The following is a 72,089-nucleotide window of genomic DNA, read 5'->3' on the forward strand; positions in this document are numbered from 1 at the left end:
GTTACAGAGTTAAAGGCAATGAAGAAAGGGTAAGAGAATAAGGAGACAGAGACTAGGTAGGAACTGGGGGCAGGGGACCTTGCTACTTTAGACAGAATAGCTGCAGAAGATATCTGTTAGAAGATACTACTTGAATAGAAACTTAAATAAAATGAGAGAGTGAGCCACAGGGCTATCTGGGGAAAAGACATTGCAGGCAGAGGGAGCAGGTGCAGATCCATGGGATGTGAGCATATGTAGCGGGACAAGAAAGCTTATGTGGCTATAAAAGTGAGAGGGAGGGAGAAAGTTATAAGTTCTGAGACATAAGCAGTGGCCAGATCAGAAGGTCACTGTCATCATGGTGATTTTATTTAAAGCATGATGGAAAACCATGGAATAACATGACCAGATTTATATAGATGTGATTTTTGTTTGTTTGTTTGTTTTTCTTGAGACAGAGTCTCACTCTGTCACCCAGGCTGGAGTGCAGTGGGGCAATCTCGGCTCACTGCATCCTCTTCCTCCCAGGTTCAAGCGATTCTTCTGCCTCACCCTCCTGAGTTGCTGAGATTACAGGCGCATGACACCATGCCCAGCTAATTTTTATATATATATTTTTAGTAGAGACGGGATTTCACCATGATGGCCAGGCTGGTCTCGAACTCCTGGCCTCAAGTGATCTGCTCGCCTCGGCCTCCCAAAGTGCTGGGATTGCAGGCGTGAGCCACTGTGCCTAGCCCAGATTTATATTTTAAATGGATCACTCTTGCTATTATGTGAAGGACAAATGATAAGAGGGGAGTGAAAGAAAGGAGGAGGGAGAGAGAAGAAAGAGTTGACTACTTGTCTACATTATAAGTCCTGTAAGTCTTCACTCAGTCTTCTCTGGTCTGAGAAGTTCTTGTGCATGCTTAGGACATATAATTCCTTACTTGGTTAAATTAAGTGGATTTCTTTTTTTTTTTTTTTTTTTTAACAACCAAATTGCTCTCTGATTAGGACACTCCCAAGACCCTGAAGTATGGTGAGATAATACATGAGAAGAGGAGGGGATGACTATAAGACACACCATGGTGATATATTCATAGGGCCTAATTATGTACTATTTTCAGTGGGTGCTGAAAACATAATTCGATTTATGGAAAGACTCATTCTACAACAGTAGTCTCAACTGAGGACAATTGTGCCCTCCAGAAAACATTTGGCAATGTCTGGAGACATGTTTTGATCGGGAGGAGGGTACTGCTGGCATCTAGTGGGTAGAGGCCAAAGATGCTGCTAACCATCCTGCAATGCCCAGGACAGACTCTCACAACAAAAATTTTCATCTCCAATTGTCAATAGTGCTGAGGTTGAGAAACACTTCTCTAGAATATTGTGGAAGCAAACAGAATGCACTCAGATACAAGCATGATTATTTGTCAGCGGGGCTTCTTGGACCTTTGAGATATCTCCTCTAAGTTGAAGGAAGGACAAAGGATAATGAAAACTATACTTACTGGCTGGGTGCAGTGACTCATGCCTGTAATCCTAGCACTTTGAAAGGCCGAGGTGGGTGGATCACTTGAGGTCAGGAGTTTGAGACCAACCTGGTCAACATGATGAAACCCTGTCTCTACTAAAAATACAAAACTTAGCTGGGTGTGGTGGTGTGTGCCTGTCATTTCAGCTACTCAGGAGGCTGAGGCAGGAGAATCGCTTGAACCCAGGAGGAGGAGGTTGCAGTGAGCAGAGGTCATGCCACTGCACTGCAGCGTGGGCAATAGAGTGAGACTCCTTGCAAAATATATACCAACTTAGGTGTATGGCTGTTACTGAATATGTCCTTTCCTCTGTGGTCCAGTGGTCTATCTTGAAGCAGTGAAGTACCTTATAAGAGGATCAGTTTTCTAGATACAGGAGGAGGACTCATTCAGATGCTGATAATAAATTTTGAGAATGGCCATCTTGCAAATGCACCATTTCCTAATTCATACCCTTTGCTGTAGTTTTGCAGATAGGCATCAAATATTGCCGAATTACCATCAGTGGTTTTTACATAAGACATGTGCAAATAAAAAGCAATCAGATTGATCCCAAATATTTATCATTAATCTTCATAAATAAGTGGAAGTAAAACTCATTGTAAGACTAACTTAACAATTTTCCCTTTATGTCACATTGAAGCCTTAATGCACTTGCAAATTCAATTCAGTAAATAAATGTTTGTTGAATTGAATTGCAAATCAATCCATTTTGATTCTTGATAAAGAAATGGGAGAGAAAGAGACTGACTGGTGATTTCAGGCTGGCAGTCACCATATAACTACCCTAGAGGAGAAAAAAGGACCAGGATACCACCAATGCAGGAAGAGTGTTCAGCTCTAGTGGTCCTAGAACCTTCGTTGTATCTGCTCACTTGGGAGAAGATTGGTGTTGTCTCACCACCTTTACAAATCTTCTGGGAGGGGCTGGAGGCTGTTATCTGGACATATTTCTGGCAAATTTAACAAATCTCTTTTACACATTGCTATCATTATTCTTTTCCTGTACATCTCTGAATTATAGTTATGTATTTGACAAATATTTATTAAGCATCTACTGCATTGCAGGTACATATCTGGGTACTGGAGATGCAGCAGAAAATAAGACAAGCAAAACTTCCAGATCTCCTGGAGCTTGTAGTCTAACAGGTGAGGCAGACAATAAACCAGATGCTTGGCTAAAATGTGTGTATTTGAGATAATAATATGTTAAAGAACAAAATGAAGGAGAGTGGCGAGTGGGGAATTTCTCTGACTAGGATAAGAAGAGGGTTGTAACTTCAGATAGGTTGGCTAGGGAGGGCTGGGTTGAGACAAGCCTTCCGAGGGAAGATTGTAAAGAAGTGAGGGAACAAGTTCTGAGGTTGCCTGAGAGAGGCAACTTCCAAGTTCTTGGAAGAGCACCTGTTAGTGCTCCAAGAAGGAGCCACGGCTCATGTCTTGGGAACATTGTGTTCCTGGTTGGTGTGCCTGGAGTAAGTGAAGGGGCAATGGGAGGAAGGGGGATCCCAGTGACGCAGGTCTCATTGGTCATTGTGGGGATGTTGGCTTTTATGGCAAGTGACGTAGAGGCCAGTGGATGATTGTGAGTAGAGGGGTGCCTTGACGTGAGTTGCATTCCAACAGGATTATTTTGGCTGCTGTGAGGATAACATGATGTGGATCAGGCAAGTAAGGAGTCCAGTGTCATAATACATAGGAGCAACATTGGTGGCTTAGATAAGGGAGATAGAAATGGACAGGGTTGTTTCCCGACACAATACTGTTCTTTTGTCTGCTTACTCTTGTTTCTCCATTTCTAGCAATAGTTATGAATTCATAATTCCTGTTGACATTTCCTGCACTTTCATGAGTTTCTTGAGCCCTGTCTGTTTCCCCTGTTTCATTATTATCAAACAGCTCAGCTGTGATAGACTGCTGATCTTCATCTTCATATTGATTAATTTCATTTTCACATGCATCACCCGCGTTTCCAGCATCTTCTGCACAGTTTTCAGATGATGAGTCATTTGCGAACGACAGATTTTCATTATAGGAGTCATCTTTGGAGCAGGATGTGTTGGACTAGACTCAGGTAAAATGTTTGTTCAATTCTGCTTAGTGCTGTCTCTCATGAAATGGGATTTGATGGGTTTCTTTGAGCCCAACCACTGTCGAAATAATTACAAAGCTGTTTTCTCTTATTTATTTGCTGATCAACTGGGAATTGTGTTATTGTTTTACATGGGAAATGTAATTCCAGCAGTCACTGCTTTTAAATGAAATGATAACTGTTCTGCATTGTGATTGTATAACATGCCCATTATGAACTGAGGACCTTGGTCCCTTGAGTCAGGATTCCAGACTGGATGATGGGGAAGGAACCTCACTCCAGCTCACCTCAAATTGGTTAACAGAGGTCTCTCATTTATGGCAGGGGTTGCAAATTGAAATACTTCTCAAGATTCATCAGCCAAAGTAACTGGGTGAATCGGGCATATGTAAGAAAACAGGGACTGGAGGGTACTGTCTTGCTGAACTCTATAGGGATAAGCCAAGGTCAGTGCCATTTGGTAGTTATCTTGCCTAAATGTGGTTTCAGTATTAACAGATTTCCTTAAAAGAAGTCAGAAATCTGTATTATTATGGGCACTCTGATATTTAATTGTTTTTTTCATGTTTAGAGCAACAAAATAGGTCTTTGACCCAGATCCAATTCAAATTGTCTGGTTTGTAACTCCTGATTCACAAAGATACCTTTGCACTTTCTGTATTTATGATGCTTCTTTTATCTGCTTTCAGTGAGAACAACCACATGGGACTCTGTATAGTTCAAGCTTACTATAACTGACAGTAAAGACTCTTACTTAGGAAAAGTAATAAAATACTTTTTCCTTCTTCTATAACAAAATGCCATAGACCAGGTAGCTTATAAACAACAGAAATTTGTTTCTCACAGTTCTAGAGGCTGGAAAGTCCAAGATCAAGCAAGCCATCAACAGACTCTGGATCTGGTTCACACATGGCACCTTCTTGCTTTGTCCTCACACGGCAGAAGGGGCAAATGAGCTCCCTTGGGCCTGTTTTATAAGGATATGAGTCCCATTTATGGGGGCTCTGCCCTCATGACCAAATCACTTCCTGAAAGACCCTACCTTCTAATACCATCGCCCTGGAGGTTAGCATTTCAACAGATGAATGTTGAGGGTCACAAACATTCAGACCACAGCAGGGTGGTTTTCTAACATAACCATGTTCTGAAACTGGCCCCTGGAGGACTGAGTATTGAATCCTGGCCTGAACTGACCCTTAGGTTCTTGGTTCTGTGCTTCACTTCCCACCAGTGAGTCGATGGTGTTAGTGGAATTGAACTCAAGACTCTGACTCCAAATCCTGTGTTCTTTCCTTCTTTTCTGTTCCTCCTTTTCTTCAAAATCCAGTGCAAGTATCCATTTGAGTCAAGCCTGGAGCACCACCGGTTTATAAGGAAACATCCTCTTTGGATCATCTTTTCATGGCCACAGTAGGATTTAGAAGAAATGCAGGACCTGAACTGAAACCAGTGTTGTCCAATCTCAGCACTGCAGCTAGTCTGCTTGGCAACCAGAGCCCAGGCACTGTAGCCTCTGAGACTTGTACTGCAGTCATTTAGGAAAATCTGTCTTGATCTGTTTGTCTCTGTCTCTGTCCCTCTCTTTCTCCTCACCAACACTGTCTCTATTTTAATTTTTGAACTTTAAAAAATGCTTTAATTATTACTGGTAAGTAAAAAAGTCGTGCTAATGAGATACACATCTAGAAAAAGGTCACCTAGACTTTCCAAAGTGAAAATTGACTTCATGAAGAGCCAGCACCACCAGCTTTAAGCCCTGGACAGTGCTGCTAAGTGTATACCTTAAAGTGGGTAGGCATTAGCTGGGATCATTTGAAATACAGATTTTGATTCATTAGGACTAGGGTGAGCCTGGACTTTTGCTTTTCTTAGGAGCTCCTGGTGATGTTAATGAGGCTGATCTGTGGACCATACTGAGTAGCAAGGCCCTATAAAACTGCTACCTCATCTCTCTCTTCCTCTGTCTCTTCATCCTCAATTATATGTTTTCCTTCAAACATCAACATTCAGAATAAATGAGAAATCATGTTTATTCAATATATTTATTTTTCTGTTTTGTTTAAAAGTGACTACATTTTAGCTATACTATGAGTTAAAAAGACTTTCTGTGTGTGTGTAAGGAGGGATAGCTTTTCCAGGAATGAAAGTACCATTGAGACCATACTTTGCATGGTCCCAGATCTAAATGGCCAAAATAAATAATAATTATAATGATATTATTATTATTATTGGATATATTCTTTGTTAAGCACTGTATTAATGTTTAACTTAGTACATCTCTTTGCTTATGATAACCATATGAGTTGGGAACTGTTGCACCGATCTGAAGTTTATACATGACACATAAAAAAGCAGGGCAAGAGACTCTAAGGAACTGGTCCAGGGTCACAGAGCAGGTACATGGTAGAGGCAGGATTCAACTAATACCTGGGATTATTCAAAACTTCAAATCCTATAGAATTTGGAGGTATGCCACCATGCAGACTGAGTATACCATGTCCTCAATAAAAATGACAGAGGGAAGTGTTTCGTTGGTATCAGCCCTAAGGCTTCTGGTCTTTTTTTTTGTTGCTGGGTTTTCCAGAGAGCGTCCAGCTTCAACCAGTTTTCTGCAGTACTAGGACAGGTATCTGGGTACCAGAAGTGACCACAACAGGATATAGCAGGTGAAGATTAGCCCAACCAAGAAGTAGACTGAACAGTTGAAAAGAGGTTCTCAAAAGGCATGAGGAATCAAAAGAAAAATGCATGACATGCATTTCCTAAATAGCCCAATTGTTGGGGTTCTCCCATGCTGAGGGATTGAGGAGAAAATATGATCAAACCCTTGCTGAGGATTTGGCCATTGGCATGGGCTTCTGGTTAATCAGGCCATTTCCTAAGTAGAGGCAGGTCAATACCATGGGCAATAAGGGTCCAGGTGATCCTGAGGGCAGGACATTTAGGGAGGCAGCTGAAAGGCCCTCTACCAACCAGGCATGAGACAAATGTGATTCTCTGCCATCCACAACCAGCCCAGAGAGCCCATCACCACCAATAGTATAAAAAAAATGGTGAAGAGGGTGAGCTCTGGAGCCAGACTCAGCTATTAACAGGCCTGGGCCCTTTGACCCTTATGATACTCAAATTCTTCATTTGCAAAGTTGTACAATGGTATCTTCCTGATGGGACCGTAGTGAGAATTAAATGAGGAATTATTTCACTATTGTAAGTGAACTAGAGATAATCCCTGATTTTCTTCACTATAATATTTCTGGGCATAATGTTTCTTAATACAAAGAAGGGAGTGAATAAATACTAATAGTTCTTATATGAATGATCACATAAAGACCCTGCTCATAAAAGCACTTAGTACAGGACCTGGCATAGAGTAGAAACTCAGAACTTTGCTAGTATAAACATGAAATTTCACACAAGAGAAAGACTCATCAAGACCGGGTACTCTCAGGGAAACCCAACAGTTAGGAAATAATTTTATGATTCAAGCTAATGTTTAAATAATGCTTACTGTCTGTGTTAGACACTCTTGTAACCAAGCATTTAATATTCATCAATACACTAAAATCTCTAGACACCCCCATGATGTACAGGGTATTTTTACACACCCACCCCATCTTGCAGATGAGAACACTGAGGCATAGAGAAGATCATTATGTCATTTAAGACCACAGATCTCATAAATGGCAGAACTTGACTTTAAAAACAGAAGGTTTGGCTCCAGGGCCCATATTCTCAATCACTGTCTACCATTGCTATTCATTTATGAGACTTCCAGGGTGTGAGGACTTGCCTCTAACCTTGTACCTCTTTGAGCCTACCCTCATCTCCATTCTAGAGGTAGTAGGGCTCCTTGGAAAGAGAACCATGTTAGCAGGGAATTGTCTGTAGAAATTGGGGAAGACCATGTGGGCTAAACCGGAAATGTACTTTTTCATACAAATGCTTTTTAATAATCAAGCAGAATTACGATTTATTAAAATTAAATTGTGGCTCCTTTTCCATCACAAAAGCTGTATTTCTAGTTATTCAATGGAAAGATCATGCATAAAGAAAGCAAAAAACAGGTAGTATTTGGCAACACTGGTCATAAAAAAAAATAATGGAAACATTATTTTTTAACTAAAATAACAGTGGAAAGAAGTCAGAAGATGGTGTTTTAGGAAGTTTTAAAAATCTTCTTTATAATCTTTGTTTTTTAACTCCATAATAATAAATATTCACAATATTTTAACAAAAAATGTGTTTTTATAAAGAATCCTCCCACCATGGTGATAATAGAGAAACCTTGGTTATTGACTCTCAGTGATAGCTTATAAACGACATATAGAAAAATCTGAATAACCTGGAAGCTTCTTTTTTTTTTTTTCTTTGAGGTATATCCCTTCATCTGGCTCTGGATCCAGTCAACCCTACCTTTCAGAGATATCAATTTATAAATCACCTCTTCCTCATCTCATTCCCCTCTATCAATTTCTTCTCCTCAGCATTTTAACTTGACCAAAATCTCTGCCATCTTAAAAATACTTCTTTTGGTCTTATGTTTGCCCATATTGCCCTATTTCTCACTCATACTGAATAATATTTTGTAATATGAAAATATTTATCATTTAAAAATTATCTAACATTTTATAACTAAATTTAACTCACTTATATTTATTAATTGAACATCTATATACCATTGCATTGGTATCTTTCCTTTGCTAGGTACACTTTTTTTAACTTGACTGTTATCAGTGGATTGGATTTACTTATTTTTGTGTTTATATAGTAGTTTCACAGTTTATATCTTATTTCTATTTTTTGACATTTATATGTACACTTTAAATCACATACATGGAAAATTATCCATCCAGTGTATCTTGAGTCAGTCAGTATCCTCTGAGCAAGAAAGAAACGTTAGTATGTTTCACTCCTCTCCAGTCTCACTTCCTTATCTATGATACAGTGACCTTTCGAAATTTCAATTCCAGAATCACATTAAAACTATTCACACTTTAGAAGCATTTGGCTTGGCTATGCTTCTATCCAACTTATCAAAGTGTGAATGAAGAGGTTGTATTAATTCTGCCTTCTTTTAAAGGTCTATTTCTTTTTTTTCCCTTTTGTAAGATTTTTTATACATTTTCACTTATTATTTTTGTTGTATATATTTGAGGAGTACAACATGATGTTTTGATATACATTACATAGTGAAATGATCACTATGGGTAAGTAGATTAACATATCCATCCCCTTCCTTGTTTGTCTCTTTTTTGTGGTAAGAGCACCTAAAATCTGCTCTCTTAGAAAATTTTTAGTATATAATATTATTAACTATAGTCCTCATGCTGTACATTAGATATCTAGACTTATTCCCCCTATTTACTTGCAAGTTTGTACCCTTTGACTTATAAGGTCTCATTTCCTTCTCCTTGCTCCCGTAACCACTGTTCTACTCTCTGTTTCTTTGTATTCAGCTGTTTTTTTTTTTGTTTTTGTTTTTTTTTTTGATTCCACAATTTGACCTTATGTTTTACTGGTTACTTGTTTTCTACCCTTTCTTGTATGTCATTTTCTTCTACCATAGATTCTTTGGTAATTTTCCTGTGGTATATCTTCAAGGAACTCAAAGAGACTCTGTGGATGGTAAGGTTTCTGATTTCTTACATGTTAGCAAATAGTCAAGTGCCTGTTTGATCAGATCCACTGTCTTCTAGTTTACAATGTTATCTGGCCCACAATGATAGCTAAAGACAATCAGAACTTTAGCCTTTAAAGGGAAATGACTTTAGCTTTTCTATTTTCAGGTTTTTATCTTTGGATTTGGTTCTGACATTTTATCATACTGTTTATAGGGGTGGGTCTTTTATTGGCATCAGTTTTTCTGTTGCTTAATGTTCAAAGGCCCCATTCAATTTAAAGATACTTTTTATTCTTCAGCTCTAGAAAATTTTCTTTTATTATGATTATTTGTTATATAATTTTCTTCTTTCCTTCTAGAACTCGTTCTTGATAAACAGTGGAAATTTTGGATCTATATTCTATGCCTTTAAAATTATTTTTTTGCATCACCGTGAGCCAGGATCATCTCCTCATCCCAAGATCCTCAATTGAATCATATCTGCAAAGACCTTTTTTCCACATAAGGTAATATTTACAGGTTCCAGGGGCAAGGACCTAGTATCTTTGAGGGTCCTTATTCAGTTTCATAAGGGCCCTTTTAGTTCCTTCTGATTGTAGACCCTGAGGCTGGAGTTTTATTATGTGTCGGAAGTCATGACGTTGTCCTCATCCATCTGATCCAGCTTTGCTCGACTTTCTCACTTTCTCCACCCTGTCTCCTTTTTCCTGGCCCTTTTGCTTCCTTTTTCCACCCATTCAATCTTTCCAAGCACTTAACCTCTTTTCCTTTTTCTTTTCCACTCCCCCTTTCTGTCCTTCCTTCACCACCTTCTTCTTTCCTCTCACTTTTACCTTCTTTCCCTTCCTTCTTTGCTTTTTGCATTCTTTTTCCCTCTACCCCTCCTCATCTCCTTGGTGCCTGCCCTCCACCTTCTCCTTCCCCTTTTCCCATCCTCCTTCCGCTTCACTTACACCATATTCTCACAGGTTGTCTCTGCCTAATATCTCCACAGCTCCAATCAAATATTCTCACCTTGAACCACATCAGGAATTCTTCATCATTTCTGGTTTGCTGAATTTATTTTTTGTTCTTGCTTTCTAGGATCTTGATTCACTTAATTGTAAAACAGAAAAATCAATTTCTGAAGTCACATTAAGTTTTTGCAGGTTGGCCGGGCACGGTGGCTCACATCCATAATCCCAGCATTTTGGGAGGCTGAGATCGGCAGATCACTTCAGGTCAGGAGTTCCAGACCAGGCCGGCTAACATGGTGAAACCCCCTCTCTCCAAAAACTACAAAAATTAGCCAGGGGTGGTGGTGCAATCCTGTAGACCCAGCTACTTGGGAGGCTGAGACACAAGAATCGCTTGAACCCAGGAGGCAGAGGTTGCAGCGAGCCAAGATCATGCCACTGCACTCCAGCCCAGGCGACAGAGTGAGACTCCATCTCAAAGAAAAAAAAAAAAAGTTTTTGGAGGAAGGAATAATATTCTTACAATTTTAATACCTGGAAATGCCTTTTTATTTACAATATTTCTTTAGACTGTGAACTTCCCATAGCAAAGACTCTTCCATATTTGTTTGAATTTACTTAATGCCCAGCACATGGGGTTACTCTTACATGTTTCTGAAATGCATGCTGTTGTGGATTTTGTGAAATGAAATGCATGTGTTTTTTTTAACTGATCACTCAAGTTGATTAGACTGCCATGTCCCACGCAAAAAGAGGGTGCTCAGAAAGTCAGTGATTGGATAATAATTTGAGAATACTCAAGTTTCTAGTAGTCCTAGTTAGTTGAACCTAAAAATGCCATTAACCCTTTCTCAAAGAAGCAGATTGGAGGTGAGTAGCAGTTGTGTGGCTTTTTGGTGTGCAGCTGTTCACTTTCAAAACTTAATTTAAAACAATAAAAAATGTACCTCGAAATCATTTTGTTTCCTTATTTATTTAATGTGATTTATTCTAAATGCGTTTCATATCACCATAATGTATTGGAGCTCAACCACCACCTGTTATTTTGTAGGGGAAATAAACAAGACCTCTCTCATCAGATGAGTTAATTACGCTGACATATTCACTCCTCCCCAGAGATACCATAAACTAAAATGCCGCAAAGCTTTAATTCAAACAAGCAGGCTGGAAACAAGAGCTATTGCAGTGGTATAATTTTCTTTGGGAGAATCAAAAGCTCAACACAGGCTTGAACTTAGGGGGCAAGATAGCTGGAGTTGATCAAATGGAGGCTTGTCTAGGGTCGCATAATAAATCTGTAGGTGAGTTTAGCTTGAACCCATTTCTCAATGTTTTGGCACTATTTTCCAACCTTTGTGCTTCTGAGCATCATGTGGTCATTTTTTAAACTGTTTCATCCCGTTATTTCTCCCTCCCCTCAGGTGTTTGTCTGGGGATGGCTGTGCACCCGGAAGGCCATTCGCTCCATGAAGAACCTGAAGGAGGTACCTGGTCCTACCTGGATTCTTGGGTGTGCGGGCAGCAGCAGCAGCAGCCATAGGGAACTTCATCCTAAGGAAATTAAGCACATGTTGCATGAGGCTGCTGTGGGGGTGCCTGGTCAGATTCTCTAGTGGTAGAACCTGAGATGAGGATTCATGGGCAAGCATTTACTGAGAATGTTCCCCCAGAAGAATTGTATAGGGTGATGGGAGAAGCAGCCCAGGGAAGGGAAAGAAGCCAGGCAAGATGTAACTTCAGGCAAATCTCAGCCTCAGCCTGATCCTGTGGGGAGCTCAGGAGTATAAATCTCACCCCAGATTTTTTTCTCAACTGGCAGCAAAAGAAGTGGGCTTTCATACTCCTCCTACCATTGGTCCCTGGCTAAGAGCCACTGGAAGAAGCATAAACTCCTGGACACTTTTGGTTTTCTTCCCTGTAAGCAAAGCAGCCCTCATAGCCGTGGCAGCTCCTTAAAAAGAATCACAGGTGTAGGAAAAAGCCCAAAGAAAGGGGGGAAGTGGGTATATGACCCACAAGAGACTGTAAGAAGGATTCAAGGTGGCGTGAGAGGAGAACAGCAGAGTCTGCTGTCCCCAGTAAGGAGTATCAAGTACTCTGTGCCTGCAAGGTGGAAGCTGGGGGAGGACCCCCACCTAAAGGCTGAGTACCTACAGTCTATATAGATTTTAAGGACCTCTAAAGTATTTGAGCCCTAAAAACTAAAAAAAAAAAAAAAAAATAGTTGTAACAAAAAATTCACTTGAAATTAATGCATTTATTAATTCAACCAATATTTGTTAGATATTTACTAGGTTCCATTCTGTTCTAGGTGCTGGGGTTTCTGTAGTGGATAAAACACAAAAATACCAGACCTCATGGTGAAAAGAGAACGACAATAAACAAGATAAGTTAGATCTATGGTGTTGAGGAGGGAGGCGGGACTTTAGTCTGGAGACTGGGTTCCGTCGACTCCAGACCAAATTGAAGACTAGCTAAAACAGGGACCCCACGGGAGCAGCTTTCCCTAAGACACCTCACCCGTCTGCCATGTCAGTTTACCACTGCCATGGCAACACCCGGGAGTTACCACCCCTTTCCATGGCAATGACCCAAGGATCCAAAAGTTACCACCCTTCCTCTGGAAATTTCTGCATCAACTGGCCCTTAATCTACAAGTCATTAAAAGTAAGTGTAAATATGGCTGCAAAACTGCCCTGAGCTGCTACTCTCGGCACACTGCCCATGGGGTAGCCCAGCGCTGCAGGAGCAGTCACGGAGCTGTAATTCTGCCGGAGCTGTAACACTGTCACTTCAATAAAGCTGTTTTCTTCTACTCTACCACTGGCTCACCCTTGAATTGTTTCCTGGGTGAAGCCAAGAACCCTCATGGGCTAAACTCCAATCCGGAGTTGCCTGTCCTGCACCAGCATCTTATATTCATACGTTCCATAAAGAAAATAAGGCAGGGGAGGAGAAGTAAGTAGAGTCCGTGGTGGTGTGGGCAATGTAAGTTGTACTTTTAAATAGGGTGGTCAGGGCAGCATTCTCTGCTATACATAATGATTGCTGGGAACTTTTGGGCAAATGAGTAACTCAGAACTAAATAAGTAGCTTAATAAACAGTCTTTCCATTTGTTTTTCACCAAATACATTTTTAGTTCATATGCAATGGAAGCAGGGTCACGTATTATACAATTCCAGAGAGCTCCACTCAAAACTGGGCTTGTCAACATGGCAACCCAGGGAGTGAGTGCATTTTAATATTCTTGACTTAACACAAGGTGGTACCTCCTATGACAAGAATGGCCAGGATTACAAAAGTCTTAAAAGAGCCCTTCTCACTTTGGTCACGTAGCATTGCAGGTCTGCAAGTCAAATGACAGGGCACCCTAGGAAAAGTGATGTTTGCCAACTGAACTCTTGGAGGTAGATTGATAAATCCACAAACCAATTTATTCATTTACAGCAGGCCATGTAGCCGGCACAATAACTCAATCAGTCTCTTTCCTGGTATTGACTTACCTGAGGAACCAAATTAATTATCAGAAGGTTGCTCTGCTAAGTATGGAATTAGAAAGAAAGGAAATTGGATGGTCTTAAGGGATTGTTCTTACAGGCTTGGATAAATCCTGATAAATTGCCTTTAAAGAGAAAGGAATGCACTGCTCTTTGAGAACCTGGCTCAGTTGTAACCACCTTCTCCTTGAACTCTGATGCTGACCCAAGTTTGTCATCCAAGGCTTTTAGTTTACATTTGTTCTTATATTACCTCGTTTCAAAAAAAAAATCTAAATTGCATTGTAAATCAATGAGATTTTAAGTGTGCTGTGTTCTGACTGTGTCCAGGGAGGTATTTTAATCTCATGGATAAATGGTAATCTTTCATCAGAGATAATTTCCTCTTTTTGATCTTTCTCTTTATTCCTTTGTCTGTCTTGCTTTAGGTCCTTTTTCTTTTTTCTCATCACCATAGCAAATGTCTCAAAAAACTGTGGTTGTAAAATATGCAGATAACAACCACGCCTTTATTTCATCATAGTGGTTAGGAGCACACACTCCAGCTAAATCCTGGTCCTTCTTGGTGGCTGTATGATCTTAAGTAAGCTCACTTTGCTTCAATTTTCTTATTTATAAAATGGGAATAATAACAGCCATGATATAGAGTTATTCTGATGATTCCCAAGGGCCTCAGAGACCTAGGATCCACAAAATCAAAAGTATGTTCATAAAAATATTAAGGAGTATATTATGTTCATAAAAATATTAAGAAGTAATTAGCCTTTTCACTTAGTTGACTTTTGGAATAATGGTGCAAGATCAATGCTGGGTAGACAGTGGTGCCTTAGTATGACAAGTGGTGGCACCAACTGTGCTAGCAGTCTTGGTATTCTGCACCACTTGCGGGGGGAAAAATGAAACTTAAGAACAGCCTTGATGAACTAGTAACATTTCTTAATTTTATTAAATCTTGATTTTTTAATGTTCCGTGTGATAAAAAGGGAAGTGTATTTAAAGCACTTCTGCTATATAAGGTATCATGATGGTCGTTTCTAGGAAAACACTTGTATGATTGAATTGGGAGCTGAAGTAGACACGGCTTTCATAAAACATTTTTATTTGGAAGAATGGCTGACAAATTATGGTAATTCAGACCTCAGAATCTGGCTGATTTTTGTTTTGAAAATGAGCAAAACGAGTATCCCTGCAAGGAAAACAGCAAGTGGTATTTGTTGCCAATGATAAAATCCTTATTTTCAAGCAAAAATGAGAATTTGTAAAAGTTGAACCCGCCACTGTGAGCTCGACAGCTTCCCCATGCTTAAATACTTTTCCGATAAGAATGGTGGTGATATGAACTATGTCAGAATCTGGAATATCTTCATAACCTGCTAAGTCAATATTTTCCAGATGACCAATGTGTGATGTTACAAAACCATGCATGCATTAAAGGTCTATTCAAATTGCAAGATAGACCAAATGGATTTTAATGTAGCAGAGTATGAAAAGCCTATTGAATATGATTTCACATTCCACATTGTAGTAACCTTTAAAAACTTATTACTTGTTGAGTTTTGGTGTAGTATCAAAGAAGAAAATCTTTACTTATCTGAAAAGCTTTTTAAAATACTCTTATTTTTTCTAAGTACACACATGTGTGGGAGTGGATTTTCCTCATATACTTGCCTTAACCAGAACATATTATTACAGACTGAACACAGGGAAGGATATGAGAATGTAGCTGTTTTCTACAACTAGGCATTAAAAATGTACTTCTTACTAAATATTTTTTGTTTTGGAAACTATAGTTATCCTTTTATAGGCATATGTTGTTTATATTAACATGTAATGGATTCACTGTCATTTATTATTAATTTATTATTATTTTAGCATGAATTTTTAAATAAACATATTAAAACTTTCGCAGTTTTAATTTCTACCATGGCAAATGTTGATTGTGATAAGCCATATAAACAAAAACTCTCTGGGAAGCTCAATGATTTCTAAGAGTGTGAAGGCATCTTAAGACCTAAAAGTCTTGAGTGTCACTGATTTAGAACATTGCTTAGCTCATAGGAAAAGGCATATAATCCTTAACACTTTTATTGGCTAATTCTTCATACGCCTAGAATTACTTGTTCCCAAGGTATGTATAATTTTAATAACAGTTAACTTTTATTAAAGATTTACTTTGTGTGTGCCAGACACTGTGCTATTTGCTTTGCATGTATTATGTAACCTAATTTTTAATAAAATGTGATGAGATAGGTACCAATGTTAGTTTTGTTTTATAGATGAGGGAAATGAAGTACGGAGAGGTTAGGTAATTTGACCAAGGTCACACAGCTATGGAATAGCAGAAATGAGACCCCAGGCAGTCTGATTCCAGACTGCCCCTCATGACTTTTTTTCTATGTGAGTTGTGTTTATATTATTTCCCCATTTAAATGCTCTGAGTCCCCCACCAACTAGATTGTGGGATCAGAGTCCATTCCCCTGACTCAACCCAGGCAAGTCTCCCCAGTACTTTCTAGGAACTTCCAAAAGAGTACCTCTCTCATGGAGCCACAGTGAAGTCCATCAGCAGTCATCCTCCACGTTCTTCTCTATTCCAATCACTCTCTGGTTTCCACTGGTTACCAAACGAGTTGAAGTTTTGCCATCACCTTCCTAATGATGCTCTTCATATGTAAGCTATTACCTCACAACATCTGGGACACCAACAGGTGCTGGTTCTATCAAGACTGGCAATATAATTTGCAGGATCCAGTGCAAAATAAAAATGTGGGGCCTCTTCTTTAAAAGTTATTTAAAGTCTGCAGCTGCAAAGCATTGATCAAGTACAGAGTTCCATGTGAAGTGCTTTTTCAGTTGCATGCCTGGGGAATTGGCTCTGGGTTCTCTGCAGAGATGGGAAATACCACAGCCTTTCTGAATCTGTCACAGCTTGTGCCCCTTGGGCATGAAAGCAGGAGCCTCATGGCCCCACATACTTTCTTGTGAAAATGGGTCCTGCAGCTTCCAGTCTTTAGTCCTCTAGCCAGAGACCATCGAATCTAGTACACAGGGATGGAGGTGCTGATGCCTTGACACTCCCTCTGCTATCTTGTCTTTCCTCTCCTTCCAGCAGCAAAGCCAAGCCTTTGTGCTCATCTGTGGTTGTGACCAGTTGGAGAGACATTAGGAGATGAGATACTGTGTTCACTCCTCACAACTGTACCAGGCACCTGAGATATTCCATCACTATTCTATGAGTGAGTAAATTTAATATGTAGAAAGAACTGAGAACTTTTTCTTAAAAGCATGAAGAGCAAGACTTTGTCGGGTTATAGAGAAATCAAACTATTTTTTTCTTAAGCCAAAGAATGATGCTAACTGCCTTATTTAACCGAGCCATGGGAAGGATAGAGCAGGCTGGTTTCAGACATATATGGATCTAGGGCCCTTAGCCCAGTCTGACAGTCACTATGAGGGTCTTATCCTATTTCTCTGACTGGCCTTGACTTCAGACCCAGAGCTATCCCTGGACCCGTCACTGTGGCCAAGGGAAATGGTGGGACCGTTGGCCCAGATTGTGCCCACTCATGTGGTCAGGAAGCGGGCAGGGGTGCTGTGACCATCTCTCACCATGGTGAGATGGGAGAGTGGAGTAGGAGCCATTTGCCCCCGAAAGTAGTAACTATTCTGGATAGAACCTTTATGGCAAAGCCATGGTTCTTCCAAAATAACCCTTTACAGAAATGTAAACCTGAATGTGGGCAGGCAGAACAATGAGAGCCAGGAAATAGGATTCAGTTTAAGAAAATCTGGTTTATTAGAAACTGACATCAGGTGAGTGCTGACGCTTATATCTTCCAAAGCAAAATTTGGGAACCCAGAGAAAGTGAGGTCCAATCAGTAGAACCTCGCCATCCTGAGAGACACAGGGACTAATCCAGTGAATAATGCTCATGTGTTAGGATTTTTGGAGTTCCCACCAGTGGTTTTCCAGTGCCAGGGTATGAGAAGATAGTCTCCATGTCCAAACTCACAATTTCAGAACAAATTTCATCAAGATAAAGGTAAAAACAAACCATGACCTGGGAATTTTGTCAGTTAGATCACTATTGCAGAATTTATTTAATGCATACCCATGTCTTACAGCAAAAGGCAAATATGCAAATGACACTCAGGTATGAAAATCACCCCTCCTCCGTGAACTGGTGGCCTGTGAAAGAGGAACCCAGAGAGGAATTGGCATACTTCCATTTCTATATTTCCTTCGTTTGGCACCAAAGGTAGTATTTTTGCAGTATTTTGCAATATTTTGTCTATATTTGTTCTCCCAACACCCAAAATGAAGGGAGCTGATGAAGCAGAGGCAACCAGGAAGTGGGGAGGGTCACTTTCCTAGGGATGGGTGGAACCAGTGAGAAGCTGTCTGATTTGCAGTGGTTCAGTGATTTCTTAAAATTCTTTGCAGGGCTGACCTATTTCTAATTCCTCGAGCCTGTAGTCTGAAAGGTCATTAATCTGGGCTCGGCTCATGGTGCTGAGGCTTAAGACTTCTATTTCTTAAATGCCAAAGGTGTGTCAGGTTTTGAAATGCTGGTATCTCTATTCAGGCATGCAGTGGTTAGTAGAGAGGTACAGCAGCACTTCCTTTTGTCAGGGAAGCATTCACGTGACCAAAGGAGCCACCTGTGTTTTTACTATTTTTTATTTTTTATTTTTTTTTGCCATTTGGATCTTTGCCATGGATTCAAAAGACAAACCAATCTCCCCCACACACTTTCTTTTTTCCTTTTTTTTGTCAAGTACAGGGACAAACAGGTATGTGTTTGCTAATGGGTGACAGCATCAAATGTACTTCCCAAGAGTCAAGTTGGAGGAAAACATGGAAAGTATCAATTTATTCTTGTCACTTTCTGTCTCCTCATTTTCTATAGAATGAAATCTGAGCTCTTTGTTGTCACATATGAGGTTCTTTCTGGTCCTCTTTCTGCTTCCTTCACTGATCTTCCTTCTTGCCTCTCCCCAAACTTACCTTTGACCTCTAAGAACCAGTCCTGTCTCGGTTCACATCAGGGCCTTTGTAAATGTCATTCCTGGCCTTCTCACCTGGCGGATTCCTGCTGACCTTTCGGTGGATGGTTCTTCTTTAGGAGGCCTCACCTGACTCCCCAACCCTGAAGGAGGGACTTCTCTTTGGTGTTCCCATAGCAACCAGTGCTTGCTGCAGGAACGCACTTCCTCTGCATGTAATTGCTTGTTTACTTGTCTTTCTTCCCTATTATGCCTTTTCTTGTTTCTTTCTTTTCCTCTTTCTCCTTCTCCTCCTTCATTTTAATGCATTTTCCTTGCATGAAATCCAAACATCATAGATAAAGAATGCCATCCTCCTGGGCCACGCGTCAGATCTCTTTCATGTCTCTCTAGACACACTTACCAGCCACTTACTCCCACAGTGCGCTGGGAGCCTGACCTTGGGGTCTGCTTTGACAGGCCTTTTGCCTTCCAGCTTGCTATTGGGCTTGGCCACTAGGGACACAAAAGAAGGTCGGGCTGGGAGGGAAAGGGTTTGATGTATGTGTCCCCTACTTCCCTCCCTGCCACATTCCCACCGCTGATTGTGTCACTCTAACTAAGGCTCTAGGTCTCCTCAGGTGTCCCTCTTCCTGCAATCACCTCTTGGGCTCTGGTGGCACTTTTTCTTCTTGTCCTTCAGGCCTGGGCTGGTGAATGGTTCCTGCTTTCACTATTCCAGAAGTTCAGCTCTGTACCGTGCTGCTCTCCTTAAACCCTGCCTCTCTGTAAGGTGTCCCTGTGTTAAATATTCCTTCCACTACCCAGGGTACGTGTGCATTCCATCATGCTGAGAGCCTCACTGATTCTTATAATCACTTCCAACCCTAGTCCTTGCCCCTTCCTCGAGTTCACCCAGTTATAACTATGTCTTCTAGAATATCACAACCCTAGATGCTGGCACAGTATCACACACATAGAAGGAGTCCAATAAATGTTGACTAAATGCTATTATTGAATCTTGGGCTCCCAGGAGAAGATGGGCTAAAAGTTGCTAATTCCAGCCAAACACTCATTTCCTCTGCACATCATAAAGATAAAACAGGATCACAGTTGTTAGAGTGGAAAATTCCCTCACTGTTACGGCAGCAAATAGCCAGTATGTGTTCCAATGAAAGACTCAGGAATGGGTATAAAAATAATCCACTGTATACCATCAAAAATTGAAAGCACATTCTTTTTCTTTGAAACAGTTTCGGCTTGTAGAAGCTTTCACTCCAACAACCATCCATCTAAAACTTCTCTCCAAGGGCACAAGTAAAATGCAACTTGTTTCATAATAAGTCCCAGGAGTTTACTTTAAAGACATGATTACCCAGAAGGCAATGAGAGCTGTCTACAATTTCTTCTGTTTTAAGAATATTTCTATCCTAACGAAAGACAGGATAGCACCAAAGTTTCACTGGAAATTTTGGCTTGTGAATTATACAGGAAATAGAAATTTTGCATATCTGTGATTGATCGTGGATTGGACCTCATTCCCCCAATTATAGTTGCTCAACTATGGAGCATAAGGCCCCATCAGAAGCCCACCTATCTGTCAGATCAGCAGTAGGCCAAGCTGTAAGCTGACAGCCTTTATTCTACCATGGTTTCATTGCTGGAATCAGTGACTATTTCAAAACCAAGCTGGGGCATTGCATACTCGAGCCATTATTATAGCTACTATTAGCAGTGCCCTTACTAGGTACTTTGCACGTCTTATCTCACCCAGGCCTCCCATCAGCGCCATGAGGGGGATGCTTTTAGCATCTCCATCTCACAGATGAAGACACTGAGGCTTAGCCAGATGAAGGGGCTTCTCCAGCTGAGTGGTACAGGCAGTACTTCCTTTGCAGCCTAGGTTCCTTATCACGTTTCCATTCACCTGGATGGAGGTGAGTCAAACTGCCTTTGGGAACCTCCAGCTTCCTGCTGGGGTTTGCCATTAGGGGCACCAAAGAAGATGAGAGCGTCGGAGAGAAAGGGTTTGCAAATTTGCAAATATGCAAAATTTTTATTTTTTGTGTAATTCACAGGCTGGAATTTCCAGTGCAACTTCGGAGCTATCCTGTCTTTCTTTAGGTTAGAAATATTCTTGAAACAAAAGAAACTGTAGACAGCTCTCATTGCCTCTGGGTAATCATGTCTTTAGCATAAACTCCTGAGGCTTATTATGAAACAAATTGCATTTTATCTGTGTCCTTGGAGATAAATTTTAGATGGATGGGTGTTGGAGTAAAATTGAGTCTGGACTGCCTCTCTTCTTTGGTACCCACTTCTACTCTTGTACTTTTCTCATTGTGTTGCATTGGCTCATACTCAAAGGCAAAAAAAAAAAAAAAAAAAAAATTGGCACTAGCCACATTTGGTTCACAAACTACTTGCCCTCTAAGGTTCTTAAAGGGTGTGAAATTTTGCTGGATCACACTTCAGAGTTGCTCATAACATTTCTGATTTTATTAACTGCCTCACTCCCCCATCTTTTTAGGTCCTTGGGTAAAACTCCACGAAAAAAAGAGAAACAATGACCCATTGACAGCAATCCTCTGACTGTAGCTTTTTCTGTTGTCTTTAGATTCATGGAGTAGACATTCAACTAAGCAGAGATCCTCCTCCAACCCCTACGTCTTCCCTCTCACCACACATTCCCATGCCTGGCTCTTCTTTACCTTTGAAATGTCCTTGTTATCCGCATTAGTATCAGCTGGTTCCATTACGGCACAGATGTCCTGACATGGACATTCTAGGGATTTAATTCCCCACCAGGCACCGGTTTGGTAAAGTTCTCTTTATTCCACAACATGAGCACTGTTAGCATTTTGGTCCTGACAATTCTCCGTGGTGGGGGCCATCCTGGGCATTGTAAGCTGTCGAACAGCATCCCTGGTCTCTACCCATGAGATGCCAGCAGCATCTCCAGTTGTGACAAACAAAAATGCCTTCAGATATTGTCAAATATCCCCTGAGGCCAAAATAACCCCTAGTTGAGAACTACTGGTTTAGTGAATGACAAGTGGGACCTGGCAGCAATACAGGTAACTCTGCACATTCTTACACATCAAGGCTCCTTGGAACATGCTCAGTGGTGACTGTGAGTCTCTCCCAGGAACAGGGGAGTTAGAAGCCCCCAGGGTGAGGATCCCAGTGGTTTTTTTTTTTTTTTTTTTTTCTGAAGCCCTTTCATATTGTATGGCTATAGTAGCTCAGGGTCTTAATACATTCATTTTTGCATGGGTGGGGTTTCAGGCTGCAACAAGATCTTGTAGGGACACTATCTCTGGCTATTAGGTGATCACAGTTCTGTGCATTGTCTCACCCAGTCCTCACAGTAACTCCAAAGACAGATTGTATTATGATCCTATTCTACAGATGAAGGAACTTAGGAAAGTCACACATCCAGGTCATACAGGTAGAGAGTGATGGAGCCAAGACTTGAGGCGAGGTCTTTTTGATTCCAGGTATGGATTGGCTGATTACAACTGCTTCTTTGGTGATAAGAGAGGGTACTGGGACTCCTCTATTTGAGAAGGAAATGCAGTAAGTGAAAGAAATGGTGGAAACTCAGATGCTGGACAACACATCCAGGAGGCTGGCTCCTCTCCATCAATAAACCAAGAACAGTTGCTTAGTGCTGTCACTTCAGAAAACTGACTGAGAGAGGCCAGATAATGATCCTTTCTTCTCCATATCTATCTGCTAGTCTAACTTCTCAGTTCCATGTTCTTCTTAAGGGGCAGGAAGGCTTTACTCAAGTGTACTATTGCTGTTCAATGAGTGTTGCCACCTAGTTTAGGTACAATCACAAGATGATTTCATTTCATAAGCTATGTGAGGGCAGGACAATGTCTGTATTGCTTGCTGTTTTATTCTCAGCACTTGGGGCTCTCAATGAGCATTTCTGAAATGAATGAATCAATGAATTAATGGATACATCTATCTTGAGAAAGGGTAGGTAAATTTTTACTTTTATTGCTTTTCTTAGATTTTTAATTCATGAGCAGGAATTAGTGATGGGTTTCAAGGTGACCAAACTTAATGTGGTACTTACATTATTGAAGTGGAATCTTAAAAATCTCTCCTATCCATTATATGTACTGAAACATCACAATGTACCCTATAAATATGTACAACATTATGTGTCAATTAAAGTAAAAGGAAAGAAGATATATACAATCTGTGTTTCCAATACACATCTTTTGGATGACAGCACACCATAATATGGCATTTCACAAAAGCAAGACAAAACATAACAAAATGATCTGTGGGTACATTGACTCATGATTAAATAACACTGACACTCCTAGTAGGAAAGATTTGCCCATTGGATTTTCTTTAGGTCCTTCTGTCTGGTTGGGGAGAAAGTCTCAGTTGGTGCTAGTGTAGTCTTTAACATCACACTATCACTTGTTAATCTCCCTCTTTGACAAAGGAAGAGCAGACTTCAGGCTCAGACCCTTCAACAGACAACAAGTCCAGATAGAATTTTATAGCATTTTAATGTTTATATTGTGACATAGTCAAGTTGGTCATCTATGTAAGGCAAACGACACTTGGTGTTTTATGTTTATGGTTTTTGTAAAATATTTCCCTTTTATATAAATCTAGTAAAAAAAAATGAAGGGAAAATTATTGAAAGTAAAGCATTTCATGTCTTTATAACGGTTGTTGCATAGACATGGCAAACATTTTTGATGTGGTACACAAGTGGGTGGAATTTGAGAAACACTGTCACACCTATTAAGAACAAAGAAGGAACTGGTTTTTAATCCTAAATTTACACCTTGCTAGAAAGGTGGCCTTACAGGAAATTCTTTAGCTTTTCCAGGCCTTGATTGTCCTCAGATGGAAATGGGGATAGTATGTACATAATAGTTTTGTTATAATATTTTAATGAGACAATATGTGTAGAATACTTTATTACCTGGCATTTAGGAATAACTCAAAAAATGGTTGCCATTTGTTGTTTAGATCTTGTTTCCCCATAAGCTGATGCCATTAAAGACTGACAATAATACCAGGGAATGAAAAATATGCCTTATTTTATTTTCAGATGGTCTGGCTTGATGATATCAAACCTGACGTGGCCTGAAGAGACAGACAATGGCTCTTGCTAGCTAATTATTGTCAGATGGATCAGCAGCCGACCAATACTTCTAAAACTATTGTTTTTGGCAAATGTTCCTCAACATTTTCCTGGTGTATAAATAATGATCTCTTGCAGAAAGTCACTTCCTTTAGTTTCCTTGGTGTACGTTTCATAAATGGTTTGCTTTGGCAGGTTCTCCAGGAAGTCATTTTATCATAGCTACAGGTGGTTTGTGAAGAATTCATTTTGGTTAAGGAGGACACCTGATTACGCCTGCCTTAAAAATTTTCAGGCCATAACTATTTGGGAAAAGTTACATTCTCTTGGGTCTTGACCATCTATTCTATGTCTTGGGGCAGATTCTGAAGGAGATTCTGGGTAAAGTCTGGAAATTTTGGTGGCTTAACTGGGTTACCCTCTGACTCCCATTCAAGCTTTTTTGTTGTTGTTGTTGTTGTTGTTGCTCTCTCCCTCTCCGATCATCTGATACTCCAAGAGTAAAGTCGAGTAACCAGTGTTGGTGAGATGGAACCAAATGGTGAAAGAAAGAGAGAGAGAATTTTAAAGGGCTGTTGATCAGGAAAGACATATGAGAGAGCGAGGTAGCTTGGAGAAAGGGAAGGGAGTGGTGCTTGGGGGAGGGCACCTGGATCCTGGGGGCCCATTCATCACCTTTATGGGGGCAGTAGATAGGAGGGTAATGTCAGAGGATTGCTTAGTATTTGGGTACATCTTCTTAGGGGCAACAAATTCCCTCCCCTCCCAGCAGAGTTCTACCAACAGACCGAATTCATTAGCACAGAGGTTGACTGCTGTCATAGGGACCCAGTATGAGCTTGGCTGAACCAAAAGAGAAGCTCTTTCTTTCTCTAAGCCTAGGACTGCTATAGTACGGCAGTACCATAGTATCAGTCATCCAGCCCCTTCTTACTTGTTGCTTCTCTGTTTTTTGACAACTTCCTTGTTTGGCTCAAAATGGTTTACTACCATACCCACATTTCAGCTAGGGGGAAGAAGTAAGTTCAGAGGGGTGGGCAAGGTCCTTGAGAAGCCATGTTCTAGAATTTGCACACATCACCTCTCTTCACAACCCTTACAAATATTTACCAAGCACTTCAGCCTCAAGCACAGTGAATAAGGCATATTAGATTTCTACCTTCAGTTTAAAAGGCCAGTTAGCATTCTTCAGGGACTACAGTCTCATTTCCTTGCCCACAAATATTTATCAAATTTTGAGAAAAACATATTCATTGTTTCCCATATTCATTGTTGTACATGAAGAACATTGCTGAGTTCTGTCTGAGTGCTGGGGTAACAGCAAAGACAGTAGGCAGATCCTCCCTGCAGGGAACATAGTCTGCTAAAAAACAGTAATGAACAAATATGTGAGCAAACAAAAAAAGTAATTGCAGGCAGGGCATGGTTGCTCACGTCTGTAATCTCCACACTTTGGGAGGCTGAAGTGGGAGGATCACTTGAGCCCAGGAGTTCAAGGCCAGCCTAGGCAAGATAGTGAGACTGTGTCTCTAAAATTAAAACAAACAAACAAACAAACAAACAATTAGCTGGGCATGATGGCACATGCTTGTGGTCCCAGCTAAATGGGAGGTTGGGGAAGGAAGATCACTTGAGCCCAGAAAGTTGAGGCTGCAGTGAGCCTTGTTCGTGTCACTGCACACCAGCCTGGGCAGCAAAGTGAGACCCTGTCTCAAAAAAACAAAACAAACAAAACAAAACAAAACAACAAAAACAAGTAATTGCAGATTGTGGCGAGTGTTTTGGAAAAAAAACCCAAACTGAATGCTTAAAGAGAAAAGAATGAGAAATCATGTTGTTTGAATTGATGGCTTCCAAAGCTTTTTGAGGCAGTGTCATTAGAAAGCTTATCCTTGAGAAGGAGGGAGCCAAGTGAAATTCTGGGATGTTGGAATACTATACAGCAGTGAAGATGAAAGAGTCACAGCTACATGCAACCATGTGGATGCATCTCAGAAGCATACAGTTGAGTGAAAAAAACATCGCCTAAGACTATATACACTATGATACAATTTTTTACAAACCTCAAACACAAACAACCAAGTAGCATATTATTTCAGGATGCATACATATGGAATAAAACTAAATACAAAAAAGACATGAGAATAATGAACACAAAATTCCGAATAATGTATACCTGAGTGGGAGAGGAGGAGAAAATAAGAGGATATTCAAGGTAAAGTGACAGTTTTAAAGTTAGATTGTAGGTTCCTGGATGCTAGTTTTGTTGGTGCACTTTCTAACTTATACACGTGTTAAATGTATTTTTGAATACATTTAACAGTGCTTAATACAACACATTTTAAAACATAGCGGAGGGGCATTCAACTAAGTATCTAGGGAGTCCCGGCAGACAGTGTAAACTGGTGAAGTGGCTGAGTGGGTCCCTGGGGAACACCAGAGCACCTGCCTCGTCTACAGGGACGCCATCGCCCAGTCCCTGCCCAGGGTTGCCATGTGAGCTTGCAGGCCAATTGCCCAATAACATCCATCCAGAACGTCCGATTTTTCTTAAGGAGCCTCACATCTGACATTTGTATTTTTACAAAACACTGTTCCAATGCTGGCAACGATTCCACATTTCAAAAACTCTGTGGGGGCAAACGATACCCTTCGGGAGGCATACCAAGTCTCAGAAATAGAGGCAGTACTTGGAGGCCTATACTAATTCCATGCCCATTTGCAACAAGAATTCCTAAACGTATTTCTACCGTACTGCGCGGCTCTAGTGCAGGCAGGAAGGAAACCCATCCCCTCTGCATTCCCAGCGTGTGCTATTTCCAACCTGTGGCTTTGCTGGGTTCCTACACTTCTCTCACTTGTGAGCTCTCACCTCTAAGTCTGGAATGTGTGAAGGTGGTGCCAGCGCAGCTGAGAGCGGGTGGGCAGGAGCTTGGGCTGTGTCTCCGCCTGAGAGCCTGATTTCTGCATAGCACCCTCGCCCCCAGCCTTCCAGGCCCAGCTGTGCATGGTATTTGCAACACCCTTATTTTCCCCTAAAGGGCCATGGGGGAGGAATGGGTAACACGCAGCTAGGACCATGCTGCTGAGATCTAATGTACATTGTCTACTGTTGGGACTGAACACTTTCCATACAAGAGTATGCAGACCCCAAGGGACATTTGGCAATATGTGGAGATATTTTTATTGTCACAACTGGAATGGGGGCACTGCTCAGATTTGTGCGTGGTGGGTTGTGGGTGGAGGTCAGGGATGCTGCTAACCATCCTGCAATGCACAAGACAGCCCCCCTTCCTCACCCCAACACTCCAACAAAGAAATATTCCACTCAAGGTGTCAATAGTGAACAGTGCTGAGGCTGAGAAACTCTTTTCCCTCTGTCTGCTCCCACCAAAAGACAAAGGTAAATAAAGCCACGGGCTGCCCACTCCCTGTGAGTGATGAAAGGTGTGTGTTGGGGGTGGGGTATGGTGAGGGGTGTAACATGAATTTAGAAGACATGCCCTTTAGCTAGAGCTGGGATTTGTGGCCACTATTTTGTTTTTATTAAAGCGTAATGCTCACAAGCAGAAGAGGAGATTTGTTATTCTAAAGACAGTTGCACACCAAAGCATGCTATTGTATAATCTGGCATTTTCCCCACTAGGGAGCTATGGTGCATTACTCACGAGTGACAGAACCAACGAGCTTCATCTCCCAAGAGGCCGGTGCATCTGTTTAAAGAGAGCAGGCGCTATGCAGAGCCGCCCCCACCCCACCCTCCATGGCGGAGTGCAGTGGGGGAAGGTAAGCTTCATTTCAGTCACTGTGAAGATGAACCATGCATTGATTCTATGCCCGCCCCACTCCCACTCCCCAAAAGGAGAGGGTCGAGTCCAATCGTGTTCTAGTAGCAGGACCCCAGGAAAGGAGGCGATTATTCTAGGCTTCAATTCAATAAATATGATTAGCGAAGTCCTGGCTGTTTCTGTACCTCAGTTTCTCAGAAGAGCTATGCATACTGGGGCCAAGAGCTTGGGGCTTGGGAATCAGCTGGTTGCCATCAGTTTGAATGCAGGTTCAGCGCTTACAGTGTGTGCTCTTGGGCCTTGACTTCTCCCTAAGTCTTGGTTTTCTCATCTAAAAAGTAGGGATAGTAATGCTTGTCTCATAGGGTCACAAGAGACAAGGATTATAAAGCACTCAGCACTTGCCAGGCATGTAGCAAGGATCATTCCAGTATTCAGAGATAAAAGGAAGTCAACGCATATTCTCTTTGCACCTCGCGGAACAGCTGGGAATTGAAATGAAATTATGGATGGGAAAATACTTGGAAAACTTAAAAATGCAATTTCAGTGAAATGTAATGAAATCAATGTAAATATCAATGCAAATAGCGATAGTGTTTATTGTGCTGATCCTAATAAAATAGAAACATTATTACACATTATAATTACAACCAGTTAGAAGTGGAAGAAAATTAGGTCTGCATTAGTTTAAACCTTCTATTTTATAATGGGAGAAATTGACTTCAGTGGCAAAACTTGAACGAATCCCAGCCTGGTGCCCTTTTTCCACTCCCCACAGAGTTAACTTGTTTAATTTGGCAGCCAGTTAGAGCATTGCTGTATCAGATGGAAGGTCTCTAACTTACAGACATAAGCCTCAGTTTCTTCGTCTCTAAAATGGACATGATAATGACACCCAACTCACAAGGTAGTGATGAAGAGTGAGATCATGCAGGTCAAATGTTTAGCAGGCATGCCTAGCCCATGGAAAGTCCTCCAGAAACAGTAATTATCATTATCCTTATTAATGGTAGTAATTGAGATGACATCTGTACATGTATCTCTCCCAGAATCTGACATCAATTGGTGAGTGGGGGAGGGGCAGTCAATATATATTCATTTGTGCAATTGCAGATAACAGTACCTCAATGTTCTGAGAAACATTGGTGGGGACTCTAAGTCTTCCTGAAGAATTCACCATCACATTGTCTGGTTCCTGGACATCCCAGGGGAGGACCTGGACAGGTCAATGGCATCCTTTCGTAGCTTCAGAAACAATAAAAGCTGTCTGACAGTCTAGAATTCGGACAGGGATAGAATTCTACAAGCCAAAGGCCCTGATACTAATTTTGTTCTGGTCTTTGTATTAGTCCTTTTTTACACTGCTGATAAAGACATACCCAAGACAGGGTAAATTATAATGAAAAGGAAGTTTAATGGACTCACAGTTCCACGTGGCTGGGGAGGCCTCACAATCACGGCGGAAGGCAAAAGGCATGTCTTACATGGCAGCAGGCAAGAGAATGAAAGCCAAGTGCGAGGGGTTTCCCCCTATGAAACCATCAGATCTCGTGAGACTTATTCACTACCATGAGAACAGTATGGGGGACCCTCCTCCATGATTCAATTATCTCCCACTAGGTCCCTCCCACCACACGTGGGAATTATGGGAGCTACAATTCAAGATGAGATTTGGGTGGGGACACAGCCAAACCATATCAGCCTTAGAGGATCTGTGAACATTTAGGGTGGGCAGCAGAGATCAGTCGCATGTTCTGATGACCCTAGACCAGTGGTTCTCACATTTTGGCCTGCATCAGCATCACCTGGAGAATTGTTAAAACACAGGTTACTGGTCCCATGCCCTCTGACGGTCTGGTGTGAAGCCCTATATTTTGCATTTCTTTCTTTTGTTTTTGAGATGGAGTCTCACTCTGTTGCCTAGGCTGGAGTGCAGTGGCACGATCTCGGCTCACTGCAACCTCCGCCTCCTGGGTTCAAGCCATTTCTCTGCCTCAGCCTCCCGAGTAGCTGGGATTACAGATGTCCACCACCACGCCCGGCTAATTTTTGTATTTTTAGTAGAGACGGGGTTTTGCCATGTTGGCAAGGTTGGTCTCGAACTACTGACCTCAGGTGATCCACCCTCCTCAGCCTCCCAAAGTTCTGGGATTACAGGCGTAAGCCACCGTGCCCAGCCTAAATTTTGTATTTCTAACAAGATCCCAGCTGATGCTGATGCTCCTGATCCAGGGACTGCACTTTAGAATCACGGTCCTGGAGCAGCATTGCTCTGCTTCAGTACTGTTGGTGTTTAGGGCTGGCTAATTCTTGGCTGTGGAGGGTACTGTAGGGTGTTTAGCAGCATCTCTGGCCTCTGTTCACTAGATACTGGTAGCAGTTTCGACAACCAAAAATGTCTCCAGACATTGCCTAATGCCCTCTGTGGGGCAAAAACTCCTGGTTGAGAGCCCCTGCTGTAGACTGAGATGATTAGAATCGAACTCTGGTCACTTCTTGTCATAGTGGTGTGACTGCAGTCATATTGCTGTGCCTTTCTAGGCTTCTTCGTCCATGTGATGGGTACAGGGATGCCAACCTCATAAGATCCAAGTGGAAACTAAGAGATAATACAGGGAAAGCCCGAAGCACAGTGCCTGTACACATTGAGCAGCTTAATTCATGTTAGTTATTGCTTTTGAGCCCTCCATAGCAGATCTACATAGTGCAATGTTTTTTGTTTTTTTTTTTCTCCCATGAAGAAGTTTTCATAGAGAAAGCATTTTCATAGAGAAAGCAGGTTTATATAGAAAGCATTGGCTGCTGATTGGAGTGGAGAGGCTGTAGACCTTCATCTAGGATCGAGCAACCCCCAGAAAACAATTTTAAACATGTCCATTCAGACAAAGGAGTCCAAAACCATAAGGTCCTCTCAGCATCCTGAACTAATGTCCAGCTGTTATCTCGGTGAGTAGTTCCCAATCGTTAGCTCAGAGGTGACTGACTACAAAAACATATTCCAGCTTTATGAGCACACCTCCTATTTGCTAGCCAGGGTTGATACTACCGAGATCTCTTTCCAGTTTTTAGAATTTAAAACAATGAGCTGGGCACTCACATTTTCTTTCCCAACTTTGCTCTAGAAGTGAGCTTTCGAATCTGGAGCACTGCTGCGTTCTGAGTTCCCAAGCAACTCCTGTCCAAGGGTAATCTATGCTGGTACACACAAGGGATCATGGATTTTTCTTTGGCTGTCAGCTCTCAAAATTACCCAGCAATCCCAAAATGAATTTCCACTAATCTGACAGTTTTGCCTCTCCTGACATGATGTACTGTATATTCAGTGGTCAGCAGGGACTATTTAATTGCAGTGAAGCCTCTGCTGTTCATTGTGGCATTTAAAATAGAGCAATGTGTAATGTGGCTACCCTTACTGACTCTCCAGGCCCAGATGGGTGGGTGGAACTCAATTTTGGGGGGAAACTTCTACCTGGGAACATTTAGTAATTAAGTTTTACTGGCTAGCAGCTTTAATTCTTTCATTTTGAAGATTTATAAATGTTAGAATCAAAACTAACATCAAATCTCTCTACAAGGCGGAAGGAACTACGCTATCAGATGACACTGATGATGCGTTACAAACGGATTAGAAACTGAAGAAAGGAGAGATTAACCTTTTCAGAGTACGTACTATATGCTTGGCCGTTTTCAGGTGTTATCTCACTTTTCTCTTAAGGCATTTCAAAGAGGCAGGGACGTTTCCCCCCATTTTACAGATGCAGAAACTGAGGCCTTAAAGGATTAAGTTACTGCCCAAGACTTGTGAGTGTGTGAGCAGAGCCAAGATTTGAACCCAGGTGTGTCTGATAACAGTCTAGACTCTTAATGCCCCACGCTAAACTTCCCAAAAGATGCGAGATGTCATTTGCTTTTCAACTGTTTATTTGACAGGTGGAGAAACTGAGGTGTAGACAGTTCAAAGTGACTTGCTGAGAATTAAGTTATCTCAGGCTCAGGAAATTAGCCTGTGGGTATTCATAAGTCTGATTATTAAGAATAATGCAGGGCTTTGCCGCTTATAAAGTGCTATAACTTCCATTATCTCATACTAAATTTTGGTTTTCAAGCAATTCTGTTATATGAACTGATAACTCAAAAAGAAAAGCATTTTGATAAGTGCTCTTTTTCCCACTGTTGAATCTAATGATAAATATCTGCCTTATAACCACAAAACTGCTACTGTAAGGTGCCACGAACACATGAAGAGCAAAGACCTAAGTGGATTCACTTATTCAGCAAATATTATTAAGCTTGTAATATGTGCTAAACGTTATTCCAGGCGCTGGGAGTACTACAGTGAGTAAAATGTTTAAAACTTCCCTACCCTAAGAGGGCTTACATTTTAGAGGGCACAAGCAGATAACTGACTAAGTCAATGAGTGAGATATAAAGCATGTCAGGTCATAAGTGTGAGCCAGCGAAATCAGGATGGGAAGGAGAGAAGGGGGCACCGGAAGCAGGGATTAAGTGGAGAGGGTGATATTTGAATGAAGACATAAAAATATGAAGACAAGTTTTTTGAATATATTGGAAAGAGCATTCCGGGTAGAAGGAACAGCTAATGCTAAGTCCTTGAGGCAGTGAATATATCCTTTGTTGTGTTTAAGGAACCCTAATGGTTAGCAATGTGGCAATTTTTCGTGGACTTATTTGCCATTCGTATGTCTTCTGTGGTAAAATATCTGTTCAAGTCTTTTGCCCTTTTTGGGTAACTCTTCTTCTTCTCCTTCCTCCTCCTCCTCTTCCTCCTTCTTTTCTTTTCTTCCTTCCTCTTCTCTTCCTCTTCCTCTCCTTCTCCTTCCCTCTCCCCTTCTCCTTCTCCTTCTCCCTCTCCCTCTCCCTCTCCCTCTCCCTCTCCTTCTCCCTTTTCCTCTCCCTCTCCCTTTTCCTCTCCCTCTCCCTCTCCCTCTCCTTATTGAGACAGGGTTTTACTCCCATTGTCCATGCTGTAGTGCAATGGCGCGATCTTGGCGCACTGCAACCTCCATCTCCCAAGCTCAAGAGATTCTCCTGCCTCAGCCTCCCGAATAGCTGGGACTACAGACACACACCGCCATGCCCGGCTAATTTTTGTATTATTATTATTTTTTTTGTAGAGATGGGATTTCACCATGTTGCCCAAGCTGGTGTTGAACTCCTGGGCTCAAGAAATCCACCTGCTTCGGCCTCCCACAGTGCTGGGATTACAGGTGTGAGTCACTGCACCCAGCCTAATTAAATTTTGAATATTTTATCCCTATCAATGACTTGTCTTTTCATTCCTCTAACGTTCTTAATTTTGATCAAGTCCAATTTATCTTTTCTCTCCTTTATAGATTGTGCTTTTGGTGTTACATCTAAGAAATCTTTGCTTTTGATTATTTTAAAAATTGATTTTCTCATCAAGTAAAAGAAAATGTACTTTCAAGTTCCTTTAAGTATATCTGTGTTACCTAGGCAACCCAGTTATTTATCAATAGGTGATCATTTGTAATGATTTGTTAATAAAGGAATTAGAAAATCTTGCTTTCCATGATCCTTAATCTACTTGCAAGACCTCATCCCCCTTAGTATAAGCTTATCCAAGGCCTACGGCCAACTTGGAAGAGAAGCAGGTGCGATTTTGTGGGGAAAACTTCCTGGGCCCTAGCAATAGGAGACTGAATTTTCTTTGTTCTGCTACTAATCAGAAGCTCAACTCTGGGCCAGTTGTATTCTCTTTTTTAGTTTACATTTCCAATTGCAAAAATAAGGAGTTGTACTAGATTTTTCTGTGCTCCTGTCTAGTCCTAATACTATATAAATGTGATATTGACAGTAAATTGAACATCTTCAGGAGGTCCAGGACTAGAGTCAGGCAAGAGCTGCGTCTAGAGCACAGCTTCTTAGAAGCTGTGCGTGGCTGGACAGGGTGGCTCACACCTGTAATCCAGCACTTTGGGAGGCCAAGGCAGGTGGATCACGAGGTCAAGACATCGAGACCATCCTGGCCAACATGGTGAAACCACGTCTCTACTAAAAATACGAAAATTAGCTGAGCGTGGTGGTGCGTGCCTGTACTCCCAGCTACTCGGGAGGCCAAGGCAGGAGAATCGCTTGAACCCGGGAGGCAGAGATTGCAGTGAACCGAGATCGTGCCGCTGCACTCGTCTGGTGATAAAGCAAGACTCCATCTAAAAAAATAAAAAAGAAAAAAAGAAAAAGAAAGAAAAGAAAAAAAAAGCTGTGTGCTCTCAGGATTGTCCAAATTTTCATTCTGCATTTGCACAACCCTAACAAGGAACCACTTGCAAGACACTGGGAATGAGGGCCTCCATGAATTTTATGCCTTCCATAATTCTCTTGCTGTATCCTAGTATCCTAGTTCTGGTCCTGACCTTCAATGAGATAAGTGGGCATGACCCACGTGGGGGCTGTGATGAACTGGCACAGGGTGTCTTGCATTTGAGTATGCATTCGAATCCCCTGGGAATACTGTTCAGTCTCATTCAGAGGGTCTGGTATGGGGCTTGCGATTCTGCCTTTCTAACAAGCTCCCAGCTGATGCTTGTGCTGGTGCATGGGCCCCATTTTTCATATCAAGGAACTAGAATGTGCCAGCTTTGTCCAAAAAAGCAACTCACCTTCATCCATGTGGGAATTCAGTTGCCAGAGTGCTTAGTGTCTTTTGTTTTGTTTTGTTTTTGGGACATAGTCTTGCTCTGTCACCCAGGCTGGAATGCAGTAGTGTGATATTGGCTTACTGCAGCTTTTGATTCCCAGGCTCAAGCAATTCTTGTGCCTCAGCCTCCTGAGTAGCTGGGAATACAGGTGCACGCCACCATGCCCAGCTAATTTTTGTATTTTTAGTAGACACGGGGTTTCACCAAGTTGGCCAGGCTGGTCTTGAACTCCTGACCTCAAGCAATCTGCCCACCTCAACCTCCAAAGTGCTGGCATTACAGGTGTGAGCCACCATGCCTGGCCCCAATGTCTTGATTAGTCAAAAGAGACACTAGAAATCTGTGATGTAATATGAAGTCTCTGAAAATGGGCAAAAAAATAGCAAGATCTCAGAATAAATTTAACAACAAAGTCAACATCCCCGTCCCCACACCAGAAATGTTAGCCTGAAAAAGGATGTCAGAGTTCGACTCAATTTCATTTCTCAGGGTGTCCTTGCTTGAGTTGATGTGCAGTGATGGATCAGTGGCTCACCTATTCTCCTCTTCCAACCTTTTTGCCCACTGTGTCTCCACTAGTAATTTTCATCTTTGTTTTTCAGCATATCTCCCCTTCTTTTTCTTCACTCCCCAGCTCCTTACATGCCTCAAAGCTTCTCTGGAGTAGACAGCTGTCTCCTTTGTCAGCCCACCGTCCATTTGCTCTCCTTCTGGCATCAGCCTGTTTTGTTTTGAAGGTTCATTCTCTCCCACGTTCAGTTCATGCGATTCAAACCAGACTGCACCTTCCTGCACCCATGGCTCCAGTAGGAACCAGGCCCAAGTTGGTCAATCAGGGTATTTATTCTATCACCCTAGCTCCAGTGACTGACTGAGGAATGAGCACAGTACCCAGGCAGAATGGATTACCTTTCTTGCCCAGCCTGAGTTATTGGGAAAAGGGAGCCCTTTCCCTTGGAATTGGTAAACTGGCAATAACAATATCTAACACTTACTGTATGTTTACTCTGTACCAGGCACTGCTTTAAGAACATGCTTTTACATGAATGATCTCTTTAATCTTCACAACAATCCTGTTTTGTATGTACTTTTATTGTCATCATTTCACAGATGGGGAAATTGAGGCACAGAGAGGTTAAAGAGAAGCGCCTGAAGCCACACAGCTTGCAAGCGGTGGAGCTGGGATTTGAACTTGTCAATCTGGCTGCAGAGCTGAGCTCTTGGAGACTAGGTTATACTGCCTAGTAGCATGTAAGCCTGGAGCTGCTGGCAGGCATTTTGTAAGTTTGCAGAGTGAACCTCAATGAGCGTGAAGCAGAGAGGAAAGCGGTACTGAGAGATGCAAAAAAGTCTGTGTTCCAGCAAGGGGATCTGAAGTCCTGGATCAAACCTTACCTGGTGCCAAGATTTACCAATCAGACATGCCAATTGTAAGACCCAAATTTACCCTTTTGGGGGGATTGAGTTTGAATGAGTATTTTTGTTTGTTTGTTTTGTCATCAGAAAGATTCCTGATTAATACACAGTATGACCTTGACCAAGATGCTTCATTTCTCTAGGACTCAATTTTCTTATCTGTAAAGGGTTCATCAACATTCGTTGGTTGAATCTTACCTGAAACATTTTTTTCAGTCTTCATCAATCTCATCTAAGCCTTTGTTTCCATAGAACAAAGCCACTTAAGGAAGGAGGGGGAAGTGTCATGGAGTCTTACCGTCCTGAGTGCAAATATGGTCTCTGTATTGTCCTTATCTGTTCATTTTTTGCCTCTCAGTACTAGAATGAAAACTCTAGAAGCGGAAAGAATTTTGTCTGTTTTCTTACTGTTGTATCCTACATTTTTTGATTTTCATATATCTGTATATATATTTGTTAAATTAGTGAAGAAATCCTTGTACATCTTTATGGATAACAACCTGGTTTGGGCCTGGTTTGCAGTCATGGGTCCTTCCTTTCATGCGGGAGTGGTTACGGATGGTATTTGTTCCTCTCTGCTTCGTAATTCTCTCATCCATTTTTGACTTCATGGACAGGAACAATAGATGAAGAAAATGGAATAGTCTCTGAACAAAACACAGGGTTTTAATGCCTCTTAAATCCTGTAACATATTATCACTTCTAAACTCACAGTAAGCAGTTAAGTTCTCATGACGGGTGAATTTCCAGTTTCAAATGATATAAGAGAGGACTGTGTCTTACTTTCCTTTCTATTTTACGTATATTTCAATATCTTAGTAGAGCTATTACCTGAAATTGATCCCCCAGCATTAGGAAACAGGATGTTGCTGACACTGTGATGTGCTATTATATAATGTACCATTATTTGTCATGTTTGTCATGACGTCCAGCCCAAGCTTCTCTCTTGCAAATAAACCTCATTTTTGTTTTGGGCGGCAATGTGCTCAGATCCAGGCAATAATAATAACCATAGTAGGCCTGGTGCGGTGGCTCACGCCTGTAATCCCAGAACTTTGGGAGGCCGAGGCGGGTGGATCACCTAAGATCAGGAGTTCGAGACCAGTCTGACCAACATGGAGAAACCCCGTCTCCGCTAAAAATACAAAATTAGCTGGGCATGGTGTTGCATGCCTGTAATCCCAGCTACTCAGGAGGCTGAGGCAGGAGAATCGCTTAAACCTGGGAGGTGGAGGTTGCGGTGAGCCGAGATCATGCTATTGCACTCCAGCCTGGGCAATAAGAGCGAAACTCCATGTCAAAAAAAAAAGTAATAAAATAAAATAAAATGACTATAGTAGCTATAACTTGAGTATTTTTTCCTATGTTTTAGGCACTCTTCTAAACCAGAAACATGCATTTTATGTATTTGATATATGAAGGCATGGACTGGGATTAGGATCGGCCAGTCATGCTGTCACTGACCCCGAATTCCAGGCAGCTAAGTGAGGCCATGATGTTCCCCTGCCCAATAAGAGGCTATGCAGCGGGTGGACGGAAGAAGTGGGCTTTGCTTCCAGCTTTGCAATCTTGGAGAATTTATTCAGTGTCTCAATAGCTAGGGTTTTTGTTTTGTTTTGTTTTGTTTTTCTTTTCTTAAATCTCTGAAAAGGGGTTAATAATACCTCACAGAGTTGTTGCAAAGATTAAATGAGCTAACGCCTGTCACACTTGGAAAAATGCTTGACCAGTGCTTCTCAACTGAGACAAGTCTGCCTCCCAGGAGACATTTGACAATGTCTGAAGACACTTGTGGTTGTCACAGCTAGGGTGGGAGTGGGGCAGGTGCTTCTGGCACCTAGTGAATGGAGGCCAGGGATGGTGCTAAACATTCTACAATGTACAGAACAGACCCTACCACAAAGACCAATCTGGTCCCTAGTGTCAGTAGTACAAAGTGGGAAATCATGGCCTAGACCTTAATAAACACTCAGAATATGGGAGCTCCCTGAGGGCTGCCTAGAACATAACCTCCAGAATAGCAGACAGATGTTGCTTTTTCCCCTGTCCTATCCCTGGAGCTTAGATCAGTGCTTGGCACATAGTAGTTTCTCAGTAAATGTGTGTTAAATGAATGAATGATAGATACAGTGACCCTTGGAAAATTTTTGCTGTCATGACTATTTCATCCTCCTCTGGTTTCATCCTACTTTGGTCTCAGTCATGATAAGTTGTTACAGGAGCCATTTACCACCATGGTACCCAACGTGCTGATGGAAGAGGCAAAGGCTAGAAGGACTCTGGGCCTCTGATGACCTTGTCAGCCACTGCACTGGCCTGGACTACCTGATGCCAAGGTTTTCAGCCTATAAAAAAAATGGCTCCCTGTTTGTTAGACCACTATTATACAGGTGTCTGTGACATGCAGACAAAGACATTCATAACTAATAACCAGAAAGGACCGCATCTTCTCTTAGGTTTATGACATAAATTTACTGTCTCAAACCCACTGAAGGAAACAACCCCATTGGTTAGTTCACTTCCACAGGCTCTGCTTATCATCAGATATGCTGAAATTAAATTTTTTGTATTTGGCAACTATGCTCCAATATTTAAATACCAACACTAAATACTCTAACAAAAGTGGAAATATCGTACCACGTTTTGGAAGTGCTTGGCAGCTAACAAACTTATCCTGGCATAAATTCTAGGAAGTTGTCTTAATTTTCAAAATTACTCATATAAAGAAGACATACATGCGGCCAACAAGCATATGAAAAAAAGCTCAATATCACTGATCATTGGATAAATGCAAATCAAAACCACAAGGAGATACTATCTCACACCAGTCAGAGTGGCTATGATTAAAAAGTCAAAAAATTTGAGATGCTGGCAAGATTGCAGAGAAAAGGGAATGCTTAGGCACTGTTGGTGGGAGTGCAAATTAGTTCAACTACTGTGGAAAGCAGTGTGGCTATTCCTTAAAGAGCTAAAAACAGAACTACCATTGGGCTGAGCCATCTCATTACTGGATAAATACCCAAAGGAATATAAATCCTTCTGCTATAAAGACACATGCACACGTATGTTCGTTACTGTTCTATTCACAATAGCAAAGACATGGAATCAACCTAAATGCTCATCAGTGATAGACTGGATAAAGAAAATGTGGTACACACACACCATGGAATACGATGCAGCCTTAAAAAGAATGCGATCACGTCCTTTGCAGGAACATGGATGGAGCTGGAGGCCATTATCCTTAGCAGACTAATGCAGAAACAGAAAACCAAATATTGCATATTCTCATTTGTAAATGGGAGTTAAATGATGAGAATGCATGGACACAAAGAGGGGAACAATGCACCCTGGGACTTATTTGAGGATGGAGGATGGGAGGAGAGAGAATAGCAGACAAAATAACTATTGGGTACTAGGTTTAGTACCTGGATGACAAAAGAATCTTTACAACAAACCCCCATGACACAAATTTACCTATGTAACAAACCTGCACATGTACCCCTGAACCTAAAATAAAAGTTTTAAAACGTTACTGATATATTTAATGTATGTTTGTTGAAGGCTTAAGATAGGTCCAAGATGGGGCAGGGAGTGGGGTATAACAAGAAGAAGGGAACAGAGCTAAGTTCAGTTCTCTGTCATTATAAAACTGACAGGCTGAAAGGAAATGTGGATCTGAAATTACCAGGGCCATGAGTGTCATGAATAAGCACAGAGGTCTAAACAACACTTACTGGGAGTCTCTAAGCTTAGGAGACCAAGCTAAGGAAGCTTAGGAGACTAGTCCTAAGTCAGGAAGTCTCTAAGCTAGTCCTAAGTCAGGAGGGGACTTTGCTGAGAAGGTGAGATCTGTATTACAATGTCAAGAGGCAGTATGAGACAGTGGTTATTAAGGCTCTGGGGTAACGTTATGAAGTTTTTGTTTGTTTGAGACAGGACCTCTGTCATCCAGGTGGGAATGCGGTGGTGGGATCATATCTCACTGCAGCCTCAAACTCCTGGGCTCAAGCCATCCTCCTGCCTCAGCCTCTTGAGTAGCTGGGACCACTGGCATGAGCCACCACACCTGGCTAATTTTTTTTTTTTAATTTTTAAAATTTTGTGTGGAGATGGGGGTCTCACTATGTGTTCCAGGCTAGTCTTGAACTCCTGACCTCAAGTACTCCTCCTGCCCCAGTCTCTGAAAGTGCTATGATTACAGGTGAGAGTATGAGCTTTTGAATTTCCCTATTACCTATTCCTAGATGGATGATCTTGAGTATTAATTGCCAAAAGGCTTGATACCCTATTTATTAAAATAATACTTCATAGGGTTAGTGTGAAAATTAAATTGGATAATAGTGTAAACTTGCTGTAAGCTTCAAATATTATAAGCCTTCAAGAAGTGTTAGATTTATAATTATTAAAAATTCACAGCTGGGTGCAGTGGCTCACACCTGTAATCCCAGCACTTTGGGAGTCTGAGGCAGGCAGACCACGAGGTCAAGAGACCGAGACCATCCTGGCAAACATGATGAAACCCCATCTCTGCCAAAAATACAAAGAATGAGCTAAGTGCTGTGGCGCACACCTGTAGGCCCAGCTACTAGGGAGGCTGAGGCAGGAGAATCGCTTGAACCAGGGAGGTGGAGGTTGCAGTGAGCTGAGATTGTGCCACTGCACTCCAGCCTGGCAACTGAGCAAGACTCTGTCTAAAAAAAAAAAAAAAAAAAAAAAAAATCACCAAGGGGAGGAAGGATAAAAAGCAGGGGCATGCACAAACTTATTTTATGATTTGTCAAAACTTGTTTCTAATTCATTCCTTGCAGGTTACATCGTCTGGAGACTGAGAACTTGAGATGCTCCTTGTTCGTCCAAGCATTTGAGCAAATCCAGTGTCCTTTTTGAGCAAAATATGAGCCCCACCTTTAGAATTTGTGAATCTCCCCTTCAGATGGGAAAGCTTTTTTGTGGCTGAAATTAGAAACAGCCCAAATGTCTACGAAATGATGAATGGATAGATAAAATGTGATATACCAACACAATGGAAAAGTATTTGTCAGTAAAAAGGACTGAAGTCCTGATACATACTCCAACATGAATAAATCTCCAAAACATCATGCTAAGTGAAAGGAGCCAGACACAAAAGACCACGTTCTGTGTAATTCCATTTATATAAAATGGCAAAAAACCAAATTCATAAAAACAGAAAATAGATTCCCATTAGTACCTAGATTTGAGGGTGAAAAAAATTAACTGCATCATCTTTTTGGAGTGATGAAATATTCTCTAATGGATGATTGTAATAGTTGCACAACTTCTTAAATTTACTAAATATCATTGAAATGAATAAATTTTTATGTTGCATATATTATATCCCAATACATTTATTTTTAAAAAGATCCTTTATGACTGAGTTAAATAAACTTGCAAGCTCCTAAATTTGTATGGTAGGATGTTAATTTTTAGTTTAAGACATTTGGTTTCTAAAGATACTGAGTCTCCAGATAAGTCAAACGGAATATTAGCAGTTGGGCTAATCTGAGATACAACCTTGATGAATTTGCTAGGGATGTCCGATGGTTAGGAGGGACATTGAACATTTGGAGCCAACAAGATCTCTGACTTCCATCCCTAAAGTGAACTTCGTTACTTTGGACAGCATTATCTTATCTACCTGTCGAAATCCCCTCTCTAAGTTATTATCATCAAGATGATTCAAATAAAAACCAATATTGCTGTCTTTTGTCTTTTGTATAGCCATATTTGAAGACAATGGCTGTTAGGTTTCTTAAAATCCCTAAAATGGGATTCCTTAGATCTCATTCCATGAAAATTATTTTCATCCCATGCAGAAAATTATTTTATGATTTGGAAAAACTTGTTTCAAATTCATCCCTTGCAGGTTACATCATCTGGAGACTGAGAATTTGGGACACTCCTTGTTCATCCAAGCGTTTGAACAAATCCAGTGTCCTTCTTGAGCAAAATATGAGCCCCACCTTTAGAATTTGTGAATCTCCCTTTCAGATGGAAAAGCTTTTTTTTTTTTTTTTTTTTTTTTTTTTTGCTTTAAATAAACTTGATCCTTAGATCTATATGATCTTCAGGTGAAAATCTCTTTGTGGCCATGAAATTTTTACTTTTGGTGTATCATTTTCTCCTATGATACAGGACGAGACATGTAGTTCAGTAGGTTTTCCTTTTTGTCTCGACCGCTAGGAAAGTCAGAGTTACATTAAATGGCCAGTGTTGCTGTAGCTCTGATGTATAATAACGCCTTATTGCTATTCTTTCTTCCCCTCTCATGATTCTATATATAATTGTCTCATTTGTATTATGCTTAATTTAGTGAACTACCTCACATTTTAAGCAGTGAGTGGGGGTTACAAATAAAAATAATGAATGTGGCTGGGTGCAGTGGCTCACGCCTATAATTCCAGCACTTTGGGAGGCCAAGGCGGGTGAATCATGAGAACAAGAGATCGAGAACATCCTGGCTAACACGGTGAAACCCCGTCTCTACTAAAAATACAAAAAATTAGCTGGGCGTGGTGGTGGACGCCTGTAGTCCCAGCTACTCGGGAGGCTGAAGTAGAAGAATGGCGTGAACCCGGGAGGCAGAGGTTGCAGTGAGCCCAGATCGCGCCACTGCATGACACAGCGAGACTCCGTCTCAAAAAAAAAAAAAAAAGCATAATTTTGTACGTTTACAATTATATTCTTCTGCTTTTGAAATTAACCAACATGGGCAACACCATTGGTGCTGGTTGTCATATACACACATATATATACAAGCATGTATGTGTTTTGATGTACTAGATATGCAGATATAGGTGTCAACATGAATTCTCAGCTGAAAAATAGGAGTAGCTAGTGAAAATTTGTGGCTAGATTTAAATCTATAGAAACTGTTCTTTAGAAAGGACACATTAATGCAAGGTAAATTTTACTAGGAAGAACTAAGTAATAATTCTCCTGTTATAAACCATACAACATTATAAGGGAGTTAAGTTTAGATGACTTTAAAATCCTTGTGGTTGGGGTTCTATGATTTAGACACAATTGTTTCTTTCAAAATTATTTCTCATGACCTCAATATAACTTCAAGGACATCTAATGCCTAAGGAATCAGATCAAAGATGCCACTTGAAATTTCAAAATGGGATACTAAGATATTCCACTGTAGCCTTCTGGCAGCAGTTACATGAGTTGTTGCCTTTCTGTCTTTGAAAACCAGTCTTGCCATCTCATAAAGAACAGTGTGAAATTGAACTTGCAATTAAAAAATAAGCTTCGTTTTTCCCCTCCTCCCCACAAACCTCTCGACACAACCAAATTGAGGGTCATCAGGAAACAGAAGGAAGAGAATGCTGTAAGATTTCAAAGATGCCTGGTAGGAGTATTTCTTAATTGAGCCGTGCTTTCGAGCAGCGTGGAATTGTTCTTATTAAAAATTAAATAAGAACAGCAGAGAAGAACATGGGAAGCTCTTCGAGATTAGAGCTTCGTGAGATTTACTTAAAAGGCTTTCATTAGGCACTGGGGGTTCTGAAGCATATTAAAACCCTACCTGTACAAAATATATGGTGCTCTAGCTTTTAGCCCCTTTTCCTAAGAAATATAAAACATGGGCGCTTAAAACAGGAATAGGAAAAGAATATTTTCACAGCGTTTTTGAAATAAGGTCTACATGTTCAGATTAGTAAATAATTAACCCTTTTGTTCTTTTCCTCTCTCTTTCCCTTCCTTTGTTTTTCCCTGCCTTTGTCAATGCAGGTTAGCACAGGTCCTAGCTGGGGTTTGGTTCTTTATTTTGTTATATTTTAAAAATCAATTTTCTATCTTGGGTGAATGGAGGAAAGGTTTTCGGCAGGGTTTCTCAAACTTTAATTCGCACTTGAATCGCCTGGGATCTTGTTGAAATGCAGATTCTGATTTAGTGGGTCTGGGGATGGGGCCTGGGGTTCCGCATTTCTAACAAGCTTCCGGTGGGTGGATGTCAATTCTGCTGATCTGTGGACTGTTCTAGGATAGCAAAGAGATCCAGTAGCCCCTAAATTAAATCGTATGTATCCAATTCCTTTAAAGAAGGTAGGGATGGACCGACTAGGGGAAGAGTGGGGATAGAAAAAAAGGAGAAGAATAAATAAAAACAAAAAGTGCACCATATCCACAAATATAAGCAGCCTAATTATCCCCATTGCTTCAGTTTGATGATTTATCATTCCTGAGTAAGTGATGCTGATAATACAAATTTTGTCATATTTTTGTAATACAACTTGGCTTTTGGTAAAGCAATTGGAGTTCAAATATAGATCAAAAATAGATCCTTTAAAGTGCTGAATATGGAACATGCATGTGCATGTACACACACACACATTCACACACACACACTCACACAGACACACACACACACTCACACACACAATGCTGCCAGTCAGAGCTGCCTGCTCTTCTATATATGTGAGGCCTCAAAATTTTCCCTGAAGGATACAAAGAACCATGTCGTTAAACATAACAGTTTTGCCATAGGCAGAGCAGGGGATAGAGGCCTGATATTCAACAGAAATTTCAACAATGTGGCCACTAACCTAACTTGGGGAGCTGGGGTTCAGGAAGAATTCCTTCATCAAAAAGATCAAGTGAAAAGACTCATTGGAAAGTATTGGAAGTGTTTTGCAAACTATGGAGTGTTGGATAAGTGCTACTTGCTATTATTTTTTCCTGTTTGCATTTTATTTGCTGTATTTTATTTCATTTAAAATATCTTTTTGAGTTGTTGCAGGTTCATGCAATCCATGCTGGTTTTATTGCAATTTGCCAGTATGCATCAAAACTGAAAATTAAAAGTCCAGTCTAGCAAATTCATGGACTGAAATGAATTCTACCTAAACCCATATGTACATGTGGAGAGAGACATGTATGAGGAAGGTCACTGCATTAGTGCTTGGATGGAAAACAATCCGAAAATGCCTAAGTGTCCTTCAGTGGGACTGGCTCCGTGTGGAATGGCACATCCATAGAGCGAGATATTCCGTTGCTAAAACCTCCAAATGAGGGGCAACTGAGGTATGAGCATAGAAAGCTGTCCTGAATATAAATTGTAGTTCGTTTAAAAAGAAAAAAAAGGAAAAAAAAAATAACACGAAGATGTCCTGGAATTAGGTTGTCTGCTTGTCTGTCTGTCAAGCTTTATTTTGTTAGCCTGGTAAAAGCTCCTGACAAAAATAACACTAAAAGGGTAGCAGCAGTGATCACTAGGAAAGGAATTAGAAGGAGGTACATTCTGTTTCTATTTTCATACTTTTTCTTGCTGTGTTTCTGGAAAACGGAACATAAATAGAAAAGAGGACAGAATGGGCAAGTAACTAGAGAACTTAGATTTGGGTCCCAGTTTGGCTTGGCCGAATAATAGCTTTGGGCAAGTTACTTCACAAGTCTGAGCATTTATGTCCTCAAATGTACAGTGAGGATTGGAACAATGCCACCCCATGGTTTTATGTCTTTGGAAGATTGAATGAAATGCATAAAGCACTTTGTCCTCCACAAAGAACCAAGAATGTCCTTGTTTCTTTTTGATGCTCTAAACATCCTATGTGATTTGAGGACACTGGCAATCAGTGCTGATACATATCGGGCTTAATACACCCAAATCCCTGAAGCTTTATACAGCACCCCCCACCACTTCTCCTCACCCTTTGACCCCTTCACAGACACTTTTCCCATCTCTATGGGTGTCCCCTAACAAAATGTCAGAAAGGCCCAGGTCGTTGACTTACGCTTTTGTATTACCGTAAACTAATGTGCTTTTTTCCCTCAAGACTATTTGCTCTTATATCTTATTCTGCAACATCTGCCAAAGGATTTTGTGATGAAAGAAATATCAGCCCCAAAGCGACAAGCCAGGAGGAACTCAGGTAGGCAAGAGTCTACCTGACTCTTGGGGTGCCTGAAAGGACATAAAATAGTGTTTGCCGCTTGAGTCACTTCCAGTAAATATTGCTGGTCCATGAACCACTTATATTATTTTTTAACTAATTATTTTTCACAAACTCTATTTTAAACAACTTAAAAATGCTTGTTAAAAGAACATAGTAATTAGTAATGAAAAATCCACATATAAGGTTTTCATTGATAAAAATAAATAAATGATAAAATTTTGAAAGTATTCGTCTGTATACCACCTAAAACAGTGTTGTGTCCTAGAGGATACATTTACCACCCTTTGGACAACAGGTGTATCAAATATCTCCAACTCATCCCAATGACTCCTATTCTTCTTCGCATTCTCCCAGTGGGCAAGAGACACAAACGCATGAAGCACTTCATGGGTTTTTGCAACAGAAAAATCCTGTTGCTCCAGAGTGGAAGAGTCTCTTTCCAGGAGGGTAGACAATATGCCTCATTCCCTGCTGTGTCCTTTGTGCTTAGTGCCTGGATGAACGAATGAAAAATTGAATGAAGCTGGGTGTAGTGGCTCATGCCCGTAATTCCAGCACTTTGGGAGGCTGAGGCGGGCAGATCACCTGAGGTCAGGAGTTCAAGACCAGCCTGGCCAATATGGTGAAACCTCGTCTATACTAAAAATACAAAAATCAGCCAGGCGTGGTGGTGCCCACCTGTAATCCCAGCTACTCTAGAGGCTGAGGCAGGAGAATCTCTTGAACCCAGGAGGGGGAGGTTACAGTGAGCGGAGATTGGGCCACTGCACTCCAGTCTGGGTGACAGAGCGAGACTCCGTCTCAAAAAAGAAAAGAAAAGAAAAAATGAATGAATAAATGCAGTGTTTCTTATTCAATGCTGATGACTTTAAAAAACAGATTTCTTATTTTTGTTAAAAACAAAACAATCTTCTGTTTTCACATGTCAAACTCTTTTGTCCATTTGGGAAAATCACTTTAAAAAAAGAGATAAATGCAACTCCTCCATTATCACAAGGTTTGAGTTTGTACAAAGAATGAGAGAATTGAGGCTACAGCTCAGGCTATTAGTGGAATCTGTAAAGGGAGAAAATTAACTGTTCATCATACATATATGTGTGTGTATATATATATACACACACACATATCTATATGCAGTAATGTCTACTAGAAGCCTTTTGTTCTTATTTAATTGTTGTAGAGTCTGCCTGACTAAAGTGCTGTGCAGAAGTTGTCAGTTATATAAAATCAAAGGACTTGGATCCTGGCATTCTAAGAGCTGTCTAATTTAAGACCATTGAAATTCATATAATATTGTTAACTTCTATCATGTCTCCACGGTGGATTTTTTACCAGATCTAAGTAGATCACAGGCTAAGACCAGGGAGAAATGAAAAAAAAAATGCATATATGTGTATGTGTATATCTGTATACACACAGAGACACATAGTAGCATATATCATTTCAACATATTCTAGTTTGCAACAAATATGCAGAATACTAGACTGTGAGCTACCAAGTCTTCCAAATTCTGAGTATTATAATCCTTTTCTTGGTATAACTGACATAATTATTGTTTTCGATGAAATCAGAGATTTTCTTTATGCAATCTTTTTTCAAGAAAGAGATAGATATGTGCAAGCTTACAGCACACACACACCCCTATCATATAATTATATTCTCTCTGAGTCTTTACACTCTGCTGTGATTTCCTTTATGTCTTATTGGGGGTTTCATCCAGCAACTGAATGACTGGAGGGAAAAAAAATAGAAATTTTTTGTCTGTCATAAACATCAGTGAGATTGGATTACAATTACCTTATGTACAAGTAGGTAGTTTTTCATACTTTAAACTTTGCATTTTTTAGATCTCTACCATAGCTTCATGTCTATTTGTCATGGATATTCAGTTTGCAATGTCTATGAATGATTTTGTTTTGGAAAACGAGATGTTTGGAGAGGAAGTCTATGTACGTGTGTGTGTGTGTGTGTGTGTGTGTGTGTGTGTGTATTTTCCCTGCTCCAAGCATTTCATTCACCTGATTTTGATAAGACAGCCTCAAAATTTCAGTTAATGAATCATAGCTCCCACCACCCTCTCAGCTAAGGTAATTTGGTTTTAATGGGCCCCAAATAGGGTTGCCAGATAAAATATAGAATGCTCAGTTAAATTTGAATATCAGATAAACAAACAATGTCTACTTTTTTTTTTTTTTTTTTTTTTGAGATGGAGTCTTGCTCTGTCACACAGGCTGGAGTGCAGTGACGTGATCTTGGCTCACTGCAACCCCCACCGCCCTGGTTCAAGCAATTCCCCTGCCTCAGCCTCCTGAGTAGCTGGGATTACAGGTGTGCACCACCACGCCTGGTTAATTTTTTTTTTTTTTTTGTATTCTTAGTAGAGACGGGCTTTAACCATGTTGGCCAGACTGGTACTTTTATAGTACAATTATCTCCCAAATATTGCATGGGATATATTACATCAGAAATAATTCGGCTGGATGTGGTGGCTCATGCTTGTAATCTCAGCACTTTGAGAGGCTGAAGCAGGAGGATTACTTGAACTCAGAAGTGTCAGTTCAATCTGGGCAACATAGTGAAACCCTTTCTCTACAGAAAAAAAAAATAGCTGGGCATGTTGGTTTACACCTGTGGGCCCAGCTACTGGCTGAGACGCTGAGGTGGGAGGACCACTTGAGCCCAGGAGGTCAAAGCTGCAATGAGTGGTGATCACACCACTGCACTCCAGCCTATGCAACTGAAAGACACCCTATCTCAAAAAATAAAAAACCCCACAATTCATCATTTATAACTTATATTTTCAAATATAAGTTGGCATCTTGTAGTTTTATTTGCTGACTTGGGCAACCTGAACCCAGCCTTCAGCATCAGGCCTGGACTCTCTCACTGGCCCGTTAGAACAGCAGTTCTATGGCCATCGAGAGCCAAGGCTAGAAGTTCTGTTGGCTGCTTGAGGGAGAAACATGATTTTCTTCCTCTGGATCTGAGGCTGAGGATCTCATGATTTGGGGTTGGTGTTGTAGACACGTTGCGCCGTGGCAGATCAGCATGGAAAGACAGCACATAATGATAATGATTGATAATGATAATAGCAATAGTTATTGGGCACTTTCTATGTCCTAAGTAAAGAATTTTAGCTTATTATTCTGTCTACAGTCTTATGCTTGACTCTAAAGGTGAAGGTTAGGGTGAGATTTACTAGGTGGAAGCACAGCAATTTTCTGGTTCCATTTAGCAGTTTTCTCTCACGACCAGGTGAGATGGCTTAGTGATGACACCCAGGGACCCTGGCTTCTTCGCTTTTGCTCACTCACAATCCTTAGCATGAGGTTCTTGTCTTTAAGGCCACAAGGTGGCTACTGCTCTTACCATGTCAGAACAAGGGGGAAAATCTAGGTGGCCTTCTCCGGGAAGCCTGTCTTCTACTCAGGAAGCCATTCCCAATATATTGGGACATTACTTTTTCATAATTACTACAATTATTGCCTCACTTTACCAATGAAGCACCTGGAGCACAGAGATAGCAGGTAACTTGTTCCAAGGTTAACAATTAGTGTGTTAGTAGGGTTTTCTAAGGCAACAGAACCAATAGAATGCAATATATGGAGAGAGGGAGAGAATCTATATATATCATCTATATCCATATACGTGTATGTGTGTGTGTGTGTAGAGAGAGAGAGATAAAGTTCTAGAAAAACAGAACAAATATAATGATAATGTGTAGGGGAGGGAGAGATGAAGAGATATATTTTAAGGAATTGGGCCAGGTAATTGTGGGACTGGCAAGTCCAAACTTCGCAGGGCAGGCTGACCAGCTGGAGTCCCAGGGAAGAATTTTGATGTTGCCACTGGAGTCTGAGGGGTGTCTGAAGGGTCCTTGGGGGCATAGAGTAGGTAATTTGTTCCAAGGTTACACAATTAGTGTATTAGTAAGGGTTTTCCAGAGAAACAGAACCAATATAATGTCCTCTATCTATTTATCTATCTATCTATCTATCTATCTATCTATCTATCTATCTATCTACCTACACACACAAACATATATATAGAAGAGAATCTATCTATCTAAGAGTTTATCTATATCTACATCCATATATATGTGTATATACATATATCTCTATATATGTCTATCTATCTATCTATCTATCTATCTATCTATCTATCTATCTATAAGTATAATAGAGAAAAAGAGAGAGAGTTCCAGAGAAACAGAACCAGTATATTGTGTGGGGGAGGGAGAGAGATTTATTTTAGGGAATTGGGCCATGCAATTGTGGGGCTGGCAAGTCCAACCTTGGCAGAGTAGGCTGGTCAGCTGGAGTCCCCAGGGGAGAACTGATGTTGTGACTGGAGTCTGAAGGGCATCTGGGGACAGATTTCCCTGTTCCTCAGAGAACCTCAGTCTTATTTCTCTTAAGGCTTTCAACAGATTGGACGAGGCCCATGTAAATTATAGAAGGTCATCTGCTTTACTCAAAGCCCACTGATTCAAATGTTTATCTGTTCTAGAAAATGCCTTCATAGCGACATTTTGACTGATTGACCAAATATCTGCATAACTTGGCCCAGTCAAGTCAACACCTAAATGTGCCCTGCAGTTGGTAATTTAGAGAAGCTGGGAATCAAATCTTTCTGGTGTCTCCACAGCCCAGGCTCTCTCATTTGCCGCCACTCATACGACTCACACAGCTTCTGTGAAAAACAGGTGAAGTCTTCATTATTTTTCTTTATCAGTTTTTGAGATACTGCATTGATTCTCTATTGGCGTTATTATTACTTGCTTCATTATAACATGATAAAGTATATAAGGAATTTCAATCCATGGCATGTATTAGCCTAATCAAAGCTTTTTCTTCTGTGAAGAAAAAGCATTACATGTAGGGAAGACAATTTTTATCCTTCATAAGAACACTGAATAGCAGATCTTTATTCTGTCCCTGCACAAATCACTTGAATTTCCTTTTTTTTTTTTTTTAAAATAAAGTACAGATACTGAAAGTCACATGAGAGAATTATATAGTTTAATGGGCAATATAAGCTGAATATCCAAAACAGCCACCCAGCTCAAAAACGAGAGCTTTGCTGGCAAAGAAACACCTTTGTGTATTCCATCCCAACCCCAGTTCACTTCCTTTCCCCAAAGTAAGCATGATCTTGACGAGGAATTGGCTTGACAGCGGTTTTTACAAATAAAGTTTTATTGGCACACAGCGACACCCAGGCATTCCTTGACTTGTCTGTGGCTGCTTTCACACTGCAATGGCAGAGTTGAGTGGCTGTAACAGAGACTGCCTGGTCCTCAAAGGCTTAAAAAATATTTACCACAGAAAAAGTTTGCTGACCCCTGGTCTTGACTTTCACAGTGGTAATTTCCTTGAGTTTTAAGATAGTTTTATTATCCAAGTGTTCATTCCTAAACACTATAGTTTACTCTTGCCTTTTCTCTGTATGTCTTTTAAATCTCATTTAATCTATAGGCTCACCTTCTAGCCCTTTATTTTCCTTGCAGTTTATTTGTGGAAGACACAGGCCATTGAACCTATAGTTTCCACTCTAGATTTTGCGGTTGCATCCTCTTGGTGCAGCTTAGCAAGCTCTTCTGTTTGCTGTACCTCCTGCAAATTGACAGCTGAACTCAGAGACTTAATCAGACTTGGGTTCAATCCCTCTGGCAAGGCTTGACTGTGTGTGTTCACTCAGCAGTAGGCGTAGAACGTCTGTTCATTTTTCTTTCTGAGATGCCACAGCTGCCAAGGGATGATGCCTAGATGTGATCATTTATGATGATTTTCAAAATGCTGACATTCTGATTGAATCAATTCTTTTTTATGTATAACTTGCAATACTTTTAGAAAGAAATACTTTGCCTCATCTTTCATTTGAGTTCCTCAAAGTTCATATAGGAAAAACAGGTGAAGTCTTCATTATTTTTCTTTATCAGTTTTTGAGATACTGCATTGATTCTCTATTGCTGTTATTATTACTTGCCTCATTATAACATAATAAGGTATGTAAGGAATTTCAATCCATGGCATGTATTAGCCTAATCAAAGCTCAAGTTATCCCACTTTTGCCAGTGAGAGCCTTTTCAATATGGCTTTTGAGTCTTTTTGAGATGACCCTGAAGTCTGATAGGTCTTTCACTGTTTGGTATGACAAGATGTTCTAAACTCATCTTCTACATTTTCTGTCCCAGATCTGGAGGAAGCGAAGCCTTCCTTTCCCTCTTTTAAGATGGTATTTCAAATAGAATACTACACAGCCATAAAGAAGAACGAGATCATGTCCTTTGCAGAAACATGGATGGAGCTGGAGGGTATTATCCTAAGCAAACTGGCACAGGAACAGAAAACCAAATACTGCATGTTCTCACTTATAAGAGGGAGCTAAACATTAAGTACATATGGACACAAAGAAGGCAGCAATGGACACTGGGGCCTACTTGAAGGTGGAGGGTGGGAGGAGGAAGAGGATAGAAAAACTACTTATCAGGTACTATGCTTATTACCTGGTTGATGAAATAATCTGTACACCAAACCCTCGCAACATGTAATTTACCTATATAACAAACTTGTCTAAAATAAAAGTTTACACACACACACACACACACACACATATATGTGTGTGTGTGTGTGTGTGTATGAATATATGAATTTTGTTTGGAGGGACACAAACATTCAGATTACAGCAATGCAAATATTTTTGCTTCGCATCTTTTGTAGTCTTATCCACCCAGGACCTGTGCCTCTTGTCCCCACCCTCTCATTTGAAATTTGAGGGTTATAGGTGTTCTGATTTTTACTCTGAGTTCTTGCATGCTGATTATGCTCTGTGCCCTGTGTAATTGGAAGTCAGTTTTGCTAGTTATAAAATCCTCGACTCACAATTTCTTCCCTTGAATAAGTATGGGACTCCATTTTCTACTGGCATACGGTGTTGCTTTCCAAAAGTTTGATGTCGATATTTTTTAGTAAATAATATTTTCTTTTTACCTAAATGTCCAATTAATATTTCTTTTGCTTTAAAGTCCAATAGATTTCATTAGTTTTAAAGTCCCATAGATTTTATTTCTTGGAGACTGTCATTCCAGGTTACTATTCTCAGGTACCTGGGGGACTCTTTCCATAGGCAGTTTCAAATATATTTTTTCAATTTCAGGAAAGTTTCTTAAATTATGTATCTCAGTATTTGTTCTGTTCCCTTGCATTGGTTTTTTTACCATCTATTTTTGAACCTTCTCTGCCTATCTTCAGTATTTCCACTTTCCCTTGAATTTTTTATTTTCTTGCTTCTTTTTAATTTTTAAATTTTTTATTTAAAAAATTTTCATTATGTTCAGGCACTGTATATTGTATTAATTCTCTCTTGTATTTATCACATTTTTAATCTTGTAGTTTTTTCTAGCTTAGATTTCATTTTTTAAATGATTTTTTATTTCTAAATATTTCTCATGTTCTTTCACCTCATTTCTAAGCAATTGAATTCTGATTTGTGCTGTGTTTTCAGGTCTTGTATAATTTTATTGTATAATGTAGTATGCTACAGTTTTGATCTGTTTGTGGGCATATCTTTCTGGCGTGCTTTCATCTCTATAAGCATGTTATTGGTTTTTACTTCTCTTTTTTCCTCTTGTAATGTTGCGAGAGATCTGACCTCAATACTTTTCTGTTGTCATTTCTATGTGAAATTAGTTATCCCGAACTTTTAAAGGAAATGTGGTTCAGGGCAATTTTTCTAATCACACAGAGCTTCCTCATCTGTCTTCATATAGTATGCACAAATGGTGGCTTGATTTCTAAGATTTCTCTGGCTGTTATTCCAGACTCCCCCAACTCCACACTTTTATTTATTACCTTTAATTTGGATTTTCTTTCCAGGAGCTTCTTCTCAGTATGGAGCCTGGTCCTGGCGGGGGCCTTTGGCAGTTGTCACTGAGGGCCCCTGTAGCCTGGACCGCTCCTGCCCCTTTCAGGACTCATACTGGCCTCTTGCACTCACGGGCTCTTAGAGCGGTCGTGGCAGCCCCATCTTTGCCTACCACCTCAGCTGGCCCACTGTTTCTCATTAAGTTCCTGTTGGCTATTTAGGGTTTCTCCTATTCTTAAATCTGTACACTCCATTTCTAACCTCCGCTTCCTCTGGGCAGAGTCTGACCCATGAGGACTTGGGGCTCTCATCTCCACCCTCCCGCCTGAAATATGAGGTTTGTAGAGATGCTTTGTTACCTGCCTTTTTTTTTTTTTTTTTTTTTAATTCAATGTTGTCCATGAGTTTTGTTTTTTCTATTTAGTTGCTATGTTTGTTTTTAAGGTAAGGGGAGATTAAAATATTACATGGTCACCATATAATCTCCCTGTCTTAAGGTTGACTAATTATTAGCCTTAGTTACATCTGCAAGATCCCTTTTCCATGTAAGGTAACATTATCAACAGAGTAACATCAGGGGATGAAGGTCGTGGGGGCCATGTTAGAATTCTTCCTACCACATCCTCATTCATTTATTTTGAATCCTAAGAGTTTATTGAGATTCTACGATGTTCTAGGTCCTTGCAATAAGGGTACAATGATGAATAAGACCATGGCTCTGGTGCTATGAGTAGAAAATGCTGAATGTTTAATGAATGGATGACTAAATAGATGTGTAAAGGTCTAAATGCACATTCAGAAAAAAGCAACGGAAGACTGAGACTCAATATTATTGAGTATGTTTTAAAGGTCCATGTATCATCTTGAATGGAAATGTTGCTCAACTTCTGATGAGAAGACTAATTCATCAATATCTCTGTTATCATTGACTGATGACCTCGCATAATAAAAGATCTTGACTTGCGTGTATGTTAACAATTAATGGAATGGGTAATGTATCACACAGAGTATATGGAAGGTAATAAAAAGGTATAAATGAGAATTACACGGGTTAGTTGGTGTCGTTAATGGTTCTTTTGTTCTGCGAGAGCAGCAGTATCTTATTCAGGTGACAGGGTTGCAGTTCTGGTTGCCAAAATGACTTAAACATGCCAATTCAAGTATTAGTCCTTCAAAGGTATTTTCCATTGCAAAAACCCCTTGCCCAAGTGTATTGACGATGCTGTCTACTTTTGACCTCCTCGTTTTTTTGACCCTTTCAGGGACTTTAACGATGTGGAGACCCATTCACTTTGTTAGTGTATGGTTCCATTCATAATTATTTGCATGGTCTTGTCATGCTTCTTTATCTCCCAGAAGGCTTCTTATCCTGTATCCAGCCCCTAATGAAATAAAAGGATAGTGATCAGTTTTACAATACACAGTACTACACATGGGGCTTCATTTATTTATTCAGAAATATATGTCATGAAGATTGAATGAGAAGCTAATATTCAGAGCTGGGAAAAGCAATGCTCTACATTAGGGAGAATCAGCATTTGTTAGCATAAGCAAAACTCTGAGTCTTGATTATAAGTGTCAGTGTGTTAAAAAACATTGACTAAACCCAGTGTGAAATTACAAGTCTGTAATGCAAATATACTTGGTAAAATGCAAACACATTCATCCATACATTAATTCATTCATTCAACAGCAATTTATTGAGTGCCTAGCCTGTGTCAAGTGCTCTTCTAAGCACTGGAGATACAGTGGGGAAACATGCAGAAAATGGCATTGCCCTTTGAGAGCTTATATTCTAGTGGGAATTAGAAAATACACAAAATAAAGACATCATTCTATTATCATTTATTGATCGAGAGTAATGATTTTAATGTTGACAAAGAGGTTTGAGTGAAATAAATTAGATGGTTTGTAGTAGAAGTAAAAAGAGATTTGCACTGTTTGCATATATGTTCTATGGACATTTGTAAGAATTGTTTCATCTTGGTTGGATCAAACGTTTTTCAACAGTTGGTTGAGCACTCAGTATATCAAATGCATAAATTTTACTGAATGTAATTTTTATGCAAAATAATTATTATTGTAGTGGAATTTTATAAATGTTTTAATTATGCCCTTGTAATTTTATCCTAGATTTAATAAATAATAATATTAGTTATAATCACTGCTACAATTTAACTTTTAAATATTAACTTAATTGTCACCTCTTTAGAGGATTTCCTTGACCATTCTATTTTTAAGTATACTAATTGTTACCTAATACTGAATTCCTTTAGTTTCCTTGGTATTTATCAACATGCATGCACTTTCATTTTTACATATAATTGCTTATCACCTCTCTTTCTCACTAGATTGTAAACTCTGGAAGAAAAGGGAATAAATCTCTTTTATCAATGTATACCCTTCATGATGACTGGCACACAATAATCCTTCAATAACATATATTAAATGAATGAAATCCACTCCCCTCTTTTCCTCCTTCTCTGACTTTCTTCCTTCTATGTTCTTCTTTTCATTCGCTACTTATTTTACTATTCTTCAAGTATTCATATAATTTGCAATAATAGCAGCCAATTATTTATTGAGAGTTTATGATGTACCAGACACCACCTAAGCAGAATCATTATAATACTAAAAAATGAAGAACTAATTCTTAGTGAATGCCTCCTCTGTCTGTATCGGGCACTGTATTGGGCTCTTTTCATCCATTATTCTTTAATTCTCATAGCAACCTTGCAAAATAAGCATCTTTATCCCATTCAAAAGAGAATAAGCTGTGATTCTAACAGGGTAGATAAAGTGCCCACAATCACAAAGATGGAGATGGGTAAAGATTGAACTAAGATGAAGAAAACTCTCTCCACATCACAGCCTGGGTTTTCAACTCATCTTTGCTGTCTCAAAATAAATTAATAGGGTTTATTAGTTTCCTGGGTTGTGAGGATTAACTGATGTGTTTGGATAAACAAGAGAGTTGAGGTATAAATTAATATCACTGTTGTAAGTCATACTGCACCTTAAAAATAAGAACATTATTTAATCATTGGAACTCCTCAAGCCTCAAATTTAGAGAGAGAAATGACACTTCTGGGCACTAACTGAATACAACAGTTGTGACTGCTCCCATTTTATGCCATTAGAGACAACTTCTTTACCTCCCCAGCTCACCTTCGTTTTTCTTCCAGCAACAGGCATGTTTCCTTTTGAAGACTCTCTCCTTTCCCAGACTCAGTCCACGTGTCCTGGATAAGGATTCTCCCTCAGCTCCAGGGACAGAGCATAGGACCCAGGCCTCAGCTGACCATGCACTGTTTTCCTTTAGCCAGAAATATGAGCTCAAGTTCTCTGAGCTCAAGTTCAGAGTGAGCTGAGCTGGCCCAATCATAATAAATCCTGGGGTCTTTGTGGTGCAACCAGAAAATAGACCCTTAACCCCTCTGAATTTTTTCATGGGAAGATAGGTCTAGGGGTGCTACAGTTATTTTGTCACTACCTGGGCAAAGCTTGGGCTTCTGAAGGTCCCCAGTGTACCCTGAAAGTGAAGCCAACACAAAGCAGAGCCAAGAGATGAAGAGAATGTGATTCCAACTTACATTATTTAAACTCTGGATCCAGGTCCTCTTGGATTCTTTTCTTTTTTGTTAAGCCAGTTTGAGTTAGGCTTTCTATCACTTGCTTCTGAAACTATTTTAATTGTTATAGCCAGAGTGGGATGATTAGATATGTCATATGCTGATATGACAAGTAAACCCTGAAAATACAGTGGCATAACAACAAAAAGGTGGATTCCTCACTCATGTCACAGCTGATTGGGGGTTAGCAAGTCTCTTGCATGGCTCAAGATTGACTCAAGATTTGAGCCCCTTTTTAGTTTCACATCTGGAACACATGTCCTTTGCGGGTGCTGTGGCAAAGAGAAAACACATTAGAGGGTGGAATGGTTTGTTTTTAAGTGCCAGACATTGGCCCAGGTTACATCCTTTCCAGGATAATTCTCCAGTCACGTGGCCCCAACCTAGCTGCAAAGGAGGCTGGGAAATGTGGGGCTCACATGGGTGTTTGGTGAGCAATAACAGCTCCATCACAGCCACTCTCTGGAGAACCTTGATAGTCTTTGAGTTTTATTATCTACAGTCAGAATAAAGGTATGTTATATGTGGAAACTTACAAATTCACCCAGAGGTGCTCTTGAGAATCTCCCCTCTTCTCTGATGGTCAGTTGGGCCATGATGCCACCCAGAGGTTTTCTCTTCAGAGGCAGAAGGCTTCAGCCCCCGATCATGACTCATGGGCGCCATCTTCTACCACACAAAGAGCTTCTTTCAAGGTCTCCTATATGAGGATTAATTTAGCCCAGCACATAATTACTACTTCTTACATGAAGAATCATCTCTAGTTCCCAGTATTCTTCCATACTAATGGGATAGAATTCTTTATTATATGATTTCATGGGCTGCTTGGCTACTTGTCCCTTCCTTTCTTCCCTTCTTTGACTAATCATTACTGGGCACCTATAAAGTGCCATGCATTGTGCTAGACCTTAGAGACATAGCAGTATATAAGGAAGATGTCATTCTTCCCAGCAGATCAAATTGCCTGCTTTCATACTTCTCTTCCCTTCCTTCCTTCCTTGCAATATTTTAATTTGTAAGCTATTTCAATGTGCGTCGTTGATTCTAAGATTATCGCATTTCTTTTCCTCATTTTTTTGTCTTCCTGCTATCCGGATCGGTAGAGTTAACCTTTATATAATAGGACTATGAACTACATTCCAAACCTATGTCCCCGGAAAAATTTCAAATCCCCCTCTGCATTTCCAAGGCCCCTTGCCCATAATCACTCTCCTGATCTCTTTCTCTCTGACTTTTGAGAGGAGTGCTTGCTGCAACCCTGTAATTCTCCTTGTCTCCTCCCCGCATCGTATTTGGAGATATCTAACAGCATTTGACTGAGTTTTTATTAGTTCTTAGGGTACGTTTTCCATTTTTCAAGGATCTCTCATCAGGGGTTCTTTGCCAGTAATTACTACAGCACCGAAGACTTGAAGGAGCTTCCTCTCAGCGTTGAGTGATGGAATTTCTTAATGCTACTGCTTTTTATTTTTGGAGGGGAAAAATTAAATTAAATGTGCTGTTTTATACCAGGCTTATTTAGTCTGCAAAGACGTCGGAATAATTTTGTTAAAATGAGCATGCTTCTAGATCGTGCTGTCGAGTTATAAGAACATGAAAAGGCCTCTATGTATTTATCATTTCCCTAAGGGTATTTGCCCAGAAAAGGTCTTAGACACATTGAAAGGACAAACACATATAATAAAGACCAGTGATGTTGAGGATAAGCCTTTTATTGGGGCATTACCTTAATCAGGGGTCAGCAAGATAGGGCCTTTGGGTCAAATGCAGCCGGCTACCTCTTTTTGTAAATAAAGTTTTATTGGAACACAGTCATGCTTACTTGTTTACTTATTGTTTTGGCTGCTTTTGTGCTGCAACAGCAGAGCTAATTGTTGCAACAGAGACTATACAACTCACATGCCTAAAATACGTATTATCTGGCCCTTTGCAGAAAAAGTTTGCCAACCCTTAACCTTGATGCATTTTTTGGTGTTCATTTTGGGATTTCCACACATCTAATTGTTTTACATGAAAGTACTCTTTTCAGCTTCACACATTACCATTTATTGGCAAGCTTAGCTGCAGAGTTCACATACAAGAGAAAATGTTTGTTCACAAGTAAGAGACCCATTCATTCTCTTTTATTTATATCTCGTCCTCAATTTAAAAACAAAACAAAACAAAATCAGCCATGGAAGAATTAAAACATGATTTTTTTTTTTGTACCCTTTTCTGATCTGTCACAAGACTACCTATTCTAACATACAGGTCAGTGACTACCTCGGGCCGACACTGAAGACATGATTTATTTTAATTGACTTAAAGTGATTTTCCTTCAACTGAAAAATGCTAATGTAATTTTCAAGGCTAAAACCACTTTATTTATTTTTCAAATTTATGTATTTATTCTTTAATTGACATATAAAATATGTGTATTTATCATGTAGAGCATGAAGTTTTGAAGTATACATACATTGTGGAATAGCCAAATCTAGCTAATAGCAGATGCATTTCTTCATATAGTTATCATTTTGTGGTGAGAACATTTCACATCCACTCTGCTAGCATTTTTCAAGAAAACAATAGATCATCATTAACTATAGTTACAATGCTGTACGATAGATCTCTTGAACTCATTCCTCCTTTAGCCTCTGGTATCTGGCACTCAGCAATCAGTCTAACAATCCTGCTGAAAACTTACCACTTCATGATATTTATTCCAAAAATATGGACACTTTAAGTGAAGATCAGTTTCACAATTAGATAATTGGTGTATGTGACATTCGTCTACTGTTTCATTTGAAAACTGACTTAAAGTTGAGAAAAAATGAGCATTCCCTCTCTTTTTTAAAAAGGAGGCAAATATCAGAAGATTCCCCTCACATCCAAATTATTTGTAGTATGAGCTTAAGAGAATTCAGGTGCCTTGTGCTTATCTGCACCAAATTATATGGTGAGAGACACATTGTTCCTCATTAGCAAGGATAAGAAATAATGTCACATGGAGAAAAATGACTTTCTTTAAATTGTTTAAAGAGTTAAAATTAATATTCAGAGTGTAGAATGATCTGCCCTGGCCATGGTCAGTAAATAATAATAACAGTAATAGTGATGGCTAACATTTATTGAGTTCTTACTTCATGCCAGGACTGTGCTAATGGTTTACATGCCTTATCTATTAAAGAATTCCCAAAACTCCTTGAGGTGGCTGATATTTATTCTCATTTTACAGATGAGAAAATGGAGTATCGGAAAATTAAACTCAGATCTATCTGACTGTAGTCCAGTGGTTTTTAACTGGAGGTCATTTTTGACCTCCTTTTCCTATCCCTATCCCACCTCAGGGCACACTTAGCAATATCTGAAGACTTTTTAGGTTGCAACTGGGTCGGGTAAGTTCTACAGGGATCTGATGGCTACTCAAGGATGCTAGTAAACGTCCTATGATGTATAGGACAGTGTCCCACAACCAAGAATCACCTGGCTCCAAATGTTAATGGTGCCAAGATTGAAGGATCCTGTTCTAGAAGTTGCAAAGTAATAGAGACTTCTAAGTATTTAGATTGAGAGGATGTTACAGGGGACTCTAGCTTCTTTCTAAATCCTAGGGAAGCAATTTGTAACCCATCCATCCATCTGTCCTGAATGGCCTCTTTCTCCCTCTTAGAAAGAGTCTTAGATAATAATGTTATTTTTGCAGTAACCACCAGTTCCACATTCTACATGCAAGGGACTAGAGAGCTCTTGCCCTTCCTCTGTGTGAGTTCTCATGGTCCTTTCATGGACTTTCCACATGATCAACACAGAAAACTGCGCTTACAGAATAGACGTACCATTGCTGAGATTCACTCAATTAAAATCTTAACCTGGCAATAGAATTCCCTGCCCACAAAAATGAAGATACTTGCAAAGAAATGTGAAACCAGAGCCCACTTCTCCTCTAACCAAATTTATGGTTGTAACAGGTAGATGGTCTCACATACAGTGCAATAGGCTATGTTGTTCTTTCCCTTTTCACCTGAACTTGCCTCTCTCTGGCCTCAATTCTATATTCTAGGCTACCTTTAAACCTCACATTGTATGAATGGCAGATGTTATCCAGGGCCACTTCGAGCATGGAACCTTGTCCTTAGTAACCTTCTCTGCACTGCTCTTTTAAAAGGGTTTAGTTCTAAATCTTCGATCTCAATCCAGATTAGAATTATAGAGCTAATGTTCAACAGTGCGTCGAGTTTATTTTACATTTCCTATCCAGTTCTACTCCAAGCATGGAAGTTTTTATAGAAAGAAAGCTTTTGGGAAAGAAATTATTAACAAATAGAGTACTTCAAAAATCTCTCTCCAAATTTCAACTCCTTTACTTACCTAGTCATTAGATAACTTGATGGTTATCTCGGTTCTGAGAAGGGGTTTTAGTGCTGACTCTACAGCAGATCAGCATATACCCAGTGCCACGTTGTGGGTATGGCATGGTGCCCGGGACTGCGGGAGATCCACAGAAACATAAGGAAGATCTTTGCCCTTAGGGGTTTTACATTGTGGTTGGGAAAATGGGACATATGTATACACATGGAAAATGAAATAACTAAACAAAAAGTAAATGATAATATGAAGCAATCATCCAAGAGGTGGCAGGAGGTATATCTGCTTTTTTTATTTTTTTAAGTGCAGCCCATTATTTAGGAAGAATAAAGTTTGCTATGACCTGGTTTGTTCAGAAGTCTTCACATAACAGATGGAATCTGAAAGAGGGAATATATTCTCAGGGAAATTGGAGAAAGTGAGAACTCTGTTAAAGGCTGGAGGGAAATCATTTACAACGGGCTGAAGCTGCTGTGTTGGCAAGCTGTAGTGGAGAGACCATCATGGAGTATTAGGAGGTAAGCCTAATGGTGTAGCAGGGGCCAGGATTTAGAGAACTTTAAAAGTCACATGATGGAACCTGAACTTGTTTCACAGGCAATGGGTAGTCACTGAAGAAGAATGCATGCAAATTAAAACAGCTTCCTAACTGATCTAGTCCTTCATTCATGGCCCCCATCTAGTGTACTTTCCCCAAGTCAGGGAGACTGATTCTTCTAAAACAAAAAATCTGATCATATTGGTCCCTCACTTAAAACCATCAGATGATATTCTGTGGCACCTAAATACAACCTGCATCTCAAAGTGCAGCTTACATATTGTGTTAGCCAGGATTCTCCAAGGAAGTAGAACCAATAGTATATTGTTATTGATATGGGTGTAGGTATAAATATAGGTATTGATATAGATAAATATAGGTATAGGTATAAGTATAGATATAAATGGATTTATTTGTCTTGAGAATTGCTTCACACAATTATAGAAGCTGAGAAATCTCGCCATCTGCTATCTGCAAGCTGGAGAACCAGGAAAGCTGGTGGTGTAATTCAGTGCAAGTTCAAGGCTTGAGAGCTGGTGGTGTAAGTCCCAGAGTCCACAGGCCCAAGAACCAGGAGCTCTGAGGTCTGAGGGGCAAGAGAAGGTGGATGTCCCAACTCAAGAAGAGAAAAATCAGCCCTTTCTCTACCTTTTTGTTATATTCAGGCCCTCAATGTATTGGACAATGCCTGCCTATACTGGGGAGGTTGATTTTTCTGTACTAAGTCTGCAGATTCAAATGTTAATGTCTTCTGGGAACACCCTCATAGACATACTCAGAAATGTTTCACCAGCTATCTGGGCATCCCTTAGCCCAGTCAAGTTGACACATAAATTAACCTTTGCAATCTGGTCTCAGCCTCACTTTAGGCATCTTTGCATCAAAATCACAATGTTCTAGCTCCACTGTCTTCTTTCTTGATTACAGGAATCCTGTTTCTATCAAAGGAGCCCTCTACTTGCTTGACTTTTGACTTGGATCACTCTTCCTCTGCATTTTTCAATGATCCATTACTTCTCTGCATTCATGTCTAAGCTCATTCCACCTCCTTGGATTGCTGTCATATAATTCTGGTGTATTTGCTTCATAGCTCTTATCACTATTAAAACTATTTTATTTATATAGTTTTTCATTTTTTGCTTCCACACTAGCAACTCTGTCGTGAGAGAGATATATATATAACATTTCTTTCTATATATGAGATATATATATATATAATTTCTCTCTATGTATGATATATAGAGAAATTATATATTCTCTTTATATATCATATATGCTATATATCTTATATCTATGTATTGATATATTATTAAATTATGTATATATTATTTATCTTTATATGGAAATAATATATAACATAATTATACATAATTATTTGGAGAACTTATACATAATTATTCAGGAAAGAAACAATTAACAAATAGAGTACTTCAAAAACCTCTCTCCAAATTTCAACTCCTTTACTTTTTATGTATAATTATAGAGAAATTATACATAATTATGTTATATATTTGCATAAATATATTTTTATATAAAATAATTTATATAGATAAAATAAAACAGGACAGATAGAATTGCTAGTGTGGAAACAAACAAACTATATATATAATATATATATACACATTTAAAGAAGTATATATGTGTATATATACACATACATATAGCAATCAGTTGGGGGACAGTTGCAAGTCCGGTTGAGAAATTACTAAGATAGGGTAGGGACAGAAAAAATATTTATACATGGAAGACATTTGCAGGTAGGATTTTTCTTGGTGATTCTTTGGATGCACGTGGTGGGAGAAAGGGAGAAAAGGGTTTTTTTTTTTTTGCCTTTCTCCCCAGTTTTCTGATTTTTAGGAAACAGATGGGCTCCCAGCAGAAAGGTTAGTTCAGTTTTGGATCTGTTGACTCAAGATACCTTAAGATACTTGAAAGTCACCATTTGTAGAGTTGTCAAAGTGGAAAGTAATCAAGGAATGTAGTGATGATAGCCGGCTCAGTGAGGTGGCAATAGGAATGGTGAACACAGACACAGGTTTGCCTTCTTTCCCAGATGCTTTTAAATAACCCTCTGTTGATACCCCATCCCCCACAAGACTTAGCTGCAATCCTAGATATTAAACATGTAGAGAAAATTTCCAACCTTGAGTATGAAGGAAGGGGGCAATTTTGAAAAGAACCCTGTTTAACGTTCAAGCTTGTGGCAAGTTACTGTATTTAAAGGGAGAAAATATGACTTCCCAAATTATGAAAAATATCTTGAGTGTCATTTAAAAATTGTAATACATTCTCTACCCCCAACAACATTTTAGAACTACAGAAATTAGTATAAATGTTGCTCTATTTTATAGGGAGGCGAGAAGATAGAGCAATATCAAGACTTTATTAAATTCTGGACAAATTGGGGAGGATGTTTTCTGCTATTTGAAAGAAGTGACTGATCTTTTCTCCCTCTTTTCTCTTTTTTGATTTGGAAATGTTAAGGAAGAAGGGAAGCTGCAGAAATATCTTAAAACAGCTCTGTAGAGCCTTTGGCAGGAAGTGTGTGTGTGTGTGTGTGTGTGTGTGTGTGTGTGTGTGTGTGTTACATGGGGAAATTAAGGAAAAGGGTGACTTTTATTGCTGAAATTAATTTTATTGCCATACTAACTAGCCCTCTTCCTCCTCACTCCCTGGTATCACACAGAGATGAAAAGGCAAGAAGAAATGCCTTTTCAGATGCCGTAGCTTCTTGTAGTAGTTGCAAATTCTGGCAGCCTGGTGTTAGGTTTATAAATATATCCCAGAAAACTGCAAAGCCACAAACAGATACATAAAGAATGAGGAATCTGATTAAGAAACGAGCATTTATATTTTTACTGGGTTTTACTTTTAACATAAAACATCTTGAAAAAAGTTTTATGATTTAGCATTTATGAATGACTAGATTTTAAGAGAATTGTAATATTTTTTTAGGGTATTTCAGTTCCATGAGTTATTTCTTATAGATTCAGATAATGACATTATAAATCTTTCTGTGGAGGCAATTACTAAGGCAGAAATGGCCTATTCCCCATTGGCTTTTAGGTTCAGCTTACTGACATATTACAAGCAGGCTTACCGTGGTCATTAAAAACTGATCTGGGATTTATTGTACCTCTTTAAACTCTCAGTACTCTGAAAAGTATTGAACAGAAAGGAATACAAAGTGAAGTTACAAAGAGGGCCAGCAAGGCAATCAGGAGAGAAGCAGATTTAATTTATCCACCAAGACCACCACAAGTATGGTGAAAATATCTGAAATTGGAGCATGAGGTTTTTCGTAGAGGCAAGGACATGCTTGCTAAGTGAGGATTTCCACCTGAAATAGTTTCAAATGTGGTTTTAGAATTGAGAGTTAAAGGGACATTGGTGTGAGATGCTACACAAAAGGCGAGGTGGTTTTTTAGCCTTTCCTGATAGGTGGACCACCTGGAGACATGGAGCATTACAGAAGAACAATAGTCCCTGGGCAGTACTGCGTCCACCTTCTCCAGCAACGCAGGCCACTTAGGTTGTGGGTGCAGATAAGTGGACAAGAGTCTGGACTTACCTTGTTCATTTGGATCTCCTGGTCTTGATTCTTCTGCTTCTCCTCAAATGATATTGGAATACCTTTTCTGGGAAAAGATATCCCCATCAAGGTTCAAGCAGGTGTGTTATAATAGCACAAAGGCATGAAGATGAGAGAAAGAGCATTAGAATTGAAGACAAGAGTGAGTTCATCCCAGGCAAACCAAGGAGAAAAATTTCCTAAGGAAAGTAGAATTTTGCTCTAACCCTTGACCATAAAAATTAATGCTATCCTCTAGGGGTGGGCCAAGGCATTTCTTCTTTGTAGAGTTGCTTATTGAATTATGGGGAACTCACCTCCCTCTTTTGAATGAGAACACAGAGATGACTAGAAAATGCTTTTATCACCTCACACAGGAAACAAGCTGAAGGTTGAGTGTGTGTTTATTTTATCACTCGAGGCTTGCCTATTGTAGAAGACAGCTTGGCAACTTGTTCATCACCTTTAAGGCAATACTTTACTAGACACAAACAAACCAAAACCACCAAAATCATCATATCATTCTGTTTGTCCAAAGCACTTGGTTTCCCATGGCTGGCTCCTTATTGCACAGGTCTCAACTCGAATGCCACCCACTGCCTTAGTGAGCTCTTCCCAGACCTTCTACTCAACTCCCCGCTGCAGTCACTTCAACACATTGACCTTTCAGTTTCTTTACAGAGGTCAACAAACTTTCTCTGTAAAAAGCTAGATAGCAAATGTTTTTGATGTTGTGGGCCACATGGTTTCTGTTGCAATTGCTCAACTGTCCACTGTAGCGTAAAAGGAGCCATGGACGATATGTAAACAAGCAAGAGTGGCTGTGAACTAATAAAACTTTTTGTAAATATACAGGCTGTGGGGACATTGTTTGCCAACCCCTGCTTTAAGAGAATGATAGTGTAGTAGTACTCTAAATTTTTGTGTGCATGTATTTACTTTCCAGATTTGTATGCACCTTTCTCCATTAGATTTTGAGATGAATGAGGCCAGCAATGCAATTTATTGAGTAACCTACCATTGCAGATTATGGATGTCAACTACCACTATATGCTAAATACATAAAGGCATATTAGGTCTTCCGTAAACATGGGCTAAAGAAATGAACCAAAACGTCTCCCCTAAATGGTGGTTGTGCTATTGTATTCCACTGTTTTGAATTGCAAAGCAAATCAATAATCTCCTTGGAAACTTTGGAGAATAATTTTTTAAATGAAGTTCTTTGGTTTATTTGTAAAGCAAAACTGTTGGAGTTAAAGAATCTGGAGTTAATTGGGGGGTTTTTCTTACAGTTTGGCTCAAACCCCTAGTTCAGATTTCACTCAGGGTAGGTTGAATCTGATTTAAAATCTTCACTTCACAATATATCCCTGTTGGATAAATATAATGCAAATATTAGGGGCCCTGGAACTGAGTTTTCTATCATCTGAATCTCTAATCCGTGGTGCAATAAAAGGCTGCTCTGCACTGTAGAATGTTATGAACCCCAGAGGAGGTAGTCACTTTCTACAGCTTCGTTCATTGTCTTCATAGCCCATTAGCCAGTCCACACTTTGAACTGTGGCGCCTGATGGAGCCACTCTGATGGAGTGGGCCTGTTTCCTGATACCTTGAGATATTAAAATTCTTCCCAGAGTTTCAGATATTATTTTATTCCCAATCATGTTGCATTTGGAACTCTTATCGTGTGCTTTCCCAGTTGGGCTTCCAGTATATGTGTGGTGGTGGTGATGGGTGAGGGTGACTTGAAGGGGATATCTTTCCAACAGAATTAATTTGTACAATTTTGTTTGTGAAACTTTTTGGCTGAAAGTCATCATGGAAATGCAGCTATTTGCACTAATGGTATTACTTCCATTTGGAAGCTGATTTAGAAACCAATATTTGGCATGTTTTACAGCAAGTTTACCGGATTCCTAAACTAACTGCACTCAACAGTTTGGAATTGGCTTCTATCAAAAATCACATGAGATTTACTCAGATACCTCCCTTTTCTTCGACTCAGTTTACCACCAAGAAGACTACATTCACTAGAAGAGAAGGAAAGCTTCTATAATATAAAGCCCCAGTGATCTGAAATGCTTAGATTTTTCTGTCCACTAAGACTCACTTCTAATTGAGGAAGGCTCTTGCAGACCTGAGCTCTCTTTGATAGCCCTCCAGGCCAGTGCCGTATACATCGATTTGCACTTGAGCAGTAATAAGGTTTCTCTATTGTTGGTAAGTATCGAATCCATCTGGGAGTCATTGGCAGGTCATAGAGAATGAAGAATGAAGATAAGCCTCAGCCTATGCATGATTGTGGTGGTTATATGTTAGCTTTTATCTCCCTGTTACCCATTTGCAGGGTTGGAAGCCTATGCATGACTTGTGGTGGTTATACGTTAGCTTTTATCTCCCTATCACTCCTTTGCAGGGTTGGGGTGGAAGGAGCTGACCTCTGTTTCCTCATACCAGGTATTCTGGTGAGGATTTTAATTATGATCTTCCATTCTATGAACTGTGACTTCAAATGGGCCTCTGCTAATAGGACCCATTATCTTTGTCACCTTGTTAGTCTGGGCATGAACTATTAAACAGTTCATCTTTTTAGGGTCTTCTCTAGGATTAACAAATAGACACTGAAGAGAAGAAATCTTTTCACTGGAGAGATTTCCACTGGAGAGCTTTGACAGTAGATCCTAGAGGGTGGGGCATATGGGGTCCTTTCGCCTATCACATTGAAGAATACATCCAAGCAAAGGTAAGCAGGACTGAAAACAGAGGAAATGAGACAGCCTGGATAATATTGACCTTTTAGATGCAGCCTTACCTGAAGGTAACCCTACCCCTGGACTTCTCAACTGTATGAGAAGTCTTTTTTAAATTGAAATTTAAGTTCTTTTCTAAGTTGTTCTTTTTTAAATTGAAATATTTTATTTGGATTTTCTGTCACTTGCAACCAAAAGAATCCTGATTAATATGGCTATGTATTTCTGATAATTCTTAACTTTGTTAAATTATATATATATGTGTGTGTGTATATATATATATAAAACTCTATATACCTCTATCCTATAGCTCTATGGAATAAATTTTTTTTACTATAAGAAAGACCTTTTAAGTTGCAGTTGAATGAATTCCCTGTAATCTTATTCTACATAATCATTTTTGGGGATCCAAATAAAATGTAAAGCATATTTCAATTGCCCACAGCAACCTAGTATCTCTATAAAACTGCTTTATCATTAGAGATATAGACCAGGACCCCTTTCTCTTGAAATACTGATTTATTAGATTTATTTGAAGTAGACCAAGTGAGTGCTTGAAACAAATAAACAGAAACCCCAGGTATGCCTGGTGGAGAACCACAGCTCTATGGGGTTCTATGACATTTATTTTATGTCTATAGTATTTTTACTGATTCCTCAGCTCGGACCTCTCATATTATATTTATTAAAGTCTTTTTTGACGGACAAAAGTCTCAGGGAGGGCCAGGCATGGTGGTACATGCCTGTAATTCCATCACTTTGAAGGACTGAAGCAGGCAGATTGCTTGAGCTCAGGAGTTCAAGACAGGCTGGGCAACATGGTGAAGAAACTCTGTCTCTACAAAAAAATACTGAAAAATTAGGCCTGGCGGTGCATGCCTGTAGTCCCAGCTACTCAGGAGGCTGAGGTGGTAGCATCACTTGAGCCCAGCAGGCGGAGGTTGCAGTGAGCTGAGATCATGCCACTGTACTCCAGCCTGGGTGACAGATTGAGACCCTGTCTCAAAAAATAAAAGTCTCAGGGATAACTCAGCATGGGTCATGTACTGACCAAAAAATATTCACTGTGGTCAGAGAGGAAGGAAGCTCTATTTGATGTGACTGGGGTCACCCATCTTTGAATCAAGGAGATGATGTGATCCACCTCACCCTCCATATAAATTTTGCAGGATCTATCTGTTGACTAGAGGAGGGCTGCCTCCAAAGAAAGGATAATGAGGAGACAAAGTAAATTTGTGTACAACGCTCCTATCTGATGCTTAAATTTCCTACAGAATAGCAGAATATTGGGAACTGTTTTGAGTGCTTTTTATGTATCAGGCTCAGTTTCATTAGTTTTACAGATTTCATGTAATTTTCACAGTAACTCTGTAAAGTGGGCACTATTAAGAGCCACACAGTACAGATGAGAACACTGAGAAGATTTAATTGAAATTGCCTCAGATCACATAGCTAGTGACGAGTGTGACTAAGGTCAGGCCCAGGCGGCCAGATCCCAGAATACATGCTCTAAACCATGGTCAGCAAACTACACCTGCAGATGAAATCCAGCCTGCTGCCTGTGCTTGTAAATAAAGTTTTATTAGAACATAGCTACATTTGTTTATACATTTCCTTCCTTCCTTCCTTCCTTCCTTCCTTCTTTCCTTCCTTCCTTCCTTCCTTCTTTCCTTCCTTCCTTCCTTTCTTTCTCTTTCTTTCTTTCTCTTTCTTTCTCTTTCTTTCTTTCTTTCTTTCTTTCTTTCTTTCTTTCTTTCTTTCTTTCTTTCTTTCTTTCTTTCTTTTCTTCTTCTTCCTCTTCCTCTTCTCCCTCTTCCTCTCCCTCTCCTCCTCTTTCTTCTTCTTCTTCTCTCCTCCTCCTCCTCCTCCTCTTCCTCCTCCTCCTCCTCCTCCTCCTCCTCCTCCTCCTCCTCCTCCTCCTCCTCCTCCTTCTTCTTCTTCTTCTTCTTCTTCTTCTTCTTCTTCTTCTTCTTCTTCTTCTTCTTCTTCTTCTTCTCCTCCTCCTCCTCCTCCTCCTCCTCCTCCTCCTCCTCCTTCTTCTTCTTCTGATAGAGTCTTGCTCTGTCACCCAGGCTGGAGTGCAATGGTGCAATCTCAGCTCACTGCAACCTCTGCCTCCTGGGTTCAAGCGATCTTCCTGCCTCAGCCTCCTGAGTAGCTGGGATTACAGGAGCATGCTGCCACGCCTGGCTAATTTTTGTGTTTTTAGTAGAGATGGGGTTTCACCATGTTGGTTAGGCTGGTCTTGAACTCCTGCCCTTGTGATCCACCTGCCTTGGCCTACCAAAGTGCTGGGATTACAGGTATGAGTCACCACATCCGGCCTGTTTATGCATTTTCTATGTCTATTGGTATGTTACAATGGCAGAGCTGAGTAGTTGTGACAGAAACCACAAAACATAAAATATTTACTATTGGGCTTTTATAGAAAAACATTTGCCTACAACCCCCCAGATCACCCAACTTCTCCTTAAACAGTTTTGAGTCAAGAGACACTTCAGTTCTTGCACAGCCTATTGCATTTCCAGATATATAGTGGACATTTGTACTGAATTTTGGTTGACCATAATCTCAATCTCTTTTGAAAGCTTAATGAATTTCCCATAATGTGTGTTGGTGAAAGGTAGAGCCCATATACCACATCTAAGCCCTGAAGACCAGATATTCATTTCCCTGGCTCCCTTGCAGCTAGGCTTGTAACATAAGCTCAAAACTCAGGCTTGGCCAATCATACCTATTTGAGACCATTAAGCCTGAAATGTTGCAAAGAAGGAACAATGTAGATCCTTGATTGCATTAGTCAATAAGGTAGAAAATCTTATAGGAGATAATTTTTAGATTTTCAGAAAAGGTAGATTTCCCTTCAGCTCCTCAAACTAATTCTGTTTTTGTCATTAGTATAAACATTGACAAATTATCAAGGGTCTGATAGCTCATGGCTCCCCCTTCCAAGAACTATTTTTAGAGGTAGGAAGGAAGGATACTTTGCCTTTCCATGTAGTTTATCTCTAGATTTACCTTCTGGTATGCCACTGCTGTGGAATTAACAGATCTTTTTACACTAGCTTTTGTTTAGGTTTTTACATTCGGTTTTTGTTTGTTTGATACTGTTGTCTTTTGCATACGTATGAGAATGATATGCATTCTCATTTTATTGTTCATTTAAGAGAACTGAGAGAGACTCTAAGCAACTGGAATAGTACTCAGTATTCCAGCTACCTAGCTTATGTTTTCAAAATTATCATATTATTTATTTATTCCATGCGTATTCATTTACCATTTGCATGACACATTTCATTTGATATCACTGTCCAAAAATTGTAGGTGTTTCTGCCCTCATGGAGCTTGGAATCTAGTTGGGAAGTTGAAGTAAAAGCTGATGAACACAAGACAGTCAAAAAAATAGTCATAAACTGTTCACTGATAGGAAGGACCAGACGGGATGCTGAGAGACAGAGAATATGAGCAGAGGGTGGAGGTGGTGGTCAGGGAAAGCCTATTAGAGGCTGTGACCTCTCCATAGGGTGAGGAAGAGCAAAGCATTGCAGACAGTGGAACAGCATGTGAAAGGCAACCATCCGCATGACAGCCAGAATAAAGCAAAAATTCCCCAAGCATATTATTCAACAGCAATTGCAAACCTGCGATACTGAGACTTAAACAGAAAATGACAAGAGATCTGGAAACTCATCCCAACAATGACTTCTCAGTGCCAGCGTGTGTGTATGTGTGTGTGTGTGTTTGTGTGTGTGTGTGTGTTTGCTCAAGCAGGTTTGTTTTTCCACTTCCTCATTTTCCT

General features: G+C 40.1%; 1 long non-coding RNA gene across 1 annotated transcript; it reads left to right on the forward strand.

Annotated features, from left to right (window-relative positions):
* The first annotated feature begins 10,610 nt into the window (after positions 1 to 10,610).
* LOC103887945 lies at positions 10,611 to 51,870 on the forward strand. The gene is made up of 6 exons (XR_004179115.1): positions 10,611 to 11,657; positions 12,485 to 16,907; positions 17,797 to 17,930; positions 27,429 to 27,568; positions 35,361 to 35,680; positions 50,099 to 51,870. It is a non-coding gene; the product is annotated as an uncharacterized LOC103887945 (long non-coding RNA).
* Positions 51,871 to 72,089: the final 20,219 nt, after the last annotated feature.

Source organism: Papio anubis, chromosome 16 (assembly GCF_008728515.1).
Source record: "Papio anubis isolate 15944 chromosome 16, Panubis1.0, whole genome shotgun sequence".
Lineage (NCBI taxonomy): Eukaryota > Metazoa > Chordata > Mammalia > Primates > Cercopithecidae > Papio > Papio anubis.